Source organism: Papio anubis, chromosome 15 (genome assembly GCF_008728515.1).
Source record: "Papio anubis isolate 15944 chromosome 15, Panubis1.0, whole genome shotgun sequence".
NCBI lineage: Eukaryota > Metazoa > Chordata > Mammalia > Primates > Cercopithecidae > Papio > Papio anubis.
In genome coordinates this window covers 7125042-7194994 of record NC_044990.1, presented here as the reverse complement: position 1 = coordinate 7194994, position 69953 = coordinate 7125042, and the positions used below count along the sequence as shown (strand labels likewise).

At 48.9% G+C, this 69953-nt stretch overlaps 4 protein-coding genes across 5 annotated transcripts in view; 2 read left to right on the top strand and 2 right to left on the bottom strand.

The window, feature by feature from the left end:
- The window catches only part of URAD (ureidoimidazoline (2-oxo-4-hydroxy-4-carboxy-5-) decarboxylase), a 12210-nt gene extending 5660 nt beyond the window's left edge, over positions 1–6550 (top strand). The window contains exon 2 of the mRNA XM_003913713.5: positions 5813–6550. Within this exon, the coding sequence (XP_003913762.2) occupies positions 5813–6159 (347 nt within the window). The 3' untranslated portion in view covers positions 6160–6550. The remainder of the gene's footprint in view (positions 1–5812) is intronic.
- A 6438-nt stretch (positions 6551–12988) lies between these two features.
- On the top strand, positions 12989–22143 carry CDX2 (caudal type homeobox 2). 2 transcript variants are annotated; one of them, XM_031655777.1, is made up of 3 exons: positions 12989–15860; positions 19283–19424; positions 20920–21058. In XM_031655777.1, the coding sequence occupies exons 1-3, from the start codon at positions 15320–15322 to the stop codon at positions 21056–21058; spliced, it is 822 nt and encodes a 273-aa protein (XP_031511637.1). In that variant the 5' UTR covers positions 12989–15319. The 2 variants fall into 2 exon arrangements, with proteins under 2 accessions (XP_031511637.1, XP_003913761.1); XM_003913712.4 differs by having other exon boundaries at positions 13017–15860; positions 19283–19428; positions 20920–22143.
- A 6662-nt stretch (positions 22144–28805) lies between these two features.
- Positions 28806–32541, bottom strand: LOC103879122 (translation initiation factor IF-2-like). Its single transcript, XM_009191686.4, has one exon. The coding sequence runs from the start codon at positions 30621–30623 to the stop codon at positions 29892–29894; it is 732 nt and encodes a 243-aa protein (XP_009189950.1). The 5' UTR covers positions 30624–32541; the 3' UTR covers positions 28806–29891.
- A 24133-nt stretch (positions 32542–56674) lies between these two features.
- PDX1 (pancreatic and duodenal homeobox 1) lies at positions 56675–61891 on the bottom strand. The gene is made up of 2 exons (XM_003913711.5): positions 61374–61891; positions 56675–57727 (listed from the first exon to the last, which is right to left on the bottom strand). Exons 1-2 carry the CDS (start codon positions 61777–61779, stop codon positions 57288–57290), a joined length of 846 nt encoding a protein of 281 aa, XP_003913760.3. The 5' UTR covers positions 61780–61891; the 3' UTR covers positions 56675–57287.
- Between the last annotated feature and the right edge of the window lie 8062 nt (positions 61892–69953).

Genomic DNA, 69953 nt, shown 5'->3' with positions numbered 1-69953 from the left:
CTATGAAGGTTTTAGATCAAGCTATTAAAATATGTTTGTTTATTCAGTCAAAAAACAAAAACAAAAACAAACGCTCCTTACCAAAAGTGCTGTGTTGGTCAAAAAATACTCACTGAGTGCCCACTGTGCCCCAGGGATTGTCGTGGGCACTGGGAATGGGGTAGTGGCCAAGACAAGTCCTTGCCTTAAATGAGCTTACATTCTAGTGAAGAGAGACAGAATTAACTTTAAAAATACCATTATTTCAGGTTCTAGAAATTCTCAGAAAAAAATATACGCAATATGGCAGAAAATATGTAATAACAGAGGTCTTTCTTAGGAGGTTAAAATTTAAGACTGAACGATGAGAAATAAGTAGCTGAAATCTAGGATGAGGCCACTCTTAGAAAAGGAACCTAAAAGGGTGCGGTGCCTCATGCCTGTAATCCCAGCACTTTGGGAGGATGAGGCAGGTGAATCACTTGAGGTCAGGAGTTTGAGACCAGTCTGGCCAACATGGTGAAACCCAGTCTCTACTAAAAATACAAAATTAGCTGGGCATGGTAGCGCACACCTGTAATCCTAGCTGCTCTGGAGACTGAGTCAAGAGAATCACTTGAACCTGGAAGATGGAGGTTGCAGTGAGCCGAGATCACACCACTGCACTCCAGCCTGGGTGACAGGATGAGACTCCGTCTCAAAAACAAAAAAAGGCAAAGGAACCTGAGACCAGGATGAACTTGACATTTTGGGGGCACAGAAAGATCAAGGTAGTTGGAAAATAGTAAGGAGTGGAAGGATGTGAGGAAGAGGCAGCAAGGGCCCGATCATGTAAAGTTGCTTAGGTCTAATAAGGAGCTTGCTTCTCCATTTGCAGTGGGTCACTGGGGTTTATGCTTTAGGATGGTGATGTGGGGGCTATGTCAGATGCAGGGGGCCAGGTCGAGGGGCCGCTGCAGTAGTAAGAGTAAGAGATGAGGTTGCTTGGACTGTGGTTGTAGCAGCAGAGATGGAGAGATGCGACTGGATTCTCAGAATAGGGCTTACAGTTGGAGTCAACAGGATTTTTTAAAAAATGGATTTAGGCCGGGCGCGGTGGCTCAAGCCTGTAATCCCAGCACTTTGGGAGGCCGAGACGGGCGGATCACTAGGTCAGGAGATCGAGACCATCCTGGCTAACATGGTGAAACCCCGTCTCTACTAAAAATACAAAAAAAAAAACTAGCCGGGCGAGGTGGTGGGCGCCTGTAGTCCCAGCTACTCGGGAGGCTGAGGCAGGAGAATGGTGTGAACCCGGGAGGCGGAGCTTGCAGTGAGCTGAGATCGGGCCACTGCACTCCAGCCTGGGCGACAGAGCGAGACTCCGTCTCAAAAAAAAAAAAAAAAAAAAAAAAAAATGGATTTGATGGCGGAAGGCAGATCAGAAACAAAACTGAATGGTCACTCCTGTTTTCAGTCTGAGCCACTGGGTGGCTTGTGGTGCCATTTTCTGAGTGGAGGAAGACTTAGAGTTGAGAAGACAGGATGGAGGAAAGAGCTTGCTGAGTCTGAGGTTCCCAAAAATCATCCATATGAAAATACTGACTGCTCAGTTGCATCAAAACAGAGAAGCTTGGTGAAACACTGAGAGTTCAACTATATCTGGCTGTCATCAAAGAATGGATGGCATTTCAAACCATAGGACTGGTTGAGGGCACTTAGCAAGTACATTGGTGTAAATAGCGAAGGGACGAGATGTGGGTACTGAGTCTTGTGGTACTTCTGTGCTAGTGACCTCTTTGGGAGAGCAAGATGAAAGTAGGCAAAGGGTGTCTCTGAAGGTAAGTGGTAGTCATTGTTTTTGAGACAGAATCTTGTTCTGTCACCCAGGTTGGAGTGCAGTGGCACGATCTCGGCTCACTGTAACCTCCGCCTCCCGGGTTCAAGCAGTTTTCCTGCCTTGAGTAGCTGGGATTACAGGTGCGTGCAACTACACCCAGCTAATTTTTGTATTTGCAGCAGAGACGAGATTTCACCATGTTGGGCAGGCTGGTCTCGAACTCCTGACCTCATGATCCACCTGCCTCGGCCTCCCGAAGTGCTGGGATGCCAGGTGTGAGCCACTGCACCCGGCCATTTATGGTCATTTTTTAAGGAGAGAGGGCCAACCAGGTGACATGGTCTGGAGAGGCTGAGAAAGAAGAGGTCAGGCATTGGTCTTTGGGCTCAGGCAAGATGTCCTTAATGAGTACAGATCAGCTGGTACAGCGGCTCGAAGCTTGACAGCGTGAGCCTGGAAATGGAGGTGAGGAAGTGGAGAGGCCAGGAGATAACTCCTTTAAGGTCTTTTCTGTAAGGAGGAGCAGAGAAATAGGGAGAAACAAGAGGGAAACAGGGAATCAAGAGAGAATGTTAATATTGTTTATGGGATGGGTGATTCTAAGGCATGTTTGCACATTGATAAGGGTAAGCGGTGTGGGAATGCAGAAATAGGTATTTGAAATTGCAGAAGCAAAGTCTTTGACAGGAAAGGAGAGCCAGCTTCAAGAACACAAATGGAGGGGTTGGCCTTCCATAGGAAGAACAGATTGTCCATTGTACCAGGGATAAGAACATACCCAGACACCACTGGGTGTGGACCAGGAGGCAGTTGGACTGTTATGGGATTCTGGGCTTCCATGGCCACAGTTGCCTACCCTGTTCCTCTCCATTGAATAATGAGTGTCTGCTCTGTGCTAGGAATTATTCTAGGTGCAAAATTTCAGGTCCTGTGGTCCCAGCAAATAACACACATTCACACCTACATCTATAGACGTGACACGCCAATGGCTTAGGAGGTAAGCCCAGAATTTCAAGAAAGACTGAAGAATGGGCAACACTTAGATTCCCTGTGAACCACGGGCTGTCTGACCGGCCTGGCCAGCGCCTGGGCTTCCAGGTGGGGGACACTGAGGAACGGAGGCAGGGAGATGGCACCTACTCTCCCAGTCTCCAGTCTCCCACTGGGGCTCATGGGCGCAGCTTAGGGATAGCATGCTGGCACTGGCAGGGAACTGGGTCCTTGCTGCAGGGCAGTGGGCACAGTAGGCACCATTCCCGATGTACTTACTCAAGGGTCCAGTAGTTTGGGGCAATGAAGATGGGATATCTGGCCAGGTGAGGTAGGCTGTGTTTCTTCTGAGCTACCATCCTCTACCTGATTCCTCACACCTTTTTCTTGTTAGGCGCAGCTGAACGACAGAGAAAGGGGGGGGGGGAGAGAGAGAGAGAGAGAGAGAGAGAGAGAGAGAGAGAGAGAGAGACGGCTGAGAGACAGAGAGTAAATTCCAGTTTCTCCTTTTTAGTCTCTTTTCTTCTGCCCTTTGCTCTGTTAGTTTATCTGTGTCTTTTCTCTTCTCGCCGCTGCAAGTGTGGAAAACTCATGCTCAGTTCTAGGCAAACATTAACCCCGGGGGGCCTTTCCAAGCGGGAGACAAAGTCTAGAGAGTGAGAAGCGAGATGCGAGGGCACCAAGGGCAAGAAGGGGTCCAGGCGTGCGCACGGTTGGCGGGACGCCGCCGCCTCCCTCTGCTGCGCGGCCTGCGCGGGGAGCCTGGTGGGGGCGGCAAGAGGACAGACCCCGTGCCCGGGCCTCCCACCAGCAACCACCTCCCCCGGCCTCCCTCCAGTGACCACCTCCCTTGCAGCTTGGGGAGGATGGAAGTCCCCTGACTGGACGGGGGACCTAGCGGCTGCTCTGAAACTCTGAACACTTGAGGAGCAGGCGCGGAAGGTCCAGCCGCCCAAGACTCGTATTTTCCCCTCCTCCGCAGCCCAGGCAGGTTGCAGTCCTGGGCCTGGTTGAGCGCGGAGGGGATCCGGGCGGGAGCTGAGCTCGGTTCCCCAGGCCGGGCAAGTGGACGCGTGGCACGACCAACCCCGGGCCCAGGGCTGGGGCTGCTCCCTCAGGTGGGGAATTTAACTCTCATATTTTCGCACTACCCGGACGGGGCTGGACGCGGGAAGCGGGAAAGACCCGTCCCTGTTTGCAGTGCCTGAGGGGCAGGACACCCACGAGAAGGGCTCTACCACAGTGCTGTTAGGCCGGCTCGGTGGCTCACACCTGTAATTCCAGCACTTTAGGAGGCCGAGTCGGGAGGATCGCTTGAACCCGGGAGGCAGAGGTTGCAGTGAGCCGAGATCGCCCCACTTCACTCCATCCTGGGTGACAGAGCTGTCTTGAAAACACACACACACACACACACACACACACACAAAGTGGTGTTAGAGGGATGGGATTATTGGTGACATGACTTTCGTTTTGAACTTTCCTTAACCTTGCAGGGGCAGCCGTGCCCTGAAAACGCCTGTGATTGGGAGTAGAGGGTCCAGGTGCAGTGTGGTGAGTGACCCTAGGCAGGTCACTAGTTCTTTTTGAGCCTTCACTGAATCATCCCTTATATGGGGATGTTACCCCCGGTTCTCCGTGTCTTTCAGGGAGAAATTAGTTCCTGAGTTAAATGGTGCAGTATCAATCATCTTTTTATTACACAGAAACAATAAGTTTAAGAAAGAGGACGTCTACCTTACAGGGAGTTTAATTTTCAGCTCCTTTGAGATAAAATTCATTGAATGGTGTTTTACATGCGCGCCTTTTCCAACAGATTCCACGTCTATTCCCAGCGCCAGAGGCGGACAACCGCTTTACTGAGATACAGAGACAGGTACTTTCTGAGGCGCCTCAGTCCAGTTCCACTGGGTTTACTACGACTAATAATGACTGTTTCTGTTTACTAGGTATTAGGCAATGTGTTTTAAGTGAATGAATTGTCTCTAATCCTCACAACTTTTCAGCAAGTTAGGCGTCACCCGCATTTTACAAATCATGGCGCCCTGCTCACCATATCTGGAATCTTGCCTCGCCCCGAGGATTCTGATTTTCACTTTAGAGCGCTGAGCAAGATGGTTGCCCAGCGCTAACTCCGGGAAATCCCTGGGACTGAAAATCGCAGGTAACTCGCCAGAGTTTTTCAATTTTAGGCCTAGGAGATTATGCAAAGCTTTCCTTCAAGTAAACGCTGTTCTCTGGGGCCTCTGGAATCTACAGTCGGAGAAGGGGAATAAGCCCTGGGCCGGTGGGGGATGGGTGGGTGCAATTTCCTAAATAGAGGAAAGCCACTTTCATTCAAAGGGCTGTGGAACTCTGGCTAGAGGTGGGTTTCTTTGCAGTTAATCATCTGCAAGGCTCTTTGGATGCCTGATTCCAGAAACCCAGAACTCACACTTAGGGTCACAAAATCCAGGGCTTTTATTTGCCGAGCCCCGTGGATGTTGTCCCTATGGATGCACCCCGCCCCTGTCCGTTCTCCTTTGGAGCAGAACGAAACCCATTCCAGAGCTTTTGCAGGAAGTCTTCAGGCCTTTGCGTCCGGCCCCTTTAGACATCAAAGCCCCCCCTGAGAGCAAAGGACTTTGAAAGATAGGAAAAACTCAGGCTCCTTATCGCGTCTCTGCTCCCTCCCGACCTAGTCGTAAATTCCGAGCCTCAGCGGCCGCCCTCTCTCTCCTCCGCTCTTCTTGACCCAAGGTCTCAAAAGACAAACGTGTCACTTCCCGCCCCGCCCCTGGATCCTGGTCCGACCGAATGTGGTGGGGACCGAGAAGCGCAAGGTCCAGGACTTGTTAGAGGGGCGCGCCAAGGACGTCCCTGCGCCGCCAGGACATCACTGCCTGGGGACTCTACTTCACCCTCCCGCAGCCTTCTTTGGGGCGGGGCGGGGCAGGGGGGCCGGGCTCGGCCTACGCGCCCCTTCGAGTGCGCGGTGCGGAGCGGGCGCGGTGACGCGCTCCCGCCTGTGTCTGTGCTTCTCCGCAGGCCAGGAGGGCATCCTGCGCTGCCACCCGGACCTGGCGGGCAGTGAGCTGCGGCGGGGCACGCTCACGGCCGAGTCGCAGCGGGAACAGAGCGCCGCGGGCCTGACGAGCCTGGGCGCGGACGAGAGGCTCCGGCTGGCGGAGCTCAATGCGCAGTACCGCGCGCGCTTCGGCTTCCCCTTCGTGCTGGCCGCGCGCTTCAGCGACCGGGCGGAGGTGTCGCGTGAGCTGGCGCGCCGTCTGCTCTGCCCGTCCGCGCAGGAGCTGCGCACCGCTCTGGGCGAGGTGAAGAAGATCGGCAGCCTGCGCCTGGCCGACCTCCTCTGCGCCGACCCGGCCAAGCTGTAGCTGCCGCGCGGGCCAGGGACCAGGGAGGCACAACCGGACGCGTGGGGGCCACGGCCCGGAGCTGTGCGTCCTGGGCGGGAGGCGGACTGGGGCCTGGAACAGCGTTCATACACGTGCACAAAGGAAGTGGAGAATTGAGGCAATCATACGAGTAATGAGTCCTTTTGTCCACCCACCCACACGCGCACGCGTTGCCGAAATATCCATATTGTTTAGTGCTTTGCCCCGGATTTATCCAGCTCACTGCTTCAATTCTTCACTCCCTTTGCGGCCCCCGACACCACCGGCCTTTGTGGATTCCAAAGCGTTTATCCAGTTCTCCCCAACCCTCTCCTGCTAAGCCCGAACTGCAAAGCAAAACGGACGGAAAAGGAATCTTTTATGCCACAGCGGTTTGTCTGTTTGTTTTCTCTTTTCCCACTTCATTTGCTGCACCCGACCTTTACATGTGAGCGGAAGCGGTGTTCTCGCTCTTGGGCACTAGGGGAGCAGACTGGGAGCCAGGAAAGTCAAACGCTGGCCTCGGTCCGGCATGGGGAGCCGGGGAAGCCGCGGGAGGGAGGCGGTGGGCCGGGGAGAGCCCTCCGAAGGGCTGGCGTTGGGAAGGCGCCCCGTGGGGACGGACGGAATAGCTGCAGCCATCGCTCCTAAAAGGCGGGGGGCCAGGGGGCGTCCATGCTGGACGGGCCTGAAGATCTCTCCCGGAGGTCGGCCTTTGGGAGTTGGCTCGACTGCCCCGGGAAACCCACCAATTATTAAAAGAATAACACTCATTGAGCAGCGCTGGGTATTTGGACCCCAGAATGAAGCGAGATTGCAGTGTCAACTATACGGAGGGAAGTGCCCCTAGAAATCTTTGCTTGTCAGCCCTGGTGTTTCAGACCCCTATTAGGCTGGGCAGCCTCCTGCACCAGCAGCCAGACTGTCCACTGGGGGAAAGTACATTAGCATCCTGCGGAGGAGCCCACCACATTCTACCACCCGCCCACACTCCCACCATCCCCCACACACGGAAGGTGTAAAGAGCCCCAACAAATACTACTTAGGCTTCTATTGGCAGAGGAGAAACGAAACACCCATGGTCTCCCCAACAAAGACAAGGTAACAGGCGAAGGCCAGAGGTGGCCCTTTTGAAGACAAGAGCTTCCATTAGTCACCAACGGTGTCCAGGGTTAGCAGCAGCAGCAGCAGCAGCAACAACAACAGCAGCAAGGAAATCTTTCCATAAAGAGCTGCGTGGCTGCACCCTTGGTTCTGGGGCTGATTTTCCATAGAAATAAATCATTCCTGGAGCACTAGGAATTTTAGGCAAGGAATCCCTTTTCCCGTTTCCATCTTACAGTGTTTCCTGCTGTGGTAAGGCTGAAGGAAAGAGAAGCTGGTAGTGGGGCAGGTGCCAGGAAATCGGGCTGTGCTACCAGCGTCCCGGGGCTTGTAGCTAGACACCATCTCTGGGTGTAGGAGAACCGGGTGCACACCATGAAGAAATTTCCATGGCTCGCTCCTATTTTTTGGGACCCTGCAGCAATGGTGGGGTCCTAGGCCTGGGCCAGACACCTGCCTCTCTCTAGCCAGGGTAACCTGGGGATTTCCTGACATACACATTAACTTGCTGCTTGGTGAACAGGATTTTCTGACCCAGGATCCAAATACCACAGGCGGGGCCTAAGACTCAGAATAACCCACTGTAGTCAGGCACCCTGTCCCAAAGCTGGGGGTAAACCCCAAGCTTAGATAAACCAGGCCCCAAATGCAGAGTCTGTGTTCTTTATGTAAAGAAGCTCATGTGAGATGCACAGATCCCACCAGGGCTGGGTTCCCCGCATGAGCGTAGATGAGCTCAGATCCTCCCAGAGACGACCCTGTTGTCTCCAATTACACAGTTACATTTCAACAGTTCAAAGCTTGTCCGGAAAATGGTTTATTCCTGAGGGAAGCGATGCAGATGGGGGCAGATGCTGAGTCTGTCCCTTTAGAAGGTGCTGGAGCTGCGCGGCCCCTCTTCCGAAACACCTGAGCATAAGCAGCCGCGAAGGCTAGCGCAGGACGCGGGGTGTGGGCGCCCGGCTGGGAAGAGCCCGGACCAAACCCGCGGGTGGCTCTGACTCTCGCCTTCGGGAGGAGCTCTGCGCAGAGGCCGTGGCTCGCGTGGGCAAGTCACCTGTGGCGGCCTGGCAGGGCAGTTCTCTCCGGCAGCTTGCTCTTGGCTCAAATAACGATATGCTCTGGGTTTCTCTCTGCCTTGGCCTGGCAGAGCCACTTTCCGCTTTCTGGCCTCTTGTGCGCCCGAGGCGGGAGAGGAGCCCCCGCCGCGTGGACCCCAGCTTGTGCAGCAATCATCGCACATTGACTCTAGGCCCTGCTGCTCAGGGAAGGGACAGCCCGGGGCGCACCCAGCGAGCTTCAGGGGGTACGGAAGTGCTTAGGGCAGATTTCAGGGTGAACAACTAATATTTTACTTACTAATTCGTTAAAAACGCAAAGAAAACAAAACCAATCACGGTGGCAAGGCCAAGAAGAGTTGGAAAGCAAGGAGCTGTTTTCAATTTCTATAAATCGACGACCCTCCAGGCACAGTCCCTTACGAAGTGGGGGCGGCTTTGCGGATTTTCACTTCCCTTGGAAATGTCCAAGCCCCGGCAGGAGAACGCTCCCAGTAAAGGAATGGAAGAGCGCAACTCCGGATAAGAACTCAGGAACCGACCTGGGCTTGTCACTCACCTGTGTAACTTAACTGGAATACGTAATGGGGCCGCCTCCTTATTAATCCAGAAAGGTAGGCATTTTGGTCTGTGAGCCCAAAAGATGTCTACGGACACTAAAATTGGAAGGAAGGAAGGAAGGGAAAAGGGCAACATAAATTTTATACATAATCTTTACCCATTTTAAATATGACACATTTCTAGAGATTAGCCACAGAATATCAGTTCTGACTCAAAAACAGAGAGGACTTCTTCTTCTTCTTCCTCTTCCTCTTCCTCTTCTTCTTTTGAGACGGAATCTCACCCTGTTGCCCAGGCTGGAGTGCAATGGTGAGATCTCAGCTCACTGCCAACTCCGCCTCCTGGCTACAAGTGATTCTCCTGCCTCAGCCTCCCAAGTAGCTGGAATTACAGGCGTGCACCTCCACTCCCAGCTAATTTTTGTATTTTTAGTAGAGATGGGGTTTCACGGTGTTGGCCAGGCTGGTCTCAAACTCCTGACCTCGTGATCCACCCACCTCAGCCTCCCAAAGTGCTGGGATTACAGGCGTGAGCCACGGTGCCCGGCCCAAGAGGAGTTCTTCTAAGGAAGTATTTACTGTGAGACAAAAGTAGATGGATACCATCTTTGTCAACTGGAGAAAAATCTGGGATGGAATTTATGGAAAATTCATGCAATAAATGAATAAACCACAGTTGTGGGGTGCCTGTGAAAGACATAGGGCATGGAGCGTGGTCAGAACTGTAGCAATAGCAGAACCTGATTGTTCTGGTACTATTTGGTGTAGGGGGTGGGATTGGGAAAATGGGAATCTCTAACTCGTGCTAGTTGGTTTTGCAGTGGGGTTCAATGTTTCCAGGTGGCACCAGCAGCTGTAGTAATAATAAACATCTATGCAGATCACTATGGGTTGCAAAGAACGCACATACTGCAGCTCATTTACTTTAAGGGACTTGAACAGCTAGCTGTGCAACTTGGGGAAAATCATCTAACCTCTCTGGGCCTTGGGTTCACCTTTGTAAAATAGAAAGGTTAAACATACTTTAAGACCCCTGGTTCCCCTCCAGGGAATGCAGCCAGCCAATGGGCCCAGTAACTCAAGAAGAGCAGAGCCTTATTTAAGCTCCTTCCCTTAGCCACATGAAACTTACCCTGTAGGACTTCCTAGGAACATATTTTCATGTGGCAAACAAAGGTCATTCCAGGCACGAGACAATGGTGAGTGAACAAATGTTCATTGAAAGCTCTCCACTCCAAGGCCACGTGGTAACAGTTGGCTGGTGCTGCCTGAGAAGCCTGGGCTCCTAGCATCAAGAAGTTTCCTTTGGGTTGGAAGTCCTGGTTCCCAGTAGGGACACCAATCTTTGAGACCTCCAAGTCCCTCCCTTTTGTGGATTTAAATCATCCTCTGTCCTCACCCACCACACAGAATGTGTTATACAATGCCCAAACAGTGTTCACAGGCCCTAGTTTCAGAAGAAAGGAAGAAAATGGGCAACGACTATTTATTTGCCTAACTTTTACCCAATGTACCAAACCAGATTTCTGTACCCAAATATTACCCTTTCTCCTGAGGCTCTTAATTTTCCTCGATCTCTTGGATGTGAGAATATATTTTGGATAGAGAAGCATAAATTTTAAAAAAAAGAAAAAAAAAAAGTGTTCCTTGCCTTGGATCAGAAACTTGGTGGTCTGTTCACAACAAACGTAAAACAGCTGGCTTTTCTCATCGCATTCTCCTGCAGCCTAGTCCCTGAGTGGTAACGTGTTAGCCCACATGACCTCCCATCAATTCAGAAACCTTTCCTCAGGTAGAGAGGGTCAGACACCCAGTTTGCCTGGGAAGAAAACATGCTTCACTCCACTGGGCAAGGACACATCTGCTGCTGTGAATGAAGCCTGGGTGGCTGTGGGCAGCTGTGGTCCCTCCCTGCTGTTCAGGGTGGACATGTTGGGATCCATTGTGGCCTGATAGGGCTGGACAGGTGGCGGACTCTGGGGAGGGCCTACAGAAAGGACAGTGTCATTGATTTCCTTCCCAGAGATGTTAGCTGAGTGGGCTGTGGCAGGGCAAGACAGGGTTGTTGGGGTCAAACGAACCATTACTGAGCCTTTCTTTGTGTGAGTAGATGGCTGATTGAGTGCAATGGCTGAAAGACTCCCTAAACTCCGAATTGAGTAGAGATTGAGCTGTTTTTCCACAGTCGTATAGGTGGTCAAGCTGCATAATTTTGTCAGCTGACATTCTCTTCCTTTTCACTCCTTAATTATCCCTGGAATTCAGGTCAATGCAAGGTAAGAGTTTCCTGTGCAAGGTATAGAAGGTATTGGATAATTTTATTGTCCTTTTTTCAAATTAAAAAAAATTTTTTAGAGACAGGGTCTCCCTCTGTCACCCAGGCTACAGTGCAGTGGCGCAACCATAACTCACTGTAACCTCGAACTCCTGGGCTCAAGCCATCCTCCAACCTCAGCCTCCCAAGAAGCTGAGGCTATAGGTGCACATCACCACACCCAGCTAATTTTTAAATTTTTTTTATACAGATAAGGTCTCGCTTTCCTGGGCTCAAGTGATCCTCCTGCCTCAGCCTCCTAAAGTGCTGGGATTATAGGTGTGAGCCCCTGTGCCTGGCTGGACAATTTTCTTGATCTAAAAAAGATTCAGAAAATCAACTTACATGCTAAGGTGGGTAGAGATGGCCTGCCCTAACTGGGCTATGTTAGTCACTGGGCTCCCCAGTTTCCAGGAGCCACAATTATCAGGCAGAGCAGGGTCCCCTTAGTCAGAGCAAATACTAGGACCTTTGAGCAGGGAGGGAGCTGTGTCAGTGCTGTCTGGATTTAAGGAGTGTTTCGTCCTCCTGGAGGGGCAGCCTGCCCTTCCAGCAGCCTCCTGCATCCCACCCCCTTTGTGGCCCCTGCCCTTGCCACCAGCCAGGATCCTGCGTGCCTGGTCCCTTTCTGAAGAATGTGGAATGGCCCCTACACTGTCAGTAACAGAGGCGTCCTTTTGATAACCTGATCGTGGCCACTCCTGCAGTTTTACTGTTGCTTCATTTACCAGGGTCTCTTTTTTCCCCCACCCTTTTCTGCCTTAGATGTCAGCTCTAGCTCTGGCTTTGTGGAGTTGCAGTTTCAGCCGCAGGCCAACCGCAGGCCCGAGCTTCCCGAACAAGTTTGCCTCTCCCAGAGTGAGTTGCTGCAGGCTTCTCTGGCCCAGCAGAAGGACTTACAGGGTGGAAGGGCACCTCTGGCATCAGGGGGTAAAGAATGACCACCCCCCTTCCCTTCCGGCGGGCTGCTCAGTGCAGGCCAAAAGGCTCCTAAGAAAGCTGCCAAGCACCTGGGGCCTAGGACTAAGAAAGCCCTGCATGGAGCCCTGATGTGGGTGGCTTCTGCTTCCTCCCAGGGACACAGGCCTGCGCTTAGAAGCTGGAGAGGCTGGAGAGGCTGCCCCTGAGCAGAGCCAGTCATGGGGCACCAAACTGCTAGGGGCCAGGACTCTCTAACAGCAAAGATGACCAGGCTCCTAGAGTTTTGTCAGCCACCTTCTACCCCTCTCTGACTGTTCCCACAACCCTGCCTTTTCAGGGACCCAGCTGGGCCCTCTCCTGGCTGAGAGCAACCTGGATGTACAGGGATGCGTACATTCTGAGAAGCTTGTCCAAGGACATCATTTACCAGCTCCTTTCCCCTCACCAAACAGTCTAGACCCTGGGACCACAGCTGTGCCATGCCATTGCTAAGGAGACCCATTTTTGCAGTGAGGGAAATGTTCGTTTTCACAATGATTTCCTTTCCATGGCTGGAGCACTCCAAGTGAGCCTCAGGCTTCCCTGTGGCTTGGCCTGCTCTGGGGCCTGGCTTGACCTGAGGGACCACAGCAGCCCTGCCCGCTCCCAAAGCAGTTGGATGAGCAGGCCAGAGCCATTTCTTCAGGGCACAGCACAGAGACACAGCTGGAAAATGGGGACAATTAGCCAGAGGCCGGCAGCCTGGGCCATAAAAACGCAGGAAGCGGCCACCGCAGGGAGGAGGGAATGGCTGTCCCTAATAAAGTGATTGTTCCAAAGAATGCCCGCATTCCGAAGACATAGGCTGGAGCCTCAGCCTCGGCTTCCAGAGCTCAGGCCTGGGAAGGGGGGAATGTGGGGGATGGAAAGGGGAATTGTGTCTCCAGGAAGAGGAGGAAGATGTTTGCTAGATCAAAAGTTCGAAGTGCCCACCACTTAACCTCCCACATTCCCGCCCCATCAGGTCTGTGGACCTCCCCTACTGCCCTTCTCTCAATGATTTGGGTTTTGTAACGGGGTTTGCAATTTACATCCGGTTTTATTTCTCTGGAAGTCCGATGACACTCGGCTGTCCAGGCCAGGCCCTGGAAGTCCCCCAGGAGGACCAGCTCGGTCTCCCACCTCTTGAGTGCACAGCTCCTTGGCCCCTGAGTACCCCACCACCCTCATTTTTAGCCTTCTTCCTTACAAACACAAAGGGTGGGAGGAACCAAAAACAGGGGATCCCGCAGCCCTAGGTTAGTTCTGATCGTTTTCAGGTGTGTCTGCAGAGGCAACTTGCTGGTTGTCACCTGTAAAATGGGGAGGATAAAAACACCTCCTAGGTTTTGTTCTAAATCCTAGGGGGATGTGAGGCTCAAGGGAGATAAACGACACTGGAGAGCACCCCAGAAATGACAGGATGAAGGCGATGGTGACAAATATCCGACCGAAACGCTTGACAATAACAGACAAGTGCAGGTCTCCAGGAGTGCCGCGAGCGCCCGCGGGTTCTGAGAGCGCTCAAAGCCACCGAGTCAGGCTGCCCAGCCCGCCGGGCCTCGCCGCAGTGATCCTCATTCCCGAATCTGGCAGCGCTGTCAAAGGCTGGTATAGGAGGTGAACGGCGGCCGCAGGCCCACTCCACGCTGTTGTTGAAACCCAGTTGGGCGCGCGCGAGAGCCGAATCTCGCCGCCTCCGCGCTCCTGTCTGGGTAGCTCCCGATTCCCGGCTGCGCGGCTCCGGTCCCCAAGGCGGTCGCTCCCAGCCCTAGGCCCCTTGGCCGCAGCGCTTCCCAAACCGAGAGAGATCCTTTCTCAACTCAGAGCTTTTCATTAACAATCGTTAATAACGGCCCTGAGTTGCCTTGTGATCTCCTGGAGATGAAAAATAAATTTCTTAGGAGAATGTTTCACTTTGTAAAGGACAAAGAGTTTTAAAGATATAGGTATGATGTAAGACACATAAATACCTAGGTAAGTATTAGCAGAAATTCTCTTTTCCTTCATTGTTAACCACTTATGCAAGTATAAGAAAAATACAAGTGTAGCTCAATGAATTTTCACAAACTGACACTCCATGTAACCAGCAGCCTAAGAAACAGCGTTACCAGCGATCCCCTAGTTCGCCTCCTTATGCACGCCAATAACCACTAGCCTAACTTCTACCACATGCCCATTACTTTTGTAGTTTAAAACTTTTGATTATTGAATGTAAACGTTTATCAATAAATCGCTTTAACTCAAATCTCAAAGGTAAGATGAAGTCAGAGATGCAGCCTGAATCTCGGATCATAATTTATCTTGTACGGAGGGCGAGTAATTTCCTTGGGCAAGAAAATAACTGATTGGAGGTGACAGTTGTTTAGGGCTGCAGTCGTCCCGGCCAGGAGCACAGGGCGGGAAGGAATGGCCCATCTCTTAGGGCTCTCTGCTTGTCACCTACCAGGTTGGTCAGAAACGTTCTCATCAAAGCAATGGTTTCTCTTTTCTTTTCTCTTTGGGACAGAAGGAGTTTCTTGACCGCCCCCTTCCCTGCAAATGCATAAACAACTACTGCTCCTGTCTCCAAGCTCAGATTCCCACCAAGATAGACTTTTCTCTTCCCCTGTCTTTTGTAAGTCTCTTGATTTCATTCTTTGAACCTGTGATTGGAGGTTAAAGTGCACCAGGTTGGAAGGAGGAAGCTCTTAACAATAAAGGTTTGAATATTTAGCTGTGATCAGGTCGCTGCCCTCTCACGAACCTCCCCCCCCCTTATCTTTTAAAATGCAAATTATGTTTCAGGGGGTTGTGCGTTGAGTGCGCGCTGCGCCTCGACGTCTCCAACCATTGGTGTCTGTGTCATTACTAATAGAGTCTTGTAAACACTCGTTAATCACGGAAGGCCGCCGGCCTGGGGCTCCGCACGCCAGCCTGTGGCGGGTCTTCCCCGCCTCTGCAGCCTAGTGGGAAGGAGGTGGGAGGAAAGAAGGAAGAAAGAGAGGGAGGGAGGAGGCAGGCCAGAGGGAGGGACCGCCTCGGAGGCAGAAGCGCCGCGAGGAGCCAGCAGAGCACCGCAGGCTGGGGCGCAGCCACCCGCCGCTCCTCGAGCCCCCTCGCCCCTTTCCCTTCGTGCCCCCCGGCAGCCTCCAGCGTCCGTCCCCAGGCAGCATGGTGAGGTCTGCTCCCGGGCCCTCGCCACCATGTACGTGAGCTACCTCCTGGACAAGGACGTGAGCATGTACCCTAGCTCCGTACGCCACTCTGGCGGCCTCAACCTGGCGCCGCAGAACTTCGTCAGCCCCCCGCAATACCCGGACTACGGCGGTTACCACGTGGCGGCCGCGGCTGCAGCGGCAGCGAACTTGGACAGCGCGCAGTCCCCAGGGCCGTCTTGGCCGGCAGCGTACGGCGCCCCACTCCGGGAGGACTGGAATGGCTACGCGCCCGGAGGCGCCGCGGCCGCCGCCAACGCCGTGGCTCACGGCCTCAACGGGGGCTCCCCGGCCGCCACCATGGGCTACAGCAGCCCCGCTGACTACCACCCGCACCACCACGCGCATCACCACCCGCACCACCCGGCCGCCGCGCCTTCCTGCGCTTCTGGGTTGCTGCAAACGCTCAACCCCGGCCCTCCTGGGCCCGCCGCCACCGCTGCTGCCGAGCAGCTGTCCCCCGGCGGCCAGCGGCGGAACCTGTGCGAGTGGATGCGGAAGCCGACGCAGCAGTCCCTCGGCAGCCAAGGTAAGCCGAGGCTGCGCCCTGCCGGACCCTGCTTGGGAAGGCGCGGGCAGAGCCACTGGCTGCTGCGCGTCCGCCGGTCCGTTACGCACAGGGGCGTCCCGGGCTGTCTGGGAGCTCCGCGCCAGGAGGGACACGGTCCGGGAACAAATTCGGGGGCCTCTGGACCCTCGGGGCTTCTCTGACCTACAGAGCCTGGGAATGAATATTATGAGTCTCACAACACCGTGTTCAGGCGTCCTCTTTTCAATAGCTCCTCATTCGCAACCCCGGGACATCTTCGGGAAGCTCTAGGGAATGTCGGCGTGAGCACTGCTGGACGCGGGCAGAATCGCGTCCTCCCCCACTTGCTGCCGCCTGCATTGCTTGCGTGACTCCTGGCCGCGGAGGAGAGAGGGAGGCTCGAACCTTCTTGGGCTAGATCTAGGCCATTTCTTTCCGCTCTCTCTTTCCCCATCTGAGCCATCTAATAAGAGAATTGACCTGGAGAGGGGTGGGGGGTGTCGGGGGACGGCTAGGCTGTGCGTGGGACAGTGTTTGGCCATTCAGGCCAATTCAAGGTACAGCGAGCAGACAGACCAGGTAGAGCTGCTGTCGCTGGGAAGAAGGTGCTGGCCCCAGCTGCTAAGGCGACGGGGGCGCGCCCTGTCTCTGAACCTCTGACCTGTGAAGGGGTCATTTCAAGCAAAAGCTGGAGGGGTAGGGGCAAGAAACCGAGGGGCAGTCGTCTGCGGAGAGAGCAGGGAGACGGGGAGGAAACCCTGGTGGAAATTAAGCCGCTGCTCCAGGTAGGGGTCATTTTCCCACAGCTTCCTTTAAAGGGTGTCAGGGATGTCTGTGAGTGTGTGTGTGCATGTGAAAAAGATCCTAGGTTTGCCGGACTGTGGGGCTCATTGACTCCGGGTCTGCCCCTTCTGGTGTTCGAGTGTGCCTAGACGTGGCAAGGAAGTGCGGTGGGGAGAGTCCTAGTTGAGTGCCCCCTTTATTTCATCAAGTCTTTCCACAGCCCTCAGCGCTTCCGCTTTTCTTGCTTCGCTCCTTGCTGCCCCAATTGGGCAGGCACGCTGGTTATGGGCACTTGGCAGAAGTTTATAGCCAATTATAGCTAGTATAAATCAAAGCGCCCTTTAGGGGCTGCTTCTGGGCATCGGTTTCTGCGTCACTGTGCACATGCTAGGGAGAGTCCTGGTGGGAATGCGGCCGTCCGGGGAGAAGGCCACAGATCAGCCTCGGGTGGGCCGCAGAGCTTTGGTTTGGTCCCTTCTTCAAGAGGAGGTGCCTTCCTCCTGGCAGGGGCCTCCAGATCCTGGCTCCCAAAGACCCACTTTCTACGGCGCATGTCTGGGGAGCGGTGGCGGAGGTCGCGCACGCCCTAAGGAAGACTTTTGCGTGTCCCGGGAGAGTGGCCGCGGGGTGCGGGCCGGGAAGGGGGCGGGAGGGAAGCCGCCAGAGCCCAGGCCGCGAGGTCAGCAGATGTGAAGTCCTGCGCCGAGGTGGCAAGGCCGCAGTCGGCGCCGGGTGCCCTTGTGATGTTAATGTGGGGTGGCCGCAGCCCGCTGGCCGGAGCCAGGCTCCTCTGCGGAGCGTCATCTGTCAAGGGGTGGATGGGGGGGACGCGGCCCGGCCTGCTTTGATATACACCTTCCCGGCCCTGCCATTGTCTCTTTTAGGGCCCGGAAAGAGGGTGGTGACTTTCGCAGTCAATAATGAATTCTGACAAGTCCCTCTCATCCCACCCCTCCACAGCCCCGCTCCTAGGTTCCCAGGGGGTGTGGGGCGCGGGCCGAAGAGAGTACAGGGTCTGGTCATCGCTTTGCCCGGCCCGTCTGGGACACTGAAGGGGCAGCACCCGAGCAAGGGTCGCTCCGAGGTACTTCCAGGCGAGTCTCCCTCCTGGGGTGTTCGGCTGAGGGAACTGCCCTGAGCCCCAGCTCCGGGGGTGTCCTCTGTGGCTCCAGTCAGGCTCCGGTGCCAACCCCGCCTGATGCTATCTGCGTGACCTGGTCTGATTCTCCATTTCCTCATCTGTAAAAAGGTGCGAGTACCAATGGCCTGGAGTGGGTTTGAGGCGGTCACGCGTGTCCGAGCGTCCACCGCGGAGAAAGTCGCGTTAGTTCCCCTGACTTTCATAGCAGGCGCGGGGTCGGGCCATTCAAATGCGCCTGCAGGGCCGTGTTTATGTTAATACGCCTGGCGGGGAGGGGGATGAAAGCCAGGGCCGCCATTTGCTCAGTAGTGGTAATTCAAACAGAATGTGGTTGTTATTAAGGCATTGAAAGGGCTTTTCTTTGATAAGATCGCCTTGTCCTGCATTGTTTGCGGCTGTGTTCCCCTTTCAGCGGCTCGGGGGAGCTCCCTCTGATCAGGCCTGTATCTTCCCAGGACGCTTTTGTTGTGGTTTGCAAAGGGTTTTACCTGAACAAAGTCAGCCTGCAGGACATTAAACACCTCCAGGCAACTCCCAGGCCCTTCAGATCTTTCTGTGGGACTGGGCACTGGGAGATTGAACCTGTTCAGCTGCAAGAAGACCCAAAAGTGGGAGGGAGCCAGAGAGAACAGCTTCTGACCAGGGCTCTGCCAAGGGCTGAGCCAAGACAGACCTGGTGGAGACGCCAGGCTCGGGCCTGCTCCAACATTGTGGACACTATTTGTCAAGGCCCTTCAGTAAAACAATCAATCTAGGATTTAATATGTTGACTCAATCCAATGAGCATAGATCACTGGTCAGGATAACTCTGGCCAGGTTTGCAGCAGGAATAAATGGAGGGTCAAAAAAGAAAAAGTACCAAACGCCAAACCTGGATTGGGCAGGTATAAAGTGTCCCTAGCTGGAGGGGTTTGCTGCCTGTTCCCTCTGCCAGAGCCCAGCTCAGAATTCCACCAGATGGGTCTGGTGTGTCTGGGGGATGATTCCGGCGACTTGTCAGCTCCTGTACCCTGCTTTCCACTTGTAGTAAAGCAAAGAAGTAACCCCCATACCTCCTCTACAACATGTGCCCACAATGACAGCTGTTTTCGGGGTGGGCTTCCATCTCTGTTAGACCTGGAAATCTAGATGTTTCCAGGATCCTGACCACTTCACCCTGCCCCCTTTCCGTTGGTGTCAAATATATGCCAGTACTGTATTTGGTTTACTGAAAGGGTGGTTACATTCTGTTATCTTCTGTGTGAATTAGGTTTCCACTTTTCTTAATTTTTAAAAACCACTTAATACCAAGGTTAGTTTAGTTGCCTCCACTAGCCTCACACCCTCCCCCCACAGGACCCTCTGGGGGGTCTTGTCAGACTTGGCAGGAACCAGCCAAACCCGGGCCCCCCGGGGTGGTGGAGGAAGAGAAATGTCCCTGGGTTAGGGAGGTTTGTCATTACCCATGACTGATGGGCTGCCTTGCAGTTCTCAGCCCTCACTTCTCCTTCCTCCACAGTGAAAACCAGGACGAAAGACAAATACCGAGTGGTGTACACGGACCACCAGCGGCTGGAGCTGGAGAAGGAGTTTCACTACAGCCGCTACATCACCATCCGGAGGAAAGCCGAGCTGGCCGCCACGCTGGGGCTCTCTGAGAGGCAGGTGGGGACCGCCTAGCTCCCTCCGGGCGGGCCACTGCCTGGGAGAGGACCATGAGAGTTAGAAAATCTGGCTGCAGGGGCCATCTAAATCTGTGGAGAGACCGAAGCAGGAGGATGCAAGCATTCGTCTTTGGAGCACTTTTTTTTTTTTTTTTTTTTTTTTAAATAGAGATGGGGTCTTGCTTTGTGGCCCAGACTGGAGTGTAGTGGTACAATCATAGCTGACTGTAGCCCTGACTTCCTGAGCTGAAGGGATCCTCCTGCCTCAGTCACCTGACTAGCTTGGACTACAGGCTCCAGCCACCATGACTGGCTAATGTTTAAATTTTTTACAGAGATGGTCTCACCGTCTTGCCCAGGTTGGTCTCAAACTCCAAGTGATCCTCCTGTCTTGACCTCCTAAAGTACTGAGATTACAGGTGTGAACCACCATGCCTGGCCTGGAGTACTTTTTGTCCCCCCCAAGATGTAGTTTTGCTCTTTTTGCCCAGGCTGAAGTGCAATGGCGTGATCTTGGCTCCCTGCAACCTCTGTCTCCCGGGTTGAAGCGATTCTCCTGCCTCAGCCTCCCAAGTAGCTGGGACTACAGGCATGCGCCACCACACCCGGCTAATTTTGTATTTTTAGTAGAGATGGGGTTTCTCCATGTTGGTCAGACTGGTCTCCAACTCCCGGCCTCAGGCAATCCACCTGCCTCGGCCTCCCAGAGTGCTGAGATTACAGGTGTGAGCCACTGTGCCTGGCCCTGGAGTACTTTTTTAAAGGTCCCCTTCTACCTTTAGTCCTCTTTTTTTGATGTTGTTGATTTTTTTTCTCTCTCTCTTTTGAGGGATATAGAAAGTGTGAAAAAAAGCCAGGGGTGTTAGTTTAATCCAGAATTCCATTTGGGTCTATAAAGACATATTAAAGACCTATTCTCTTTGTTTCTAGCACTGTACCTAAGAAAATAAACTAAATAAAATACTCAGTCTCTCATAAAAACTAGAGGGACAAGACTTGGTTCATGAACATTTTATTTATATCGTCTAGAAAAACAGGCCAACTTCACAGCCAGGAAGCCACACAATTAAATCTCATTTTCAGCTCTAAGGTGAGGAAAATTACATTTTAGTTTAGCCTTGAGGGGTCAAAGGTTGCCATTTGAAGTACACCACCCAGCACTGGCCTCCCTTTGCTGTGTAGAAAGGGCCTTGCAGTTTCTGTTTTCCTTGGTTCTGAGACTTTACACTTTTCCAGTAAATGCGTAGATAAAAGTTGCTTTGAAAGCAAACCCAGGGAGCAAGGAAGGAAGAAGACTCTTCCCCATGAGGCTGAATTGGGCCTGAGAACGGATCCAGGGCTGGGCTGTTATGGGGACGCCCAAGGAAAGCTTCTAGAAGGACTTGGAGTTCTGTAGTTGGAGCGGAAGATGTTGATGATACTGCTGGGTACTATTCCTCTTTTCCCTGGCATCTTCACCACCATGTGCTTTTCTCCACCTTTCCATTTCTAGGTTAAAATTTGGTTTCAGAACCGCAGAGCGAAGGAAAGGAAAATCAACAAGAAGAAGTTGCAGCAGCAACAGCAGCAGCAGCCGCCGCAGCCGCCTCCGCCGCCACCACAGCCTCCCCAGCCTCAGCCAGGTCCTCTGAGAAGTGTCCAGGAGCCCTTGAGTCCGGTGTCTTCCCTGCAAGCGTCAGTGCCTGGCTCTGTCCCTGGGGTTCTGGGGCCAACTGGGGGGGTGCTAAACCCCACTGTCACCCAGTGACCCACAGTGGTCTGCAGCAGCAGAGCAATTCTAGGCTGAGCCATGAGGAGCGTGGACTCCGCAAAACTCCTCAGGAGAGACCCCTCCCCTCCCACCCACAACCATAGACCTACAAACCTGGCTCTCAGAGGAAAAATGGGAGCCGGGAGTAAGACAAGTGGGATTTGGGGCCTCAAGAAATATACTCTCCCAGATTTTTTACTTTTTCCCATCCGGCTCTCTCTGCCACTGAGGAGACAGAGAGCCACCAATGGGCTTCATTCAGGACTGGCAGAAGCATTGCCTGGACCAACCACACCAACGAGGCCTTCAGCCTCCTCCCCAGCTCTTCTCATCCTAGATCTGCAGGCTGCACCTCTGGCTAGAGCTGAGGGGAGAGAGGGACTTAGGGGAACAGCAAGCTTGAGGCCAGCCTGCTTATGGCCCTCGGAGGTCCAGCTGGGCCTCCTGCCTCCGGGCAGGCAAGGTTTACACTGCAGAAGCCAAAAAGGCAGCTAAGATAGAAAGTTGGACTGACCAAAGACTGCAGAACCCCCAGGAGGCCTGTGTCTTTTTTCTCTTCCCTTCCCAGACCAGGAAAGGCTTGGCTGGTGTATGCACAGGGTGTGGTATGAGGGGTGGTTATTGGACTCCAGGCCTGACCAGGGGGCCCAAACAGGGACTTGTTTAGAGAACCTGTCACCAGAGCTTCTCTGGGCTGAATGTATGTCAGTGCTATAAATGCCAGAGCCAGCCTGGACTTCCTGTCATTTTCACAATCTTGGGGCTGATGAAGAAGGGGGTTGGGGGGTTTGTGTTGTTGTTGCTGCTGTTTGGGTTGTTGGTCTGTGTAACATCCAAGCCAGAGTTTTCAAAGCCTTCTGGATCCAGGGGGGAAGAAGTGATATGGTGAAGGGAAGTGGGGAGTATTTGAACACAGTTGAATTTTTTCTAAAAAGAAAAAGAGATAAATGAGCTTTCCAGATTTCAGATTCTGTATTTATCTTCAGATTTTGTCTGCAACTATTTTTTAAAGAAATGAAATATCTTCTTTGCTTGCGAGCTGATTTGGAAAATTCAGAGAGGGAGTGGAGGTTATCAGGACAGGCTCATTTTACCCCAGAGCATCAGAAGCCTGAAGGAGCAGGTTCTGAGACCTTCCCTGCCCCCAAGCCTGAGCCCAGCCTAGGAATGCGTGGCTCTCCTGGGGGTGCCTTTGGGCAAAATGCACATCTGAATGGCCAGCTGCTTCCCAGCAGCCAGAAATTATGGGGGGTGGGGGTGAGAGGGCCCCCTCATAGCATCTCACCAAATCCACATGGAGGCTTTTTGCAAACAGCAGGCAGTTCCCTTCTGCAGTGACTCCCTCCTAAGGACACCCCACAACCCAGCTAGTTAAACGTGAGCATTAAATTTTTTTTAAAAATCCCCCTACTTTCCCAAGACAGCACTTCCATGAATTTAGTGTTCTGTAAATCACTGGGCATTTCTGTGAGCCCTTTCTACCTCCACTTTCTTCTGTCCTCCCAGTTTCCTTATCCCGGACCGCGCCCCACTTCCCACCCAATCACCCCACAAACAAGATTTCAAGACCCAATAGAAAATGATCCTTTTAGTGACAGTTGCTTGTCAGTTGGCCGATCCACTGGGCACCGGGGTGCAGTCTTTGAGATTTTTGATCCTGGAGGCCACCGAGCTCAGCGTTCCGGGCAGGACCTGGGCGAGGGGCGCTTAGCCCTTCGTTTCGATCTTCCCACCAACATCCGAGAGCCTAATCAGCGCGCCCACGGAGGCGCCTTAAGGGCAGTTGGGGAGGATGAGCAGAGCCGGGAGACAGCAAGAGGTACAGACACTCTGCAGCACCTCTCCAATTCCGCCGCCCTTCCGGGTGGCGTATACAGCTCCAGGATTGGGAAAGGGGCTCCGGTGGCCCGGCCCGCGGGCGCCTGGCCTCGAAACCAGAGGCAGGAGTGTGGGGCGCGGGGTTGGGGGGTGCCGGGCAGAGGAGGAAGCCTTGTCCGGGTCCGCTGGGCGAGGGGTCCCGGGTCAGGGCCGGTCTGAGCCCCGGTGCCCCGCAGGTCTCCCCGCGTCCCGGCCGCGCCCACACGCCCGCCCCCTAGCCACTGCGGTTGCTATGCGTTGCCGTGAAACGCCTGTCAATAAACCCTGTTTGGACAGTGGAGCAAGAGCACATGGGTTGTTTGCTTAGTGGTTAGAGGTTCAAAAGTCGACATTGTCCCGCTGCAAGCGATTACAAGTTCTTCCCCTTCCCGGGGCTAGGTCCCCTTGCACGCGGGTACGGGGCCCGGGAAAGGAGCTCGGCTGCTCTCTGAGATGCAAGCACCCGGCTCACTGCTGCGAGCGCCTGGCAAGCCTCCTGGGCCACGGAAAAAGGTGCAAAACCAGGACCCTCTCAGGCAAGTGAGGCCACCGCGCTTCTAACGCCAACTGTGTCACTCCGGGAGCAATACCTACGGAACGAGGGATGTGGCACGAGTGGGGAGCGCAGCTCGAGGAGTTTAGGGAGGCCTGCACAGGGGCGCCTGAGGTTATTTGAGACCAGATGACCTCGCGGCTCCTGGAGCCTCCAGCGCAGAGCTGGGGGTGGGGGCCTCCGAATCTCACGCCTCCACCGCGTCCAGTAGTCGGCTCAGGCGCCAGAGGGCGCGCGCGCTCTGGGAAGAGATGGGGCTTGGGCTCGTGGACTCGGAAAGGTTCCAGTTTTCACCCAGTTGGGAGGGGCAAGTGCCTCTCCCAACTCTGGCTGAGCCCAAACCCGGGCGCTGCAAGATTTTTCTACGTTGGCCGTGGGCCTGTTGAAACTAAGTTCAAACTAAGTCAGGCAGGGGAGATTCTTGGATTTGTTGAATGTTTAAGAAAAACAAAATTGGCAGAGAGGGACTATACCTTTCTAAAAGGGTCATTTTGCACAAGATGTTTTCTTCCTAAACTTACAGTAATGTGGACACAGTATTAATATATGGTAAGACCGGAAATTTAGGATAACTATGGGAATAAAACCTATCAGTATTGTGGAACTGTGGTCAAAAAAAAGTTTTCTATCGGCCGGGCGCGGTGGCTCACGCCTGTACTCTCAGCACTTTGAGAGACAGAGGCGGGTGAATCACTTGAGGTCAGAAGTTCGAAACCAGCCTGGCCAACATGGCGAAAACCCGTCTCTGCTAAAAATACAAAAATTAGCCGGGCATCGTGGCGCGCTCCGGTAATCCCAGCTACTCAGGAGGCTGAGGCAGGAGAATCACTTGAACCCGGGAGTCTTGGAGGTTGCAGTGAGCCAAGATCCAAGCCACTGCACTCCAGCGGGGGCGACAGAGACTCCGCCTCAAAAACAAACAAACAAACAAAAAAGTATTTATGGAGAATAAACAGCCTGAGTCTCCGCCCCACCCGACTCCCAGCCGTGAACAATTCGTAGCTTTGTCATGTTCATCCAGTAAAGTTAACACGACGGACTGCTAATGAAAGCAACGAATATTTCATTGCAATGTGTTTCACTTCTTTCTAATAATATGCAGAAAGGGGTCTACATCAGTGAAGAAAACTAATATTAAATAACAATCTAAATATGCACATAGCAATATTCTTGCTGTTGTTATTCACAACTACTCAGGAAAAAAAAAAAGAAGCAACAAGTAGAAATGAAAGAAGTCTCAGCCACAGAATGGCAAGGAAAGTTATTTTATTTATTTATTTATTTACTTACTTAGTTAGTTAGTTATTTTCTGAGATGGAGTTTCACTCAGTCGCCCAAGCTGGAGTGCAGTGGAGTGATCGCAGCTCAGTGACCTCCACCTCCTGGATTCAAGAGTCTCCTGCCTCAGCTCCAGGCGCACGCCACCATGCCCGGCTAATTTTTGGTCAAAAAGTTATATATATTTTTAGGGCCACTCTTTGCACCTCATTTTAGAGACAGGTTGCTATTTACTAGCTTACTGACCTTGGGAATGCCCCAACCTCTGAGCTACCACTTCCTTATCTGTAACATGGGGACCCAATGAGGTAATTAATGTAAGCCAGGGTAGCATTGTATGCTTATAACTAGACCCTAGTCACAATATGAGCTGCTTCTTGTACTGTATTCTGCAAAGTGCTGGAGAGTCCTTACAAAGAGCTTTTGAGCAAGATAATTTCTCAAATTATGATAGAATAACCCTTTCCCAGAATTTTTTTTCTAATGCATTTAGCTTTGCTTACTTTGTCAAAATTGCCTGAAGTATGTTGTTTCTTGATCGCCATTTTCTAAGTATCTGCATAAAATCTTGAGTGGCAAGGCACTAAGCAGCATTCCAGATGTGGCGACAAGTTGCTGGTTTGTATAGCTTACTTGCCCTTTTATTTACTAGAAGACATGTTCCCAACTAGAACATCTAGTTTCTAGCTGTACTTAGGAGAATCAAGATTAGTTGAGGATGTAGTTGAGAACCTTCTTATTAGTACACTTTTTTTTTTTTTTTTTGAGACGAAATTTCACTCTTGTTGCCCAGGCTGGAGCACAATGGCTCAATCTCGGCTCATTGCAACCTCCGCCTCCCAGGTTCAAGCGATTCTCCTGCCTCAACCTTCTGAGTAGCTGGGATTACAGGTGACTGCCACCATGCCCAGCTAATATATATATATATATTTGTGTATTTAGTAGAGACGGAGTTTCACCATGTTAACCAGGCTGGTCTTGAACTTCTGACCTCAGGTGATCCGGCCTTCCAAAGTTCTGGGATTACAGGCGTGAGCCACTGCGCCCAGCCGTCTGCACACTCTTAACCCAAAAGGAGCAGACAGGCAGATACTCTAACTAGATGGCATTTAAAGTTTCTTTATTTTGAGACAATTTCTACCCCAACACCTCAATATTAATTCTGCGCTCTTCAGGAACCACCCCAGGAGGGTGCTGAGGTTTAAATTCTCTAAGGCTGATTCATCCTTAGATGTTGTTTTAAGAAAAGTGTTTTACTCTTATCTCCAGAATTCTCCCTTACAGTAAAATTACAGCAGCAGATCTTGCATTAACTTGGTTTTGTTTCAGAGTATAACAAAAACATTCATATCTGAGTAATGTAGATTAATTTGTAAATATTTAAAATAAACATTTAACTTATCTTCTTAATCACACTTAGACGACACAAATTTTCAACCCCACAACTCCTACATTCAGTCAATTTTCCTTTGCCTTTTTCCTTTTGCCTCCTGCTCTTCTTGGAGTGGGTGCACTATGATTTTAACAAACCAAGCAGGTTTTAGAGATGGCTGTGGGGCTAGCTGTGTGATACTGGGCCAAAAGAATCACCTACTGTCTTCTTTCTTTAGCTACAAATCAGAGGAATACATACATATAAATAAAGATAGAGATATTTTATACATATTTATACATATATAGGCATATATATATATAAAATATCATGGCTTTCTAGAAGGTTATGATATTAGATTTAGGAAAAAAAAAAAAACTCTCAAATTCCAAATAAAGAAAGTAGACTCTGTGAGTTCCAGAGATTATACCAACATTTACCTTGACATTCTTCTTGGAGGAATCAGTCCAGAGAAGGTGGGGGCAGCACTTAGGTGACCTTTTGGCTCCTGCATCTCTAGTGCCCAAACATTACATTTGTTTTAACAACAGCTTTTCCCAATTGGAATTTGTCATTAACCACAGCAGATATAGATAATATCAACCAGGTTGCCAGAGCCCCAAAGTTAAATGACCAGTAAAGCAGGATCCTGGTGATTCTGTTCTAGAGATCTAATCCATAAACCACAACACAACCAGTTTTGATCCATGAAAAAGACTTCCCTGAGATGAAATGATTGCCAAACCATCCCTTCACCCGCACAATTACTTAAAAATAATATTTATATCATGTACTGGGTTTATGTGTCCAATATTTTATTGGTAAGTAAAAACCCCAGGCAGTTCATGCACTTTCATATTTGAGTTTTAACTTCAAAACTAAAAAGGAATTTTTTCGTAATTGCTCATGTGTTATCTCAGAACTTTCAGGATTAACAGTCTGCTATCATCACACTTAGTATCTGTAGTATGATGATAATAGGTTTTATGCAAGTGGTAGTTGATAAGTTCCTCTCCAACCTCAGGGAAGCAAACAAGGAAGAACAATGCAGAGCTAAAGTCATTGTAGTACAGACTTATGATGGCTTGTTATGTGGCACTTAAATAATTTTAACTTATTGATAATTAGTAGAGTCAAGAACAAGGATTATATACCTAAACCACAGATTAGGAGTTGTTAAAAATGACCAGGGCAGCCTCTGTTTCCTACTCACGAAATACACTTTGGGTATTTTTCTTTCATTCTGTGTAGCTAATATTTAAAAAACAACAGCTACAGCAAAACTTAACAGAACAAGATTCTGTTTTCAGTCTTCACTTTACGCGGCCCTCTCTTTTCTTTTCTTTTTTTCTTGTTCTTTTTTTTTTTTTTTTTTTGAGAAGGAGTCTCGCTCTGTTGCCAGGCTGGAGTGCAGTGGTGCCATCTTGGCTCACTGCAATCTCTGCCTCCCAGGTTCAAGTGATTCTCTTGGCTTAGCCTCCCGAGTAGCTGAGATTACAGGCATGTGCCACCACACACAGCTAATTTTTGTATTTTTAATAGAGTCAGGGTTTCACCATGTTGGCCAGGCTGGTCTTGAACTCCTGACCTTGTGATCTGCCTGCCTCAGCCTCCCAAAGTGCTGAGATTACAGGCGTGAGCCAAGGCACCCTGCCAGCCCTCTATTTTCTAGACAGAAGCAACTCATGTCATGACTGGGGTCTAGTCATAAGCGTACAATGCTACATTGGCTTACATTACCTCACTGGATCCCCAGGTTACAGATGAGGAAGTGGTAGCTCAGAGGTTGGGGTCTTCCCAAGGTCAGTAAGCTGATAAATAGCAACCTATCTCTAAAATGAGGTGCAAAGAGTGGCCCTAAAAAACATATAACGTTTCTTGCCATTCTGTGGCTGAGACTTCTTTTATTTCTACTTGTTACCGCTTTTTTTTCTTCCTCAGTGGTTGTGAATAATAATAGCAAGAATATTGCTATGTGCATATTTCTTATTATGTGCATTGCCAGAAACAAACAGAAAAAAGACATAAATAAGTCAGAACCAGAGATCACTGTCTAGTAACAATACAGAAATGTAGAAGAGTGCAGGAAGAACAAAAAGAAAGACTGGCCGGGTGCGGTGGCTCACACCTGTAATCCCAGCACTTTGGGAGGCCGAGGCGGGCGGATCACAAGGTCAGGAGATCGAGACCACGGTGAAACCCCGTCTCTACTAAGAATACAAAAAATTAGCCGGGCGCGGTTGTGGGCGCCTGTAGTCCCAGCTACTGGGGAGGCTGAGCCAGGAGAATGGCGGGAACCCGGGAGGCGGAGCTTGCAGTGAGCTGAGATTGCGCCACTGCACTCCAGCCTGGGCGACAGAGCGAGACTCCGTTTCAAAAAAAAAAAAAAAAGAAAGAAAGACTGCTTGTCTGGAATCCACACATAAAAAATTAAAACATTATTTTTCCCTTGGACCACTTTATTAAAAATAATGCATATTTTAGAAATCCAGATTCTTGTATTTTCATTCATTCCTATTATTTTCATCATATCTATGAATTCTACATAAACATCTTTACACTTTTGGATCGCTGTTAGTGATATATTGTTATACACATAGCACATTAGACAATGATTCAGATTCTGGTAACTGGAAAATGACAGTTCTTGGGGGTGATCACAAGTCTACAGAAAATCAACAATTGACATTTATTTATCATGTCTACAGAGAAATGAGAGTCTTGACATGTATTAATACACCCAGTGTTATGATTGGTTCTCTTGGGTGGATATTTGTCCGGAATGGGAAACTAAAAAGCGATTCATCAAATGATCATGCCATGTGAAGCTGTTCAGTGGGTAAGTTTCTAGGAGGGCTTGGTATTACTGAGTAAAGCCGGGTCTCCTTTTGCAAATCTGTAGTCAGACAAAATAGGCAAGAAGCAAGCTCCTCACCCTAACTTTTAGTGTACTGCCACCCGCCCCGCCCCCGCCACACTTCTACCTCAGAGAAACTATTGTCTAGATTTGAGTCTTTGAATGTCTCAGACAGAAAAATGGATGAAACTTGTTCTTTGTTCATGCCCAAATGGGCCCGTTGTCTACAACACAGCTTGGGGAAGCGCTGGGCCTGGTATTCAGGCATCTCCGCGGATCTACCCCAACCATCAGAGCAGATGGAGCTCAGGTAGCGGCGATCCGCCCCTACCCCTGCGGCCTACGCGGACCAGTCGCGTCCACTCCCGGCCGCCGCGGGGCCCGGGCTTCTTGACCCTCCCCCAAGGCCACTGGGAGCGCAGCTTCCCCGAGCGCAGTGCCTCTCCGTGCTCCCAGCGGGCGCCCGGGGGCTCGTGTCCCGCTGCTGTTGCCCCAGGCGGCCGGTCTCGGCCGGCTGCCTGTCCTTGCTAGGTGTCCGCGGCGGCCTGGGGCTCCCTGGAGAGATTTGCGGCGTCTCCCGAGGGGTGGCGCACGGTGGGGGCAGGCTAGGTCCCGGCGCCGCGGCCTCCTGCCGGGTGGGAAGCTCTGGGAGCGCCTCTCCGCCGCCGCCCGTCGCCCCGGAAGTTGCGCCCTGAGATTCCGGGCACTTTATTTTTCCCCTTTCGAACAGTGTGGTGTCCGCGGTTGTTTTTGTCCTTATACCTGAAGACGCCGTGCTTTTCAAAAGGCGCGCGTAACTACGGCGCGGAGGTGAGGGGAACCTGGGCCGCGAGCGCCAAAGCCACGTGGCGAAGAAGGCCTGGAGCACTGGCCTTCGACCTGTCGTAGCCGGACGACCTGGGCCGGCGATGATTTGATTTTCGGAACGCGCAAAGGGAGCTCTGGTGTGTTCGGCCCCTCAGAGGGGCCGCCGCCCGCGGCCTCCGGCTTCTGGCCTGACTCGCCTGCGCGAGATCCCCGGCAGGGGGCGCTGCTGCTCCAGCTGAGCGGGCGAAGCGTCTGGGACCCCGCGGCCTCTGTCCCCAGCCCTGCGGCCGATCTGAGAACTGGGACTCGGGGCGGGCGGCGGGAGGCTGAGCAGGAGCAGCCGGAGCCGCCGCAGGAGGGGCTGAGGGGTACCCCGCGGCCCTTCTCGGCCGCCTCGGTGGCTTTCCCGGCCTCCCGGCCAAGGGCGCGGGGCTGCGGGTGGGTCTCCCGGGGAGTCGCCTCGCACAACAGGCGCGAGCGAATCTACTCCTTTCCACTCTCGCGGAGGCGCTGTGGCTCTTGAAACCTCCGCTCCTTCTCTTCGCAGCCACCAGAAGGCGCGGCCCGCCACCTGGGCAAACGCAGTCTCCCCCAGAGCCCGGTTGCGCCCCAAAGCCGGGTTCCATCTCATCTCCGATAAAGACACTTCCTGATTTGCCCCTCACCAGACTCCAGCAATTTTCCAGGTCCCCGGGAACCTGATTTCGCCTCTGGGCTTCCATGATTAGTGGCGGCTGGAGCGCTGCTCCCCAACCTGGGCCCACTTTAGGGTGTGTGGGGCAGGGAGGAGGGTGGGATCACTCTTAATCTCGTGTCACAGCTAAATAATTTACTCAAGGTCTTCTCTTCCTGCCAGTTCCCTTCCCTGTTCCACTGCCCTTGACTTCCTGCTTTGTGAAACCCCGGGGAAAGAAAGGCCAAGTCTTAATAAAAGTTAATATTAATAGAGGCCCCATGCTCCGGGCTTCTCCAACACCTCATCTTCCCCTCTCACCTCCACCCGCTCCACTCAAGCCCCGTTTCTCGGGGAATTCTTTCAAAACTGGAGATGGGACTGTACTTTGGGGTATATTCAGGAAACAAGGACGCTTGGGCCACATTGTGTCTAAACCACATCCTCCTCCAGTTCCCATCAGCGCGGAGGGTGGCAAAGGTCGAGCGTGCACACAGTAGCTGCCCCACAGAAGCCGCGCTGGTTCCAAAGCAGTCCAGAGATAAGGGCGGGGGCCAGCCGGCAGGTTCTGCAGGGGAAATACCTGCTGGAAAGAACAGGCCGAGCGACTACCGAGAGGCGAGGAGCAAAATTTACCAGTGTTCAACAGATACTTTTAAAAAGGCAACAAACCAATACTGTACAAAGAATACGTAACAGTATCAAGCTCACTGTTCCCTGATGTGTGTGTGGATTCGAGCCTACTGACTTTCCCATAGTAAAGTCTAGTTTGGTTTGAGCTAAGGGCTTGCACAAACAATTCCTTCCAAGAAGGTTAAACAATGCAGAAATGTGAAAAGAAAAAAGTAACTTCTCCCCATCCTTTCAATTCCATCCTTCTGTTAACAATGTTAACACTCTATTGGACGTCATTTCGAGAATTTTTCTGTGCTTACACAAATATGTATTACATATCATCTTGTTCTTTCTTTTCTGTCCTTTAAAAAAAAAAACAACAAAAATGAAGTCACACTTTACTTTGTGACTTGCTTGTATCATTTAATAATATATCATGGGCATTTCCCCAGGTCATTACACATAAATCACATCAATTTTTAAAATGTCCATTGCATTATGTAAATAAAGATGTAATAGAATTTTATCGATTCAATCATTTCTTTTGAATATTACTATGTTCTAGGTGCTGGGAAAACAGCAGTAATCATCACCGTTAAAAATCCCTATTCTTGGGGAACTTAATTCTAGTGGGAAAAAATTTAAAATCAATTTATTTAACAATTTCCTTACAGATGAACATTTAGGTTGTTGTCAGTGTTTTGTTATTACAAACCATATAAAGGTAAACTTTTTACATATACCCTTTTGTAGTTTTGTATTTTTAAAGGATAGATATCTTAAATTGGAAATGGTAGGTCAAAAAATATGTACATTTTAAAGCTCTAGTAAAGATAGCCATTGCTTTCCAAAAAACTTTAGCAAGTCACACAATTCACAGTCCCCTTGAGTGAGTTTCCCTTTCTTCATATCCTCTTTTGCCCTAGACATTATCTCTTAAATTTTTGCCAATCTGATGGGCAGAAAATGGTAACCAATTTAATTTTTCATTCTGAAATTATTAAGCAGGTTGAGCACATTTCATGTTTATTGGGCATTTGCATTTTGTCTTTGATGATTTTTCTTTTCTAGTAAACAGAACCAAAAGAAATGGAATGAGTACTTGCATATCCCAGCCTTCATGCTTGATTTTTAAACTTAAATTATTTTATTTAAGCTTTAAAACAACCAGCATTCATTTCTATGAGATAGATTCTAATTTAGGACTTTCTGACATCAAACACTGTGCAATTTCAAGCATTATTGAGTCTGCTCTCTGAATAGTGCAGACTTTGGGCCAGGTGCGGCTGCTCACGCCTATAATCCCAGCACTTTGGGAGGCTGAGGCAGGAGAATCGCTTAAACTTGGGAGGCAGAGGTTGCAGTGAGCTGAGATCACACCACTGTACTCCAGCCTCGGTGACAGAGCAAAACTCCATCTAAAAAAAAAAAAAAAAAAAAAGTGCAGACTTTATAAGTATAAAGGTAGAGTGAGAAGTGCCAAAGGAAACAGTAGATAGTAATTAAGGACATCATATCTGCAATTTAAAAGCAAATAACAAAATGATGAAAAAGCATTTGCTACAAGAATGCCAAAAAATTGCTATCTATAAAGAATCCAATACAAAATGAGAAGAAAACATAGACTTCTAAAGAAATATTGGCAAGGCCAGGTGCGGTAGCTCATGCCTGTAATCCCAGCACTTTGGGAGGCCGAGGTGGGTGGATCACAAGGTCAGGAGTTTGGGACCAGTCTGGCTAACATAGTGAAACACAAAAAATGAGCTGGGTGTGGTGGGGTGCACCTGTAATCCCAGCTACTTGGGAGGCTGAGGCAGGAGAATCCCATGAACCTGGGAGATGGAGGTTGCAGTGAGCCGATATCACGCCATTGCACTCCAACCTGGGCAACAGTGCGAGACTCTGTCTCAAAAAAAAAAAAAAAAAAAAAGGGCAAATAATAACCAAAACTAAAAAATCCAGTACTCAATGCTGGTAAGGATATGATGAAACAGGCACCCACAGGAATAATAAAATAATACATTAATATTTATTTCTAAATGGCAATTTGGCAATATAGTCACGAGTCGTAAACTGCTCACACTCACTAAGTTCCATATCTAGAATCTAGTCTCAGGAAATAACAAAAAAGTAGAGAGTTGGAAATAAGTGTCCAACATTAAGGTTTTGGATCACAGTGAGATATCATCTCACACTAATCAGAATGGCTATTATTAAAAAGTAAAATAACAGGTAGCAAGGTTGTGGAGTAAAGAGAATGTTTATACACTGCTGGTGGGAATGTTTAGTTCAGTCATTGTGGAAAGCAGTTTGGAGATTTTCAAAGAACTTAAAACAGAACTACCACCTGACTTAGCAATCCCATTACTGGGTATATACCCAAAGGAATATAAATCATTCTCCCATAAACACACATATACACATATGTTTACTGCAGCACTATTCACAATGGCAAAGACATGGAATCAACCTAGATATCCATCAATGGTAGACTGAATAAAGGAAATGTGGTACAAATACACCATGGAATACTACACAGCCATAAAAAAGAATGAAATCATGTCCTTTGCAACAACACAGATACAACCAGAGACCAGGAAAAGAAAATTAAATACTGCATGTTTTCACTTATAAGTGGAAGCTAAACATTGAATGCACATGGTTACAAAGAGTGGAACAATACACATCAGGGCTTACTTGAGGGTGGAGTATAGGAGAAAGATGAGGATCAAAAACTACCCATTGGGCCTGGGCTCGGTGGCTCACGCCTGTAATCCCAGCACTTTGGGAGGCCGAGGCAGGTGGATCACTTGAGGTCAGGAGTTTGAGACCAGCCTGGCCAACATGATGAAACACCGTGTCTACTAAAAACACAAAAATTAGCCAGGTATGGTAGTGTATACTTGTAATCCCAGCTACCTAGGAGGCTGAGGCATGAGAATCTCTTAAATGGAAGCTGCAGTAAGCCAAGATCACCACTTTAGCCTGGGCGACAGAGCGAGACCCTGTCTCTAAAACAAAACAAAACCATCCATTGGGTACTATGCTCACTGCTGCCTGGGTGATGACATCTTTTGTACACCAAACCCCAGCAACATGTAATTTACCCAGGTAACAAACCTGAACATGTATCCCTTGAACCTAAAATAAAAGTTAAAAGAACAAAAAAAAAATTAAGGTTTTGGACAACTAACTTATGTTACATTTATTCAATAGCATATTACATAACCATTAAAGTTGCTGTTTTCAGAGTATGTAATGGCAAGGGAATGCTTGTTTTGGCTCATACATCTAAAAAGGCAAGATACAAGAGAATATATACAGGGTAATATTTTGCAACTATGCAGTGATAGCAGGCTGAAAAAGGGCACCCCAAAAGATATCCATGTCCTAATTCCTAGAACCTATGAACATTACTTTGTATGAGAAACAAAATAAAAAAGCAAGCAAACAAAAAATCAAAATCCAGCTCAAAAGAGTCTTTGCAGGTATGATCAAGGATTTTGAGGCCAGGTGTGGTGGCTCACACCTGTAATCTCAGCACTCTGGGAGGCCGAGGAGGGTGGATCGCTTGAACTCAAGAATTTGAGACCATCCTGGGCAAGACGGTGAAACCATGTCTCCATAAAAAATACAAAACAGAGCCAGGGATAGCGGTGGGCACATGTAGTCCCAGCTACTTGAGAGGCTGCAGTGAAAGGATCGCTTGAGCCTTGGAGGAAGAGGTTGCAGTGAGCTGCGATTGTGCCACTGCACTCCAGCCTGGATGACAGAGCAAGACTCTGTCTAGGAAAAAAAAAATGATATGGAGATGGAGAGGTTATCCTGGACTGTTCATGTGGGCCCTAAATGCCATTGCAAATGTCATAATAAGAGACAAACAGAAGTCTGCTCACGCCTGTAATCCTAGCACTTTGGGAGGCCAAGGTGGGTGGATCATCTGAGGTCAGGAGTTCCAGATCAGCCTGGCCAACGTGGTGAAACCCCATTTCTACTAAAAATACAAAAATTAGCTGGGTGTGGTGGTGTGTGCCTCTTATCCCAGCTACTTGGGAGGCTGAGGTAGGAGAATCCCTTGAACCCAGGAGGCGAAGGTTGCAGTGATCTGAGATCGCGCCATTGCACTCCTGCTTGGGCAACAAGAGCGAAACTCCATCTCAAAAAAAGAGAGAGAGAGAGAAACAGAAGAGATTCCCTCTACCCTGTCTCATCTTACGCGCGTGCACACACACACACGTGCACACACACACAGACATGCACACACACACATAAGAAAGCAATGTGAACAAGGAACAGAGAGAAATTTGTAGATATTGGCTTTGACACAGTCAATGTCAGCAACCATTAGAAGCTGGAAGAAGCAAGGAAGGGGTATTCCACAACAGTCTCCAGGGGGGTGTGGCCCAGCTAACACCTTGATTTTGGCCCAGTGATAACAATTTAAACTTCTGGCCTCCAGAACTATAAGAGAATAAACTTCTGTTGTGTTAAACCATCAAGTTTGTGATAATTTGTTACAGCAGGCACAGGAAACTAATATAGCAGTGTTTCTGTTATTACTGTCAAACAACAAACAACTTCAAACTTTGTGTCACATAACAACCATCTCATTATGTTCATGGATTCTGTGGGACAAGAATTCAGACAGGGTATGTAAGCATGACTTGTCTCCATGCTACAGTGTCTGGAGCCTCAGTTAGGAAGAATTGAATGTCTGGGACTGAAATCACCTAGAGGTTTCTTTATTGGCATCTGGGCTAAAACAAAGTTGAAATTTGAGCTTACTTTGGGTTGTTAACCAGAGTTCCTCTTCATTTGGCTTGGGCTTCCACAGGGTTGTGACTTCTAACATTAGCAGTTCAGAGCTTCAAGAGTCAGTGTTCCCTGTACACAGGATGGAAGCTATATGTACTATTCTGACCTAGCTTCAGAAATCACATGGTGAAACCCCGTCTCTACTAAAAAATACAAAAAACTAGCCGGGCGAAGTGGCGGGCGCCTGTGGTCCCAGCTACTCGGGAGGCTGAGGCAGGGAAATGGCGTGAACCCGGGAGGCGGAGCTTGCAGTGAGCTGAGATCGGGCCACCGCACTCCAGCCTGGGCGACAGAGCCAGACTCAGTCTCAAAAAAAAAATAAAATAAAATAAAAGAAATCACATGGTGTCACTTCCACCACCATTTTCAGTTGATTGAAGAAGTGACAGGCCCTCCAGGTTTGAGAGGGAGAGACATAAATCCACCACTCCATGGGAGGAATATCAAAAAATTTGCAGCCATGTTTCAAACTTCCAGTTTGCCCCATGTGCACAAATTATTTACATTCTTCCACCTCCAAGTTCTTTCCTCCCAAAGTTTCATCTCATTAAAGCACCAGGCTTATGGTCAAGGTCTAGGGTCTCATGATATAAATCAGGTCCAGGTGAAGATTAAGCTCCTTCAGTTAGGTTGCTTGAATATGGTTCCTCTTGATCTGAAAATGTGTGAAATAAATAGAAACATCTTCTGCCACTCTTCCCCCAAATAAACCCAACACAAAGTGATATAGGCGTAGGATAATGTGCATAAATTCTCTTGTTCTAAAGTGTGGAAAATGGAGACATGTAACAGTCATTGGTTTATGTTAATTCTGAAACCCATCTGAGCATATGTTACCCATGAATTGATTAGGGCCCTGTCCTGCTTGTTGCAAAGTACTCTCTGGAACTTTTTCGTCTGTTTTATAAGTCTTTATTCCCTTTTTCTGAGCTATCCTTTCTTTTCCATAACAAGTAGCCTGTATGTAGCTGGGCACAGTGCCTCACGCCTGTAATCCCAGCACTTTGCGAGGCTGAGGCAGGTGGATCATGAGGTCAGGAATTCAAGGCCAGCCTGGCCAAGAGGGTGAAACCCCATCTCTGCTAAAAATACAAAAATTAGCTGGGTGTGGTGGCGGGTGCCTGTAATCCCAGTTACTCAGGAGACTGAGGCAGAGAATTGCTTGAACCCAGGAGGCAGATGTTGCAATGAGCCGAGATTGTGCCACTGCACTCCAGCCTGCGCGAAAGAGTGAGACTCTGTCTCAAAACAAACAAACAAACAAACAAACAAACAAACAAAAAGTAGCCTGTGCAGAGTTTCAGTCTGCTTTCTGACTAGAAGTCTGGGAAGCCTTATTTTATTTTGTACTATCTGTTCCTTTTGAACCAAGCTGATATAATTCCTTTAACATCTTTGTGGGTTTCCAATGTACCAGTTTATAAAATCCATTCCATTAGATAAGGCTACACCCACAAATCTCTTTGTGATAAGCTCTTCTCTACCTTGAGCTCCCCATGAAGCTGTAGTGCAGCAATGCCCTTGAGATTTTCAGAAGCCCCACTGTTAGAGTTTGTTTGAAAGACTTCCCTAGAATCCTTAGGAGGCCTTTTGTCTACTTGAAAGAGTCTACAAAGGACCACCTTATACCTTTCTTAGATCCCAACAAGGAGCTTTAAAGTCACATGTTTGTCTTCATTTTTATTCTGAGAACACATTTTCTTGACTGTGTCCTAGATTTGATCTTCCCTAGAGGTCTTTTCTTGCCTTGAAAATCTCCTGCTGGATAAATTCAGCTGAAAGCCCTCTATGTATCTTCTTAATTTGACTTGAAAGCTGAACATCACATTTTTAAAAAAATTTCATCTTCATCATTTCAGATTTTACATAGGCAGCTGTAAGAAGCTGGTGGCACCTTCAGTACTCTGCCCAGAAATCTCCTTAGCTGGATGACTTGAGCTTATTAAGTACCCTTCCTGTTTTCCATATTATCTCAGATGACAGTGTTGCCAAATTTTCTGCCAATATATAATAAATATTTTATTTTCTCCAGTTTCAAATACTATTTTTCTCACTTTATTCAAATATTCACCATCGGCTTACCCCAATACCTATCTGGCTTCTTCCTGCCACTCAGTCCTCAAACCACATGTTTTAGTATTGGCTAATTAAACGTGGTAGTTATGTTTTAGGTATTTAAGCAGTACCTTATTTCCAGGCACCCAACTCTGTTCATATTATCTATTATTATTTAACAAACCACCTCAAATTACAATTATTTTAATACCTTCATGGCTTAAAATGACAAAGTTTATTCTCTTACAGTTCTGGAGGCTAGGAGTCTAAAATCAAGGTGTTGGCAGGGCTGGTTCCTTCTGGAGGTTTCTGGGAGACAATCCATTTCCTTGCCTTGCCCTTTCCAACCTTTTTTTTTTTTTTTTTTTTTTTTTTTTTCTTTTTTAGACAGAGTTTTGCTCTTGTTGCCCAGGCTGGAGTGCAGTGACATGATCTTGGCTCACTGCACCCTCCATCTCATGGGTTCAAGCAATTCTCCTGTCTCAGCCTCCCAAGTAGCTGGGATTACAGGCATGTGCCACCACGCCCAGATAAATATTTTTTGTATTTTTAGAAGAGACGGGGTTTCACCATGTTGGCCTGGCTAGTCTTGAACTCCTGACCTCAGGTGATCCACCCATCTCGGCCTCCCAAAGTGCTGGGATTATAGGCGTGAGCCACCACCCCTGGCCACCCTTTCCAACTTCTAAAGGCTGCCTGCACACCCTGGCTCATGGCCTTCCCTCCCATCCATCACCACAGTCTCTTGCTCCCATTGTCACCACATAGCCACATTCCGTGGTTAAATCTCCCTGTGTCATTTTAAGCCACGGCATTTGTGGTAATCTGACAGCAACAATTCAAAAGGAACAGAGGGATTAGGCATGGGTGCCTTGTTTGTGCTCTTTCTTGCCTCTGCATCTTTGCCCCAGGTGTTCTCTGGGCCTGGAACTCCCTCTCCCAGACACCTTCTCCCAGGCTGTCTACTGTAAGAGAAACTCTGCTAAGACTCACTGAATCCTTCAGGCTTGATTTTTCCTTCCTCTGCATTCCTTGAAAGGAATAAACCTGTGTTATATCACTTGTCTCACTGTGTTATAATTTATCTTTTCTACCTGTCTAATTTTTACTTTTGATGAGAGACTTCATGGGGGCTGGGATCCTATATTTTGCCTCTTTCTATCCCCCACCAAGCATGAGCACAGTGCTTGGTAAATAGTAAGCAGCTCACACAAGTTAATGGAGTGAAAGCAAACAGAAAAACCACAACAAGGAATCACACCATTTGAAGATCCCTTAACAACGGCCACTTGCTCTGCAGTACCTGGTATTCCTCAGCCTGGTTCTGATGGTGTCCATGCTCCACACCCCAGGAAGACTCCCACTCCCTTCCCAGTCAGTCTGACCTTGAACCGTGAGGTCTGAGGGCCTGACGGATCTGAGGTCAGACAGCCTTCCCAAGCCCTGTGCAGTGTGACCTCATGCCTTTATTTCTGGTTGCTGAGTCTCTATAGGTCAGCCAATGATTAATGAGGTGAAGAAGGGTTCACAGACTTCCAAGAGCCAGACCTACTTGTAACTTGATACACTTGTTACGCTTTCTGCAGGAAAAGTGACAATGTAGTTGATGTTCTTTTAAATAATGCTTATTTTTCTCGATATAAATATTCAAATAATAAAAAATAAAAATCTTCTGTAATCCCTCTACTCAAAGTTAGTCACTGGTAATATTTACAAAGTTTATTTTTAATTTTAAAATCAATACATTCCCATTGTGAAAAATACAAACAAGGCAGAACATAAAGTAAAATAAAAGGAACACCCAGTTCCACTCCCCAGAGTTCACTACTACTATTAACGCTTGGTTCTAGCTGTGTCTAGTCTTTTTTTTTTTTTAAACTATGAGCAACTGTTTGAAAAAGCACAAAATCTCAATAATAGGAATGGAAACAAATAAAAAACATTCCACAAACCCTAGTAAGATCAACTAATTTCTTTTTTTTAAAAAATCCTAGTCTTTTGTTTACGAGTGGCTAAATGGATTGTGTGGGGGAGATGCTTAGTACGGGGCACACGCCCTATAATTACACAAATCCTGTCATAGATTTAGTACAGAGCAGACAGGAACAACTGTAGTGATGAGGACTCAGTACTTTATCAGCATTGTTTGGTTATTTACATAATGCCTGTGTTTTATAAGTGGCAAAAATAATACAGCTGACAATGAGATCCTAACAACCTTTACAAGTTAATTGCTGGCCTAAGTAAGGAACACTGGACTCTCAAGTTCCTATTTCTGGTCTCTATTCCACTTTTTCTCATCACTGAGGATTGAAAGCTATGTGGTGTTTTAAGTGATAGCTGGGAGAAATAAATAGTATGTGTGAATAACAAGGTGAAGCCATAGAATTTACCTGTCAAAATGGCCTTAGTTGTGTCGGTTCTCAAGTATGTAGATGGTGTCTGAGTTCTTTTCTTTATATATGCTTTAGGAATGAGTTCTTGAATCAGCTACAGGGCTGACCTTGGAAAAGCAGCCTTATTATTTCTGGGAGAAACAACTTACATTTGCAAAACATGTTGAAGAGGTTAACATCTGAAATGGATTCTGTATTTGTCTATTTACTTTCATGAGAGAGCGAAAGATATGGGCTCCACAGATAACACTGAGAATCTTACAGAATTCATACTTGTATCCCACTCCTCTCACAACTCAGCTCTATCCCTGGATTTTGCTTTTTGGAAATATCTTTACCATTTATTCACCTTTGTCTTCCTAGCATCTAGCGTAGGAGGGGACTATAATTGTATGTGACACTGCCTGATGGATAACAAATTAATTTGTACATTCATCAATTCATTCAACAGGCCTACCAGACTTTCTACTTATCAGAGCTTGTGTTAGGGCTAGGGATTCAGAAATGCACTACAGGCTGTTAATTGGCCCTTATCATCCATTTCTAACTCCATCTATATTCTCCCCTGTATAGAATTAACTGGAATGCTAAAAGCTACAGTTTCCAGAAGGTTTCTTGCTTTCTTTCTTTTCTTTTTTTGAGACAGGTTCTCCCTATGTTGCCCAGGCTGAAATGTAGTGGTGTGATCATAGCTCACTATGGCCTCAAACTCCTGGATTCCAGTTATCCTCCTGCCTCAGCCTCCTGAGTAGCTGGAACTACTGGTGTATGCTGCCATACCTGGCTTTTCCAGATGTTTTAGCAACAAGACTTCTAGGTGCAATGAAGGTTCTGTCAATTAGATGAATTCATGCAATAACTGGAGGACAGAAAGAAGACGGAAGTCATTGTTCTTGTCATAGTGGCTGGCGGGTTCTGCCAGATGTATTTGCATGGCCAAATCCACATTCCACTGTCTGGACATCATTTTCTTGGATATAGGGTAGAGCTGTGGTAGTACCAGCAATTTTTAGACCTATGCATTACAATCATGGTGATATGACCTTGAAGCCAAAAGCCTAGTGCTGTGCCTTTCAATAATCTTGTAAATACCTAATCTCCTTTTGCTGGAAATACCTTGAGTGGTTTCTGTTTTCTATACTGAACTTTTTCTGGTAAAATAAATAAAGATGCAATCACCACCCTTTAGAAACTTACCATTTCTTAGGGGAGGGAGACAATGCAGCTTGAGTAGGAATATAAGAGAAGTACAAATGGACAAGGTGCTATGTGATTAAAGAGTAAGAACATAGAATGGGGAAGGGGCATTTCAGTTATCTATTACTGCATAGCAAACCACCTCCAAAACTTAGGGGTTAATTATGTCTCACATTTTGTAGATTAACTGGGTTCAGCTGGGCAGTTCTTCTGCAGGCTTCATGTCATTGCAGTCAGATGATGACTAGGGCTGGGATTTTCTGGAAGCTCAACTGAGATGCTGGGATGCCTGGGCCTCTCTTCTCCAGTGTTCTCAGGGTTTCTTTTCTCCACGCAGTATCTTCCTGTGAGGACATCGTGATATAGTCTCTCCAGCAAGGCAGCTGGGTTTTTCTATTTTTTTTTAACGTGGTGGTCCAGGATTCCCAAAGCACAAATGTGGAAGATATGAGCTCTTCTTCAATTTTAGGCTCAGGCTGGGCATAATGACTCATACCTGTCATGCCAACACTTTGAAAGGCCGAGGCAGGTGGATTGCTTGAGCTCAGGAGTTTGAGACCAGTCTAGGCAACATAGTGAGAACCTGTGTCAACAAAAAAGAAAAAAAAATTTAGCTGGGCATGTTGGTGTGTGCCTGTGGTCCCAGCTACTTAGGAGGCTGACATAGGAGGATCACTTGAGCCAGGGAGGTCAAGGCTTCAGTGAACTGGGATTGCACAGCTGCACTCTAGCCTGGGCAACAGAATGAGACCTTGTGTCAAAAAAAGAAAAAAAAAAAAAAGATGTTAGGCCCGGAAGGGGCACAGCATCAGTTTTGCTGCAGTTAAAGTGAGTCACAGGCTCAGCCCAGATTCAATGTGGGAGGGGAGGACATAAAGGTGTGGAAACCAAAAGGCACGATTGATTGGCAGCCATCTTAGAAGGAAGACACCACAGGGGGGTACTTGGGACGTTTGGGAAGTTTCACAGAGAACATGAAACTCGTTGGTTCCATGGTTGTGTTTTAACAGAGTTTACAGAGGACCCAGAGACTAGTCCAGACCCTAGTATAGTTACTTAGTACATTTTATTATTATTATTATTGTTATATAGATGAGAGGTTTCTATGTTGCCCAGGCTGGCCTGGAATGCCTAGCCTCGCCTCCTTATGTGCCAGGACAACAGGCCTGAGCCACCGCGGCTCCCTACTCAGTACGTTTTAAGAGAAGCCAAGACAGGAGAAAAAAAGGCAGGCAGGCAAACATAGGAAGTATAAGCTGATAGGCCCTTCCAGTCAAAGACACTAAGGCAGGGTGTCCAATCTTTTGACTTCCCTGGGCCACACTGGAAGAAGAATAATTGTCCTGGGTCACACATAAAACACACTAACACTAATGAAGCTGATGAATTGAAAAAGAAAATTGCAGAAAAATCTCATAATGTTATAAGAAAGTTAAGAATTTTTATTGGGCCACATCCAAAGCTGTCCTGGGTCACATGTGGCCACTGCCAGGGACTGGACAAGCTTGTACTAAGGCATCAGGGAGTAACTGCAAAATGCAGCTACCAGCCCCCCAGGGCTGAGGCAATAAAATAAAGAGGTTGTAAATATGAAAATGTAGAAGCTTGAAGGAGGGGCTTCACAGAGCTGGGACTCACACCTGTGAGAAGGGGTTGCTGGCCAACTGGTGTTGATATCTTTGAGGCAGTGCTGATTCTGAAGAAACTGCAAACCGGAATACTGCTGATAATGGAATAAATTGCCACTACCAGGAGAAGCATGGCCTAGCTCACAACTGAAGTAACTGGAAGCAGAAAGAAACAAGTCCTTCCATTGGCCTTGCACCTTGAAGCCTCCCTCCTGGCCGGTGCTGAGTAGCAGAGCCTGACCAATAGCCCGTTGCCAAAGGAGAATGTCATTTTCAGCGCCTCAGCCCACCTCCAGCATCACAAAGCATACTGTGAAAGACTAACTCTGAGGCTGAGATTAAGAGTTTAACAATCAGGTTGGGCGTGGTGGCTCACACCTGTAATCCCAGCACTTTGGGAGGCCAAGGCAGGCAGATCACGAGGTCAGAAGATGGAGACCATCCTGGCTAACACTGTGAAACCCCGTCTCTACTGAAATACAAAAAATTAGCTGGGCGCGGTGGCGTGCGCTTGTAGTCCCAGCTATTCGGGAGGCTGAGGCAGGAGAATCGCTTGAACCCTGGGAGGCAGAGGCTGCAGTGAGCTGAGATTGCACCACTGCACTCCAGCCTAGGCGACAGAGTGAGATTCTGTCTCAAAAAAAAAAAAAAAAAGAGTTTAACAATCATACCTTATTTGAAAAGTATTTAACATGAGTTTTACCCTGGCCCTCAGTCTCTCTCTCTCCTAGCTCAACTTTCTCTCTCCAAAATAGATGTGAGTTGGTTTCTAATAAAAGCATATGATGAATAGAGCACTAAAAACAAAACAAAAAACCAAATGTTTAACACAGAGAAGATCAAACCATTCCAAGCAGTGTTTTCAAAACTTTGTAACAAAGTTACAAAGTCAAAATATATTTTATATTTTGATCTGTTAGGCATATACATGTGTAACTAAAAAAGTTACATGAAGCAATCTTTATCCTCACTGTGTATAATGCACTCTGATATTCTCTACTATGTTTTATCTAACTTAAAAAAATCTGGTAATAACCCACTAAGTTGACTTCATTGACTAATCTAGTTGCAACCTACTGTTTGAAAAACACTGACTTAGAGGAAGGGAAGATCCAATGTTTTATACGTTTCATATAAATGTATAAATGTTATATAAGTTTTAATTCTATAAATACATGTATAGAGCTCTTTTTCATCTCAAAAAGTACCTTTCACATACCTTGTTTTATTTAACCCTCACAACAATCCTATGAGGTTGATATTTCTCCCAATTGACTAATAAGAAAAATAGAAAGTCAAAGATACTAAGTCATTTGCCCTAGTTCAGAAGGGGGATGAATGGTCGATGCAGAACTGGAAGCCAATGTTTCTGATTGAAAATTTCAGCCTTCCTCAATAGCCTATGCTAGGTTGAGACACATACTTGAGTGTTAATTGAATACTAACTTTAGTTCAGAGCTGTCTAAGACAAGGCTAACGCTGGGTGTTGTATAATGCACATTGTTTGATGAAAGCATACAAGTTTGTCTGAACAAACTTCCTTCTATAACTAAATTTCAGGACATGGGCTTCACATATGCAGGAGGATAACTGGAATCTAGGAGTTTGAGGCCATAGTGAGCTATGATCACACCACTACACTTCAGCCTGGGCAACATAGGGAGAACCTGTCTCAAAAAAAGAAAAGAAAGAAAAAACCTTCTGGAAACTGTAGCTTTTAGCATTCCAGTTAATTCTATACAGGGGAGAATATAAATGGAGTTAGAAATGGATAATAAGGGTCAATTAACAGCCTGTTGTATAATCATGAGTATTGTTTTCATCTGTGACTTTTCAGAAAACACCAAATTATTATGACAATTTTTTTTTCTTTTGAGATGGAGTCCTGCTGTGTCGCCCAGGCTGGAGTGCAATGGCGTGATCTCGGCTCACCACAACCTCTGCCTCCCAGGTTCAAGTGATTCTCCTGCCTCAGCCTCCCGAGTAGCTGGGATTACAGGCATGTGCCACCACGCGCGGCTAATTTTGTATTTTTAGTAGAGACGGGGTTTTACCATGTTGGCCAGGCTGGTCTCGCATTTCTGACCTCAAGTGATCTGCCCGCCTCGGCCTCCCAAGGTGCTGGGATTACAGGTGTGAGTCACCATGCCCTGCCTATTAGGACAATTTTTTATACAGACCCTTGGTAACAGTCGTGGAGGCTGCTAGTTGTCCCCAGTGTCAACTGGACCCTTCCTTTTTAGTGATGTACTTCCTCCCATTTTTCATTAGACAAATGGTTGTCCAGAATAAAGGCTACATTTTCCCACCTGCTGTGCAGCTAGGTGCTTTCATGCAGCTAAGTTCTGTGAATGAGGTGTAAGCAGGCGTGGTGCAACTTCCGAAAGTGTCATTCAAGTAAAGGAGACTATATTTATTTTCAATTGCTGCAATTACAAATCTCCACAAATGTAGCAGCTAAACGCAACACGAAATTTATTTTTTTCATTTAAAAAAATCATTATTATACTTTAAGTTCTAGGGTACATGTGCACAACGTGCAGGTTTGTTACATAGGTATACATGTACCACGTTGATGTGCTGCACCCATCAACTGGTGATTTACATTAGGTGTTTCTCCTAATGCTATCCACCCCCCACCTCCCCCACCCTCAACAGGCTCCAGTGTGTGATGTTCCCCACCCTGTGTTCAAGTGTTCTCATTGTTCAATTCCCACCTATGAGTGAGAACATGCGGTGTTTGGTTTTCTGTCCTTGTGATAGTTTGCTGAGAATGATGATTTCCAGTTTCATCCATGTCCCTGCAAAGGACATGTACTCATCCTTTTTCATGGTTGCATAGTATTCCATGGTGTATATGTGCCACATTTTCTTAATCCAGTCTATCACTGATGGACATTTGGGTTGGTTCCAAGTCTTTGCGATTGTGAATAGTGCCGCAATAAACATACGTGTGCATGTGTCTTTATAGTAGCATTATTTATAATCCTTTGGGTGTATACCCAGTAATCAGATTGTTGGGTCAAATGGTATTTCTAGTTCTAGAGCCTTGAGGAATCGCCACACTGTCTTCCACAGTGGTTGAACTAATTTACAGTCCCACCAACAGTGTAAAAGCGTTCCTATTTCTCCACATCCTCTCCAGCATCTGTGGTTTCCTGACTTTTTAATGATCACCATTCTAACTGGCGTGAGATAGTGTCTCATTGTGGTTTTGATTTGCATTTTTCTGATGGCCAGTGATGATGAACATTTTTTCAAGTGTCTGTCGGCTGCATAAATGTCTTCTTTTGAGAAGTGTCTGTTCATATCCTTTGCCCACTTTTTGATGGGGTTGTTTGTTTTTTTCTTGTAAATTTGTTTAAGATCTTTGTAGATTCCGGATATTAGCCCTTTGTCAGATGGGTAGATTGCAAAAATTTTCTCCCATTCTGTAGGTTGCCTGTTCACTCTGACGGTAGTTTCTTTTGCTGTGCAGAAGCTCTTTAGTTTAATTAGATCCCATCTGTCTATTTTGGTTTTTGTTGCCATTGCTTTTGGTGTTTTAGTCATGAAGTCCTTGCCCGTGCCTATGTCCTGAATGATATTGCCTAGGTTTTCTTCTAGGGTTATGAAATTTATTATTTCACTGTTTCTGTCCATCAAAGTCCCCCTTGGCTCAGCAGTTTCTCTGGTCCAGTGTTGGAGATGCCAGGTCCTTGTGGCTGCCCCCAGTTTCCTTGCTGGTTGTCACCTGGAGGTGGTCATTAGCTCCTACCAGGGTCCTTGTCAATGGACCCCCTCATCTCAGAGGCAGCAATGGCTCCAAAAAGCCTCCCCATATTTGGAATCTCTTCAACTTTTCCTTCTGCTGTAGCTCTTGAATTCTAGGTAGAGAAAGTTAATCGCTTTCAAGGACTTGTATGATTAGATTGGGCCTACAAGGATAATCTAGAATAATCTCTTTATTTTAAGTATCTAATCTAATTACATCTGCAAAAATCCCTTTTGCCCTGTAAGGGAACATAGACACAGGTTTCAGGAATTGCAATGTGGACACTTTTCAATTTTTCAGGGGCCATTATTCTGTCTACCATAGATGCATATCCTTCTGATTTGTCTCTTCTCCTCTGCTGCTGAGAAAGTAAGTGTATTGGCTGGAGTGCTCTAAGGGACTAGGGAGGTCCACAACACTTAGGGATGGCAGAATAGAAAGTCAAAGCAGCTTGGATTCCATATATACATTACATATATATAAAAAATAAAAATCTGGTAACAACCCACTAAATTGACTTTTTTTTCTTTTTGTGAGATGGGGTCTCACTGTGTTGCCCAGGCTGGAGTGATCTCAGCTCACTGCAACCTTCACTTTCTGGTTTCAAGCAAAACTCCTGTCTCAGCCTCCCGAGTGTCTGGGATTACAGGTATGTGCCACTATGCCCAGGTAATTTTTTTTGTAGTTTTTGTAGAGCCGGGGTTTCACCATGTTGGCCTGGCTGGTCTCGAACTCCTGACCTTAAGTGCCTCGGCCTCCCAACGTGCTGGGATGATAGGCGTGAACCACTGCGCTTGGGTAAACTGACTTTATTGACTAATCAGTTGCAACCTACTGTTTGAAAATATACAACATATTATATAAAATATATATTATATATATAAATATATATTAACACTCATCAATATAGTAACATCTAAGGAGATGAATTATTAAGAAGGTCTTGGAACAATCTCCTATTCTTTGGGGCCGGGGACTAGAGATCCCTAAAATATTCTACTTTGTCAAGAGACTTTCTATCTTTGGTTATCAGACTATCCTTAAATTGGCTGAAATGCTTGTGCCTTACAAGTAAAGCTAATTGCATGTGGGTATCAATGCTGTTTGACGTGTAACTTCAGTCAGTGCAGCCGGCTTTTGCCTCTGTGTTTTATACAGGTGGTGGTTTATTTTTGCTCATGCCTGGTCAGCTTCAATGTGACTTTGCAGTCCAGACATTCTCTTGTGAAGAGCCGGGACAAGACCTAGTTGTCCCCATCTGAGGGAGGACTCCAGGCTCCAGGGAAAAGGGCATACATCTAATTGGTGTGGCAGTTGTTGCCTCCCCTGAGGTCCACTGAGCAAAGAGCTGTCTGTGATTTAGTAGGGCAAGAAAGGCCTTAGCTTCTGGAAAAACTACATCCTTCTAAAGGGCTCCACTCAGCCAGGTGAGGTGGCACTCAGCCAGGTGACGTGGCTCTCACCTGCAATCCCAGCCACAGGAGGCCAAGGCAAGGGAATTGCTCAAGCCCAGGAGTTTGAGACTAGCCTGGGTAACTTAGCAAGATGCCCATGTCCAAAAAAAAATATTTTTTTTAATTAGCTGGGCTTGGTGGCACGTGCCTGTGTTCTCAGTTACATGTGGGGCTGAGGTGAGAAGATTGCTTTGAGCCCAGGAGTTTGAGGCTACCATAAGATCGTAGGACCACACCACTGCACTCAAGCCTGGGCAACAGAGTAAGACCTTGTACCTAATAAATAAAAATAAAGCTTTCCACACACCCAAGTATGTGCTCTTCACATACCTTATCTTACTTAACTCTCACAGTAGTCACATGAGATGGGATTATCCCTAATTCACAGGGGAGTAGGCAAGCTCAAATGGATCAAGTTATTTGCCCTAGTTCAGAAGGGCGGTAAATAGGGAACACAAAACCGGAAGCTAAAGCCCGCCCAAGGTAGTGAGAAACAGCACTTTCAATTTGTACATTTGGCCAGGGATTGTTCCTTGTTTCCTCCACTGGACTGGAGGACAAAGGGTAGCATGAACAATGGCTTGTGCTTTATACAATCTGTTTGTGTTTCTGTGGAAAGGTCCAATCATCCACAGGAGAAATTATCCACTCTCCTGTCCTTAGGGCCTAGAAACATAGTCTTTTAATGTTAAATAAAAATAAACCACACATTCATTGATTGCAATAAATCCAGTTATATAATATTTTCTATTTATTTATTTATTTATTTATTTATTTATTATTTTTTGAGATGCAGTGCTTCTCTTGTTGCCCAGGCTGGAGTGCAGTGGTACGATCTCGGCTCACTGCAACCTCTCTGGGTTCAAGCGACTCTCCTGCCTCAGCCTCCCTACTAGCAGGGACTACAGGTGCTCGCCACCATGCCTGACTAATTTTTGTATTTTTAGTAGAGACAGGGTTTCACCATGTTGCTCAGGCTGGTCTCAAACTCCTGACCTCAAGTGATCTGCCCACCTCAGCCTCCCAAAGTGCCAGGATTACAGGCATTAGCCACTGTGCTGGCCAATTTTTTATTTCTTAGAGATTGTTTTGAACATTTAAAAATGCTTTATTTGGAGACAAGGTATTGCTCTGTCACCCAAGCTGGAGTGCAATGGCACAATCATAGCTCACTGCAATCATAGTCCTAAACTCCTAGGCTCAAGCAATCCTCTTTCCTCAGCCTTTCAGAGTGCTAGGATTACAGGCATGAGCCGCCTTGCCCAGCTCTATTTTGTACTTTTTTTTTTTTTTGAGACACAGTCTCAATCTGTCGCCCAGGCTAGAGTGCAGTGGCACGATCTTGGCTCACTGCTACCTCTGCCTCCCAGGTTCAAGTGATTCTCCTGCCCAGCCTCCCAAGTAGCTGGGACTACAGGCACCTGCCACTAGGCCTGGCTAATTTTTGTACTTTTAGTAGAGAAAGGTTTCAGAGTTTCACCATATTGGCCAGGCTGGTCTCGAACTCCTGACCTTGTGATCCACTCACCTCAGCCTCCCAAAGTGCTGGGATTACAGGCATGAGTCACCGCGCCTGGCCTTATTTTGTACATTTTTTTGTTTGTTTCTAGAACTATGAAGTGGAAATAATTCCATGTAATATGTCGATTTCAAATTAGCAGTATTTCCAGACATATTTAGAAGTGTGGAACTTCTGAATTTTCTAGAGCATATGTAAATAAGAGAAATGACTTCAAAATGTTATACCTTTGGAAATCAGGTTCATTGAGAATTCTGAAAGAGGAGAGAGAGAATTTATTCAATGATGTAAATAATTAACAGCAAAAATATTGCTACACGTAATTTTTTTTGAATTGACAAATAGTACATGTACATATACATGGGGTACATAGTGATGTTTTACTCCATATTATGTGTGGTGATCAGATCAGGTTCTTTACACTTTTTAGATGTGCAATTATCATTAGAAGTGAGATTTCAGAGTATTCCACAATGTAGACGACTATCTTGAATGCGTGCTGATAATATGGCATATATTTAAGGTTTCTATATGCTCTATGTTCAGGGAAGGACTCCAAGGTGTAACCTAAAGTTGAATGATAGAATACTGCTTAAAGTTAGAGCTATTTATGCTTTCAAAAGCCATGGGATGTCATTTACAGAGGAAATAATTCTAATGAAACATCAGGAATTTTTTTTTTTTTTTTTTTTTTTGAGGCAGAGTTTCACTCTTGTAGCCCAGGCTGGAGTGCAATGGTGCAATCTCGGCTCACTGCAACCTCTGCCTCCCAGGTTCAAGCGATTCTCCTGCCTCAGCCTCCTGAGTAGCTGGGATTACAGGCATGCGCCACCATGCCCAGCTAATTTTGTATTTTTAGTAGAGATGGGGTTTCTCCGTGTTGGTCAGGTTGGTCTCGAACTCCCGACCTCAGGTGATCAGCCCGCCTTGGCCTCCCAAAGTGCTGGGATTACAGGTGTGAGCCACTGCACCTGGAAGGAATATAATTTTATCATGCGCATTCCATCTTACAGATGTGTAAATATACCATACTTTAATATGGGAACCTGGTATTGACAGGTTATCACTAGGTAGCCTATAAGCCTCATCCCTTTCAGCCAGACACTTTCACTCTGAAATCACGTATTTGTAGCTGCTATTATCTGCAGACCTTGACCTCCCCTTCCTACCCAGTGTTTCCTGCCAGTCTCTTCGCACTGCTCAAGCTGACCATGGGAAGCAATTTCCTGAAGGCTGACTGCCAGATAAGAGGCTGCATCATTCCCATTTCTTTTGCAAGGAGGCCTTCTGCTTCCTGCTGCCCTGCCTCAGTTTTCCATCAGGTTTATTGCTCCCACATCTAGCCTGTCAGAGCTGGGTTGGAGTAAAGCTTGATTCAGTATCAACCCAGAATTTCCTTCTCCTGACATTTGTAAATACTTAATTTTCAGGAGGCTTTATAGGTAAATTTGTTGAGGTCACGAAATACTTTAGTTGTGAACTTCTTTTTTAGAAAGAGAAGATTTTAAAGTTCCTTATGGTAGTACTTTAGCAATCTGTCAGCTTCTACCAAAGTTTCAACTTTGTGTTATTCTAAAGACAGCACTTCTTGCCTTCAAACGTTGTGTCAACCCAAAGAATTGAGACAGTAACCTGAGCGGACAGTTTTCATCATCGGCAATGCCATCAGACACTTGTGAGATGGTTGTGCTGTAATCCCAGCACTTTCGGAGGCCAAGGTGGGTGGATCACTTGAGGTCAGGAGTTCAAGACTAGCCTGGCCAACGTGTCGAAACCCCGTCTGTATTAAAATACGAAAATTCACCAGGCTGAAATACAAAAATTGATGGCTGGCGCCTGTAATCCCAGCTGCCCGGGAAGCTGAGGCAAGAGAATCATTTGAACCTGGGAGGCGGAGGTTATAGTGACTGGAGATCACATCACTGCACTCCAGCCTGGGCGGCAGAGTGAGACTCCGTCGCAAAAATTAATAAATAAGTAAATAAAATAAAATGTATATAGGAAGATTTCCTTGGTCCCCAGATACACCTGATCATTGTCACCATGGCAACCCACATAAGACCATCCTAAACCCACGCACACAAACACACATAGGCACATAGGTTACACAGGCATCCTCAGAAACACAAAGATGGGGAGACTCACCCTCAGACACAAACCACACCTACACACACACACACACACACACACACACAGAGAGAGAGAGAGAGAGAGAATGAGAGAGAGAATGGGTAGTGGGGGGATGGAAATAGAACAGGTAGATTTCACCAGTTTGAAAAGGAAAGTACAATACTTAAATTTCAGTCAAACTTAAATGCATTGAACTGAACTGGTTGAAGGAGAGGATGGCAGTGCTAGACTAAGGAGGCCAAAATTAAGAAATCAAAACAACTCTTGTTCAAAAGGAGACATTCATTTTGGGGAATCATAGTGACTTCTATTTACTCTGGTAAATTCAGTCACTGATAATCAATTCAATCTCCATGACGGTATTGACCATCAAGTGGGAAGATGGTGATTTGTCTTGTAAAAACTGTGCTTCCAGGGCAAGCACTGTGAGGCTTCCAGCCGTGCCGCAACAAAGCAGGAACCCAACATATGTTGCTGAATGCGTTCAGGCCCCAGTACTGGAGCAAAGAACAAGTTATTTATGGACATCAGCCCTGTTAAAAACAATATGCATGACCCGAAATCATCACCAACTGTCAGATATTGTATGGTATGGATTTAACTTTTCAAGGTGAGAACTTCTTCAAGTACTATGTTAGTCCACCTACAGGAAAAACTACATTGCGGAAGAAAAGGAGAGGCGTTTTTTGTTTGTTTCCCATGCACTATCTTTTGTCACTATGAGATCCGACACTACGAGTTTCCTACGCCGGCAGGAAACAGAGGGACCTGGAGAAAGTCCCATAGCTCAGGCCCCCCCTGGACAAGCGTGCGCTCCCAGGTACTCCACCCGGGTTCCCATTTTCAGTGATTTCCACGTGACGGTGTATGGTGAGAAACTGGTGCCGGATTTTCCGAATCGTGGGCCTCAGCAGCTTGGACAGAGCTAGGAACGCAATCCGAGAGTTGGGGGCGCGCATGGAGCTCTCGGTAGGGGCTCCGCGCGTGATCCGCCGCCGGATCGCGCGCATGGTTGGCGGCGCTGGGTGAACTTACCTTACCTTGGGGTTGAAGATTCGAAGAGGAATGGAGGGCTGGTGGCTCCAGCTCGGACGGTCTTTGGGGCATGGAGGTGCAGGTGGCTGCGCTCTTGGATTTCTCCTCGGGGTGAGCAGGGTCGGGCGGTCCTGCCGGCTCTGGAGCGCATATGCTGAGCCAGCGCGCACTTGCACAGGGCTAACTGCGCTCAGCGTTGGCAGGAACTCTGCTCTTCCTCTGCACCCAAGGCCACTTCCTCCGTTCCCCCACCCCAGACCTTTTGAGGGCCACTGGTGTCTGTCCATTATGAAAGGAGCGCGCCAAGCCCGAAGAACAGAGGGAGGCTGACAGCTCCCGGAGAAGTCAGGTACTGGGGTCAACCCTGGAGTTCTGGGACCAGATCACTTCCTTTGTGGAAAAGTCTTTCCCGAAGCCCAACTGGCTGCTTTTTTCGGCTTCCTTGGAGATCTCCTTGCGGTTCCCTCATTCTGGAGAGCCCGGCACCGTGCACAGGCATGCAGCTCTGAGCGCCCCCTCCCCTCAAGGTTCTCGATTCGCATCCACTGGCCCGTTGGCTGAGGGTGGCCGCTCAGAGTTTGAGCTACACACTTCGGGCCCCACGCGAGTCTCCCTGTGGGGTCTGATCCAGGAGGTATCGGTCCAGCTGCCTGAGGGGTCGAGACAGAGCCCACCGTCCCGCCTCCAAGGGTCGGGTGGAACCCAGAGGGGCGGTCCGCGGCGTTCATTCCTCTCCCGGTACTCTCCTCGAGGTCTCTCCGCCCAGCAGGACTTCGCTCTCCGCTGCCTCCCTGGGCCCCCCTGGGAGGTCGGTTTCTCCTGTCAACAACGCATCACCTCCTCCACCCCCACCAGGCGTCCGGGAGGCTACACCAGGCCCTGTCCCAAACTCTTCAAAGACATCGTCATCTCCTTACCGCCTCCTTATGAGCCCACTGTATGGACGAGGAAACTGAGAGTTAAATGATGTAAGCAAAGCCACGGGCAGTAAGGAAGGACTGAATTCAAGCCCAAGGCGGCGCGACCTCCGGAGTCCGAGCTCTTCTCCGCGGGAGGCACAGGCTCCGGTTGCCCGAGTCTGTGCCACCCAGAGAACTTTCAAGCAAAGCTCTTATCCCGGGCCCAACCCTGGGCAGTCGGAGGTCGCACGCCTGCCTGAGTCACCCCGCGCCCTCGGCTGCCCAAAGACCAGTCTCGGGCGGCCCGTGCCTCTTCTCCTTTCCTTGGCGAACCCTCGGGCCTCGCGGAGAAGCAGCGGCTGGCCCAATTCGCAGAGCCAAGTCGGGTACGGAGCCTCGGAGAGGGCGACGGCTTCTGCGCGGGGTCCGAGGACAAGTTTCTGCGCCTCCACCAACTAACTGGTCGCGGAGCTTCAGTTCTTTGCCTGGTGAAGTTTGCTGTGGAAAACCTAGTGAGTTTATTTATGAGGAAAGGCGTCCTGAAACTAGGCAGTGTTCGGCAAAGATCAGTGGGAAGAGGAACAAAATTCCTATCTGCAGCGACAGTGTGGGGACTTGCCAGAGGAGAGGGGCTGCCGGGGGACTGGTGGGGGACTTTAGAAACAGCAGCTTCCATAAAACATAAAACGATGACAGCCATAAAACAATAGCTACTATTTGAGGAGGGATTCCTAATTGCCGAATTAGCATTTTACTTTTTTTTTTTTTTGGTTTAAACCTCACAGAAACTCCATGAAGTAGCATTTGCCTCCACTTTCTGGATGAGGAAACTGAGTCACTGACCTGGAATCATTTTATCAGGACTACGGGCTGGGCCAATATTTGAGGGACCTGGGATGCGAGCGCAGATTTGCCCCACCCCAGAGCCCAGGCGGGCGTGGAGAACTGCAGGAAAAGAGCACGCTCAGCGATAAGCAAGTTCCTCTTTCTGATCCGGGGGACTTACTTTTATCCCGAGGGACTCGATTTCTCTCTCCAATGAAACAAAACAAAACGGCAACAACAAACAGCGTCTATCTTTGCAAAAAGTGAAAGAAAAGCAGCGACTCCTGGGAGTGAGGTACTGGTACTGAACCCAGGGAGCGCCGGGGACGGCCATCGGGTGCACCGTCGGGCTCAGGCGCCCACCTGAGAGCTTCATGCAGGGAAGAGTAGAGTGGTCCTAGGGGTTGGAAGCCCTCTAAATCCGGGCATCTTTGCCTCTAACATAAGACACTTTTGGCCCTCGGTCTCCGGGTACTGAGACTCATCCAAAACAACGCTTCTTTTGGAAGGGTCACGGAAAACGGCCTCGCCTGCGTCCTCAGCTTTGGGAGGAAAGAGGAGACCCGACCACGGTGGGAGCCAGTGGCGGGTTTCACCACCGGCAGCACTGAGGCGTCAGGTGGGCGGCGCTTGACTCTGCCAGGATGCAATATTGGCCAGCGGTACTCCGAACTGTCTCCCACGCTCTAGGTTCTGTTGCCTGAGAAAGTCATCTTGAGAAGACATTCTTAAATTAAAAATAAAACAAAATGGAAATTCATCCCCTCACAGGGTGCTCCAACTCAAAACTCAAGTGCACTATTTCTTAATTACCTGGTTTTCCCTGATTAGTACCAAAAAAAAAAAAAAATAGACGCTGATCAGCCTGGCCATCATGGCAAAACCGTCTCTACTAAAAATACAAAAATTAGCAGGGCGTGGTGGTGTGAGCCTGTAATCCCAGCTACTCAGCAGGTTGAGGTAGGAGAATCCCTGAAAAAAAAGAGGAACCCGGGAACGACAGAATGAGACCCTGTCAAAACAAAAACAAAAACAAAACAAGAAACCCGCTAATTTAATTTTAAAAGTGAATCCGAATCATCCCACTGCCAGAAAGCTTTGAAACAAAGTGAGGAGAATCAGTTTTCATCTCTTCCCATATTATCTGTATTTATTAAGCATTTCCCACAAACATAACCTGAACACAAGACCCAGACCTTGAAAAGAAGACAGACCTGGGATGCACAGACCTGTTTGTAAAGAACTGTTTCATAATTTTAAAATGTTAAATAAGATAACTGGGTTTCCAAACCTTCCAATCACATACGTTTTCATAATTTCTAAAGATGTGAAAGTCATACTGGCTCGTGAATAGTTTGTTTCCAAAGCACGCCAGGCTACTGTGCTTGTCTTCAGCACAGCCTCTACCTTGGAACAGGAATTACATCCACATCCTAAATAGAAGGTTCCAAATATCTTTGGTTTAGTGGTCACCCAGGGGTCCGTCTTTCTCCCTCATCCCCAGATCCAGGCCTGTCTCCCCTTGCCTTCCCTGCCAGCAGTGTGGAACTGGGGCACAGGGACTCTTGTACTGCTCCTAAGCCAGCCCTGTCGCTGTTCGCCCTGTCTTGCAAGATGTTCTCTTCCTCAGAAGAAAGGGGTGCAAGTTGTAAGATGTGCAGCAGAGAAGTGTGCAGGTAGAGAAGAGGAAGAGGAGGGATGAGAAGGGGAGGCAGAAGGAGGAGGAGGAGAAAGAGATTAGGAAGAAACAGGAGGAGGAAGAGGAGGGAGAAGAGGAGGAGGAGGGGGAGGAAAGGAGAGCAGCAGGAAGAGGAGGGGGAAGAAGAGGAGGAGGAGGAAGAAGAGGACTCACTGTATTCCACTGGCATCAATTTCACGGGATCTTTGAAAACTCAAACATTTCCATTCAATTATTTCTAAACTTAAAGTGGTCGCCCGAGTAAGAATGACTTTGTTTATGGGCAGATAAGGCATTCGGTCCAGCTCCCCTGCTGTGTACTGGGGAGACTTCCAATGTGTACGGTACAGTTTCCATTGTCTTTGAAGAGTTGGCTTCTCTAAACAGGTCCCAAGGTGGAGTGCTGTTGGCGGGCAGAGATGTGTGCAACAGCCACAAACAACGCCAATCCTGTATCACTAAAAGAGGGCCCCAATACTACAGAAACCAATGGCTCTTTTTCTTTCAGAAGGCCTGCCAGCATCTACCCGCGGGGCCCCAATTAGCACATGCGCCTGAGAGAGCGGGTTTTCCCCTTTGGTCTAAGGTGGGCCCCGCAATTGCCGCCCCATTCAACTGCCAGAGCGGGTGGTCCACGCCCGGGGTCCTCCTAGGCCCTCTGCTCCTCCTCGGCGAGTGGTTGATGCCGCTCAGCCAGGAGCAGTTCCTGCCTCTCATCGTGGTTCCTGTGGCCGCCGAGGCGCGACGCTGGAGGGCTGTGGCGACGCGCTAAGGCCAGGTGGCAGGCGGCCCTCTCGGGCGGCAACTGGGGCAGCGGGCGGCACAGTACCTCCGGGGGGCGGCGGCAGCGCCAGAAGCTCCTCGCCGGAGGTCACGGCGCAGTCCTGCTCGGGCTCCGCGACCCCGCCACCCCCGACCGCTGTCCCGCCGCCGCGCTTCTTGTCCTCCTCCTTTTTCCACTTCATGCGGCGGTTTTGGAACCAGATCTTGATGTGTCTCTCGGTCAAGTTCAACATCACAGCCAGCTCCACCCGGCGCGGCCGTGAGATGTACTTGTTGAATAGGAACTCCTTCTCCAGCTCTAGCAGCTGTGCGCGCGTGTAGGCCGTGCGCGTCCGCTTGTTCTCCTCCGGCTCCGCCGCGTAGGCGCCGCCTGCGGGCGACACAGGGCGTGAGTGTGGCCCCCGGAGCCCTGCACAGTCCCCACCCACGCAGCCCAACCCCTTCAAGGGGATCAGGGAGTCCTAGCCCTACCAGTTGCTCCCACCGGAGCCACCGAGCATCCCATTTCAGCGCCTAGTGTAGGGGCGCGAAGCCCTTCCCTAGTAAAGGAAGCCTTTTTATTGGAGGCCAAATCCGAGTCGGCTCTCGCCATGAGCCTAGGCTTGGCTCAGCCAGTGAGTGGTCCTTGAATGCGCTCGTTTAATCGGTGTTAATCAACTGATTGATGTTGATTTAAATGTAGGTAATAGATAGTTAAACCGACTGGACCCTACCAAAACAATAAAACGCCCTTAATTCAGGGCTTAAAAAAACCTCCTGACGGTGATCCACAAATGTAAGAAATACATTTCAGATCGTTGTGTAGTTCACACACGGACATTGTAGTCAGTTATACGGACAAATCTTAAGAACGTAAAACAAACGTTTACCACTTATGATGCTATCTACTTTTTCCCCCACTATCTGCTATTTCGTTTAAAAAATACTAATCTCAACCTAGTAAATTGATTTTATGACCTGAGAATGGGTGCAACCTGCAGTTTGAAAATCTTTGTGCTAATGGAGACTGTGATACATTTTGTTATATCGGACCATGTATTTCCTCTCTATATATTATATCGTAATTAGTCCCAACCTGACAGCCAGCAAATTCTCCATACTTGTTTTAACTTCAGCGAGACTTCTGCCCTCGAAGTGAAGAGCATATTGTTCTAGGGGTCACGTTGGCTAGAGCAGAACTCTGGCAGCTCCAGACTCTACGCCCTGGATCCCAAATGCCCTCAGAGGTGTTGAGGGGAGACACAGGGGCCTAGCCCAGCTGCCGAACCGACAGCCCCACGGAGGAGGGGGCAGTGGTGCAGAAACAAGCCTCCCGTGTCTCCAAGATGCAACAGGACGCCCTGGACAAGGAGGTTGGAGACCCATATTCACTGCCCCTGCGCTCAGCCAGGTCCCAATATTTTCTTTTCTGTGCAAAATACTGACTGCACCCGGACTGTGGATGCGACGCGGAAAATTCCACCAAAGCTCCGGGGAGAGACTTGTTTTAGAGCAAAGGCCGGGGACATTTCTCCTGTGAATGTTGGCTAAGCCTTAGGAATTGAAAGGCGAGTGTGTGTGCGTTGGGGGCGGGTTAATTTCGCGATGGAACCCTACTGGGTTTCCCCCCAGGTCGAGAAAAGGCGCCAGAAGCTGAAGCAGAGGCTCAGACCCTAGTCCAGGGAGAGTCCTACTCCCTGGGGGCATCCCCGAATCTACCTGGCATCCCAGGCCTGGGAGAGAAGCGAGACGGGCCTTCAATAAACATTTTGAAAGGCTCTCTAAAGTTTTTACATTAAACCCACATGTCTCTGGGTTCCTGCTTTAGGCTGTGGGCTTGGTGAAGGCCCTGCGAGAGACTGCTCAGGGAGAGACGGCCCGGGGTGCACTACTCCCGGGGGGCCTGTGCCTGTGGCAGGGGTGGAGGTTGAGGATGGTGGGAAAAAGTCAAGGGCGCCGAGCCTGGGCCCTTCCCCAAGGCGCAGGGTGAGGCAGTTTAGGTGCCAGCTGGCCAGTGCTGCTGAAGCATTTGGGGGTCAATGTGTTTCAAAACCTCTGTTGTCATTAGCATTCAGATTCGTACTGCCAGTGAGAGCCCTTTTGTCACTTCGCTCTTCCCAGGGGCAGGTGGGTTTGCAATTTTTGAATTCCGGCTCCATCGAAAGTTTCCCCTAGAGGAACCCGGGGATAGCAGCCGGCCCCAGAGACGGCTTCCTGGGGAAGAGAGGGGAGGTCGGCTCCTTCCCCGAGAGTCGAGCGTGCAGCGGGTTAGAGGGCGCCAGCAAAGGCCTGGGGCCAACTCGAGCCCGAGAGTGTCGCCCTACTTGGGTCCCACGAACCCACGCCAAGTCTGCTGATTTGCCTTCTGGTTTTACTTTCTGGCTTCTTGGGATCAGCCTAAGCCCAAGTCCTCCAGAGCAGAGGTATCCCCGCTTGGGTTGGGATAAGGACGGACGTTCCTCCACCTCACAAAGCCTCTTTCGGAGACCAGCTGTCGCCCATTTCCTGAGGAAGGCCCAGGCCGGGAGAGCAGGAGCTCTGAGGGCCTAGGAGGCCAGAAGAGAGGCCTGGAGGGGAGGCAGCCCTGGAAGGGAATTGGTTGGGGAATGGGAGCCCCCCACCTTTGTTCAAGGGACTGTCCTCCCGCCTCCTAAGAACCCCGCATTTCCGGAGACGTCAAGGCCTTTCGCCAGGGCTGCGCGAGCTGGGTAAGTTCGCAGAGGCGCCGCGGCAGCTTCTGGCGCCCCTGTCAAGTGGGTTTCGCTGGAGGTGGGGACGACTGCAGCGCAGTTCAGCCCTCGTCCTGCTTCAGGACCTTCGCCTTAGCGAGAAAGTGAACTAGGAAGGGGAACGTCCCGCGGACCCCGGGCGAGCTGGGGTCCCCCTCCCTCTCCCGCACAAAGCCCCGCCTGTCTGTGCCTGGGCTCAGTGTCAGGCAGGGCTGGCCAGACCCCGCAGATGGGCGCTGAGGATTCTCGGCGTGCGCCGGAGGACGCCGGCTCGAGGTGTTCCCCCTACTCCCGGCTGCCAGTTGAAAGGAAAAGGCAACTATTTACGGTGCAGGTGTGACCAGAAGTGGCTGCGGCACGGCAGCGATGACAGTGTGTAGCGGCGACCACACAGGCCGCGCCGGAACTCGCCGCCCGAGCGGGGCCGCGAAGGACCCGGGGGCTACTCTGTGCCTCCGGCTCCCGGCTCCGGGAAAGACCTTCTGTTCTCCGCCGGCGCCGAGGGCCGCAGGCACCAGGCCTCTCACCTCCCCACTGGCTAGGCAGGGAGAGCCCATCTCCTGCAGAATTACTTCCTGGGAAGCAGCGCGGGGAGACAGCTTCAATTGCTTTCGGTTGGTGAAAAACGAATTCGCTTCTCAGATTGCTCTCCTAGCCGCCAGGCTCTGACGTAGAGAGGCAGGCCTTCAGCCTCGCGGTGCCTTGCCCCAGCCCCTTCCTCTTTACTCCCATCCTGTTTCCCCAACCAGGGAAGCCGGACACTGCGGGATTGGGTGCAGTTTCCTTTCCCTTCCTGCCTTTCTGCACCTACCTGGCGCCCCTAGATGCCTGCCTTTCCTTAACGAAGTGCGGGAAGTGAGAGGATCCGGGGCTCCGAAGGCGATCTGGGGCCTGGGTCAGAGGCACCCTTGTCCCTACTCGGCTTCCTCGACGTGCACTACCAAGGAGTCCTGGGTTCCCGGATCCCCTGCTCGAGGAGGATCTATAGTGTCTGAAGCCCTGAGCTGGACTCAGCCTTAGCTCTCTAGGGATGGCGCTGGGGGCGCGGGCTCCTGGGGCGAAGATGGGCTCAGTGTACAGGGAAGGAAGGAGTTAACGCTCCCAGGAGAGTAGGGTGGGAAAGATGCTTCAACCGGCACCAGAGAAGCGCTGCTGTGAGGGATGGCCTCGTTAACTCCCCGATGTAGTTTAGTCCGACCTGGGATAATCCAAGGTGCCGGGAACAGAGAGAAGGCTCCTGGGAGCTCTTGGAGGTAGGGCGGCCGGGTGAGAACCGGAAAGGAGAAAGGGGTGGGGAGCCAGGCTTACCTGCCCACTGGCCTTTCCATGCGTGAGCTTTGGTAGACTTCATCCATGGGAAAGGCAGCTGGACGCGGTTGGGCTCCTCCAGGACGCCCGGCTCGGCTCCCTCCGGGAAGGGCCCGGAGGGCGGATGGGGGAGCGCGAGCTGAGCCGGGAGGTGGTGGTGGAGGTGCGCCACCGCGGGGTCGTCGGCGAGCGGGGGCACCTCGTACGGGGAGATGTCCGGGGGGCTGCCCTGCTCCAGCGCGCCCAGGGCACCGGGGAACGGGGGTGGCGGCGGCGGCGGGGGCTGGCGGCCCATGTACAGGCACGCAGGGGGACTGGCGCTGAACTCCGGCGCCGGGCCTCGCTGGAACGCGCATGGGTCCTTGTAAAGCTGCGTGGCCGCGTAGTACTGCTCCTCGCCGTTCATGGCTGCGGCCCGGGCTTGGGCACCGAGAGCCGGGAGTCGGGAGCTGGAGCCGGGGACTTGGCACTGTGCGGCGTTCCCACTCCCGGCGCCACCCCTGCTCGCTTTGACAGCACCGCACTGATCTCGGAGGGAACCCACAGCCTGCGGGGACCGGCGGGCCGGCCACCGAGCCATAGGCTCCGCGGGGCCCCACGTGGTTCAGCCGGGGGCCGTGATTGGCCTGGCTGACAGCCCTAAGAGGAGAGGCCAGGTACCCGCGAGCACCTGCTTTCATTCCAATTTTCTCTCTCAGCTGAGTTTGCTGCACACCCCTGAAGCGGCAGCTGGCGGTGCTCTGCAAAGTGGGCGCTCATGAAAACATTAGACTCATTCATTTATAGAAACATTTTCCCCGTGGCTTAGACGTTTCTATTTTCCTATATTTTTCTGTTTTCCTACATTTTCTACTATATTTGATAATAGACATAGTGTGTTTGTTAATTGATATAGTTTACAAGGAGACCTGTTGAGCTTTTAATTTCTTTTAACTGTTGGGGAAAACGATGAAAAAGGTTTGCAGACTCAGCTCTCTAGCTCGGAATAATTTGATTCTATTTTATTTATGAAGTTTGTTCACAGCCACCAAGGTGTCGGTTAAAAAACACACAAAACTCTGGCATTCGTTGTGTGTTTTTACTTGTGGATGTGCTACAAGTACTGGGGTGTAAATGGTAACTTCTGAAGCATTCACAGAGACTTTTGTAAATTCTTTTTTTTAAATTGAAGGGTATTACAAATTTTGGTTTTGAAAAATTGGGGCCCATTTGGCCAACCCGGAATGTAGCTTCCCAGTACAGCGAGGGGGAAAGACGTGCGCGGCCTTCTTCTTGGGACTGCGAGGCAGGGGCAGGTGTTGGCACGAGGGTCCCAGACCCTTGACCACTCTCTACGGGCTGGACCCTGGCAGAGTTTGCTGGCGGAGAACACCCACTCTCTTCTGCTTGCAATTGAAATAAGGCAAGCGGGAGAGGGGGAAGTGGAAGAAGAGTTACCTATTTAGAAAAAGAAATAAAAACGCTGCATTTTCCATGATAACGTCTGTGCTTGGCTTCAAGTCATTCGGTAACTTCTGGACATTCTGGGGTCTTGACATAAATAGGGCCACTTTTTCTGCACGCACTGACGCGGATGGATGACCTCCGGGTGGCGGTGGCGTCCAACCCCCGGCCTGGGCATGACCCGCTAGGCCTGGCGGCCGGACCAGCCTCTGACCGGGCACTGCCGAAAGGAGGATGTTTCTTGAAACGCCACTGAGGGTTTTAGAAAAACTAGACACCTTTGCGGAAACGGCTCAGCAAGAGAGAGCGTGAACCACAAAGAACCAAGCCAGGGAAAAATCACTGCACCACCTTTCCTAAACAACGTACCAACATTCAATGACCTTTGAGAGTCGATTTTTAATGTATTTCTTCCTACTGGAAATATTTGTATTTTAAGTGCGGATTGAATGCTCTATTCTGAGTACTCTTTATTTTTATTAAAAGACAAAAAGCTAGTCGGGAATGTGGACTTCTCTGCAGATTCCTTGTCTTGCGGGAGGCTGGTGTGGTCTCAGCATTTGCTCCGATGTGTGAGAGCTCATGTGTGTGGCCCTGATGTGTGGTTCCCTGGCTTGTAGATGCCCTTGCTGTCACCGAAGACAGGCCAAGGGAAGCACGGCGGTGGACAGGGAGAGTTTCGGTGATTTCTTCAGGGAAAAGTGCCACCTGCAGTCTTGGTGGGGGCAGAGAGTGAAAGGCGGTGGGGCTGCGCACCTAATCTCTGTGCGCCCGCGTCAATGAGTCCATTGTCTGCGGCCCGGAGAACTCTACCCTATCGCCCTGGCCGCGAGTGACCACATCGATCAGGAGGGCAGACTGAAGGGGGTTGCCCGGCCACGGCGTGTTGACCCTTGGAGATAATCTGCCGAGTCGCCGCGGGTTGACTTGGCGACGTGGTTATGAGCGGACGGCGAGCTCCGCTCAGGACAAAGATCGGCCACTTTTCCCCTCCCCCTCCTCTTCCTCTCCCTTCCCCTCCTCCCTGGGCACCCCCACACCCGCTCTGGACTCAGTCTGCGCCCCACTCTCCCTCCCCTGCTCCCCGCCTCGCCCGCCACCCCCGGAGTGTTTACTTTGCACTTCTCAACTAATTGCACATTTCTGTAAATTGGTCTCCATTTCGATGCTTCATTTGCTTCCATTTAATATTTTTGCTCGGCCCTGCAGAAAGAAAAGAGGCTCTCAGCAGAAAGCAATCCGCCCATTGCCGTCGCCGGCTAAAACCCGGGTACCCCGGGCTATAGGGGAGGAGGCGGGGAGCGCCGGAGGTGTTTCACGGAGGCGCGTTCTCACTTTCACAATTAGCATTTTCTGCTGCCTGCGACCTAATGAAGGGACCCAGGAAGCAAAGGTCAAACAACCATTTATTATTATTGTTATTATTATTAGAGGAGACGAAGTTATCTGGAATTTTATCACTTACAGCCGTATAAAAAACGTATCCCGGGGAGCCCTCCGCTGAGTAAGGTCGTGTGTTGTACTCCCCTGTGGATCTAGCTTCTGGTATCGTAAAATCGCCGAGTCCATTACAGGCGAAATGCGTTTCCGCTCTGAATCCCCGCTGAAGCCTGCGCCCCCTCCAAGCTGCCTCGCCCACAACAGGCCCGGCAGCGATACAGAGCCATTAGGCGAGCACCTTCCCGAGCCATTTAACAGCAGCTCTTATGGATAAATAAACAAAAAAGGCTGTAAACCAATTAAAGTGTGGACAGTGAAAAAGTCGTTTATTAGCAGGACGTCCTGATAGTTCTCGCTGATACTGGAGGTCCTCGCCTGCCCTCTTCCCCCTTTCCCTTCACAGAGACGCGGTTTGCACCCGGGAGAACACAGGTTACCTTGTTCTCGGTAAGTGGCTAAGTCTTCCTCAGTGGTTTCAGAGGCATGCTACGGGCTGAATTTGGCTTGGTGATAAGATTTTTAAGCCATTGCATCCCATTATAAATGAAAAAAAAGATGAATCCCACTTAATTCCAAGGTATACATCATGAATGCACATGGAATTTATATTCATTTTATAATTAAATCTCTATTGAAAATAAAAATTAAATTATTTCTTGAGTTGGAAAATTCTGTAAAGCAAACGATGTGACGTGTGGAATGAGAATCCTTCTATAACTGATTGCACTTTTGTTCATCAGCATTTCATTCAATGAGCACTAATGTAGGCAGGTTTTCATTCTCCTAAGTCTAATCAATTTTTCCCTCCTGCTGATTTATGAATACCCAGACTTGGTCGGGCGCAGTGGCTCAGGCCTGTAATCCCAGCACTTTGGGAGGCCGAGACGGAGGGATCACGAGGTTAGGAGATCTCGAGACCATTCTGCCTAACACGGTGAAACCCCGTTTCTACTAAAAATACAAAAAAAATTAACTGGGCATAGTGGCGGGCGCCTGTAGACCCAGCTACTCGGGAGACTGAGGCAGGAGAATGGGGTGAACCCGGGAGGCGGACCTTGCAGTGAACCGAGATCGCGCCACTGCACTCCAGCCTGGGCGACAGAGTGAGACTCCGTCTCAAAAAATAAAGTAAAATAAAACAAATAAAACAATAAATAAATACCCAGAATTTGGTATCTAGGTCTGAGAGGGACCAGGGAAACCCAGCTTGAGTTGTGGGGATTGGAGAGAGGAAAGGACCTCAGACTTTGAATGAAGGGTTTTCCAAGATTCGTAGGGCTAAGAAATCTAGTGAAAATAAGCGGAGAGCTGAAATTATTTTCCAGATGATTCAGTGCTCCCTGAACTGTACAGATAAAAGCAGCTTAAAAACATAATTTAATTGGGTAATTGTCTTATTCCATACCTGTTAGCTCTCTCTGGTGTGAAAGGAGTAGAGGGGCAGGAGGGGGGTGCTCGGTGTGCCCAGTACTGTCTGCTGCTGCCTCCAGCCACTGCTCAAGGCTTCCTCCCCTGGGAGTGGGGCCCCCAGACATGAGCTCTTTCCACTTTTGGTTTAATCCTTCCGTGGCCCTCAGTTCACTCTGCTGATGAAAGGAAAATTATGAAAGGACGTCGAGGCTCCAAAGGATCTGAGGTCAGCTGTTGCTCCCCACTCCTGGTGTTCCCAGTGGCCCACCCCCTACAGCTCTGGACTCACCCCTTTGGTTGTCTCATCTCTGGTTGTACCTTCCAAATGTGCAGTCTCCAGAAATCCTTGCTGCTTCCCTTCTGAGCTTAGTCCTGGGTAACCAGTTCCTTACTTCCACACAGTTCCTTTTCTTTGCCTTCTACCTCCTCCTCCCACCACCATTTCCTATGACTAATCCTTTGTTCTCCTAGGAGCCTCTCCTTACTTCCAGGTTCCTGCTGCAGCCCAAAGAAGGCTTCACCCACACTATCCTCCAGTCTCCTTTCTCAACCTTCCTACATTTCACATGGTTTATGGTTTGAAGGACCCAGATTTTCGGTAACATGTACTGATCAAATGCCTGTAGATCTCTTACTGTGCACCTGCCTGCACACTCTTTGAGTGACCAAAACTCATTGGTAGAAATATGCTCTGGCTTTGGCGGGCCATAAAAAGGTCAGGAGCTGCATACGCCTGTCCTCTACATCAGGTTTTGTTCTGCACAAGCTGTGTGTCCCTTGCTAAGTTATATGACTTCACTAAGCTTCCCTGTCCTTATTTGTAAAATAGAAATAATAGCACTGTCCCATAAGCTGGCCCCATTGCATATAGTAATCATAATGGCAAATGCATGGAGCCAGGCATTGTTCAAGTATTTTCCAGTGTTAACCCCATGAGCCAGTTACTGTCATCCCATTTTCCACTGGAGAAAATTGAGGCCCAGTGATGTTACTTGCCCAGAATCTTATAGCTAGTAAATGACAGAGCCTAGATCCAAGCAGAGATGATGTGGCTTTTTCTTTTCTTTTCTTTTCTTTCTTTCTTTCTTTTTTTTTTTTTTTTTTTTTTGACAGAGTTTTGCTCTGTTGCCCAAGCTGGAGTGCAATGGCGTGATCTTGGCTCACTGCAACCTCCACCTCCTGGGTTCAAGTGATTCTCCTGCCTCAGAAGTAGGTGGGGTTGCAGACATGTGCCACTATGCCTGGCTAATTTTGTATTTTTAGTAGAGATGAGTTTTCACCATGTTGGTCAGCCTGGTCTTGAACTCCTGACTTCAGGTGATCTGCCCGCCTCAGCCTCCCAAAGTACTGTACTGGGATTATAGGCGTGAGCCGCCAGGCCCAGCTGTTTTGTTTGTTTGTTTGTTTGTTTTTGAGACTGAGTTTTGCTCTGTCGCCTAGGCTGGAATGCAGTGGCATGATCTCAGCTCACTGCAGCCTCTGCCTCTGGGGTTCAAGCGATTCTCCTGTCTCAACCTCTCTAGTAGCTGGGATTACAGGCACACACCACCATGCCTGGCTAATTTTTGTATTGTTAGTAGAGACAGGGTTTTGCCTGTTGGCCAGACTGGTCTCGAAGTCCTGACCTCAAGTTATCTGCCCACCTCAGCCTCCCAAAGTGCTGGGATTTCAGGCATGAGCCACCACGCCTGGCCCTGATGTGGCCTTAAAATCCATTCTGTTGGCTGTGACACTATACGATCTTACTATATAGTAGGCACCCAAAAAATGTTTTTATTGTTTTTGTGAGAATTCAATGAGACAAAACATCTAATATTCCTGGCACTTTGAAAGCATTCAATAAATGGTCATCTCTTCCTTTCTCCCCCAGCATTGCTTTTAATGTGCATGTAAGCATTGAACTATTGGCTATTACTGCATCTAGAAGAATGGCAGACTATCACCATGAGCTGATGTCTAAAGATATTTCCAGATGGGTAGACCTGGAAAGGTATATTCAGGAACACTGGGAGGAAGTACTTAGTAGGTATATTACTCAGTGTTTTAGGGGAATGTGCCCCCAAGTACAGTCCTGCTTAAAAGGGATGGAGGAGGGGGATTGCTGGAGGACCCTCATGTAGCCATCAGGACACCACAGAGAGACTCTACAGGTGTGGAGAAGGGGCAGGGCCTTCTTTTTCACAGCCAGGAAAGCCAAAAGAAAGACTTGAGTGGGTGAACTAATCACAACTCAAAATGCTTTAGCTAGCCCAGTAGGTGTGGAACCCAGCATCTAAGTAGTATATTCTGGCCAGAGGCCACTCTCCTAGCATTGTCTGTGGTTCTTGCATTCTTGGGTTGGAGATGAAGCTGTCATCATTAACTCAGAGGAAACCTTAAACTGCCTAGAGAGGGAAGGGAGTCATTCTAGTCTCTAGGCCAGAGCAGAGCTGGAATCCTGCCCCATTCCTGCTTTTTTTCACATCAGAAAAAGGGTCATGGTTAATTAACCCTGGTTGTCTTTGTGAGGGTGCAGGAACACTACCGTCAAAGTGATTCCTCTGTGTGTCCCCCCAAATCAAGATCCACATACAAATGTTAAAATTAGAAATCAATGGGGTTAAGATGGGAGAGTCAATGCTAAACTCAGAGCAGCACAAGTGAAGCCTTCTCTTTCGACAGCCTAGACCAGGTCCACCACCTCTCTTGCAAAGATTAAAGTAAAAGACTGACTGTGGTCTCAACTTTATCAAATTTTCCTATTAGGAATTCTTCTTATGGTAGGTATCTCTTAGCAGTGTATTGTTGTGCACAGAGACACAGTATTTGAAAACATTTATTTTTTATATTTTCTCCAGTTACATACTGCAACACATTTACTTTTAGGCAAATCTCAGAAAAATACAAACTCTTACTAATCAATGAAGTAACATGGATTTATAGGGAAGTGTGATTCATGAACTGTGTATATCAAGAATCAGTGGGATGCTTATAAAATGAAAATATCTGAGCCCAACCCCAGATCTTCTGAATAACGATATGGGGGTGAGTGAGACTCGGGAGTCTGCATTTTAAACACATACACAGTTATTCTTTTTTTTTTTTTGACAAAGTCTCACTCTGTTGCCTAAGCTGGAGTGCAGTGGCATGATCTTGGTTCACTGCAACCTCCTCCTCCCGGGTTCAAGCGATTCTCCTGCCTCAGCCTCCCAAGCAGCTGGGACTATAGGCACGTGCCACCATGCCTGGCTAATTTTTTTTGTATTTTTAGTAGAGATGGGGTTTCACTATGTTGGCCAGGCTGGTCTTGAACTCCTGATCTCTTGATCTGCCCGCCTTGGCCTCCCAAAATGCTGGGATTACAGGCGTGAGCCACTGCGCCTGGCCATAGTCGTTCTTATGAACATTATAAATTAAGAACAACAGACACCTCATGTATAATTTATTTATTATGTAGAGATTCATATACTTTCTTAAAGAACAGATGAAGCATGCACATTCAAATAAAAATATACCTTGCATCATGAGGTTATGGTGAGGTTGAAATAAAGAAACCTTAGAAAAATGCCTAAGTCAGTGCAGAAAGCAGAAGTTCAATAGATGTTATTTTAATCCCTATATGGACAAGGCGCTTATCAATCCTCAACATTCTCATAGGTTTGCCTTTCTCTCTTAGACGTTACCCATTTTTAAATTTTATTTATCTTCTTAATTGAGACAGGGTTTCCCTCTGTCACCCAGGCTGGAATGCAGTGGCACAATCTTACCTCACTACAGCCTCAATCCCCTGGGCTCAACCAATCTTCTCTCCTCAGCCTTCGGAGTAGCTGGGACTACAGGCATGCTCCACTATGGCCAGCTAACTTTTCTTTTTTTTGGTAAAGACAAGGTCTTGCTATGTTGTCCAGGCTGGTCTTGAACTCCTGGCTTCAAGCGATCCTCCCACCTAGGCCTCCTAAAGTGCTAGGATTACAGGCATAAGCCACCCTGTTCACCATCTATTCTTTGTGACTAAGTATTAAGGGAGGATCAGCATGATCTTCCTTTGCTATTGTGTTTACTTGGACTGAGCTCTTTAGAAACAGCGGGACTCTCCTTGAGATGTTAGTGTGGCTCCAACATGGGCTCTGTGAACCTGAGCTGAGCATTTCCAGTCACGGTAGCTACCACATAAGGACAAATAAAGGAAGGCAATAAAAGCAAAGCAAATTGATTCATCTCCAGGCAGTACCATTAACTTGTGTCTTAATGCAATGCTCTGTCTACACTGAACATAACCAAATAGCTTCCTTTAAAGGTAAATGAATT

Bases quoted from the DNA above. Each gene is read 5' to 3' on its own strand.
- CDX2 (XM_003913712.4), top strand. From the start codon at position 15,320: ATGTACGTGAGCTACCTCCTGGACAAGGACGTGAGCATGTACCCTAGC. The intron at 15,861-19,282 runs GTAAGCCGAGGC...CTTCCTCCACAG, and splicing joins GCAGTCCCTCGGCAGCCAAG to TGAAAACCAGGACGAAAGAC. The intron at 19,429-20,919 runs GTGGGGACCGCC...TTCCATTTCTAG, and splicing joins TGGGGCTCTCTGAGAGGCAG to GTTAAAATTTGGTTTCAGAA.
- LOC103879122 (XM_009191686.4), bottom strand. From the start codon at position 30,623: ATGGAAGCCCAGAGGCGAAATCAGGTTCCCGGGGACCTGGAAAATTGC.
- PDX1 (XM_003913711.5), bottom strand. From the start codon at position 61,779: ATGAACGGCGAGGAGCAGTACTACGCGGCCACGCAGCTTTACAAGGAC. The intron at 57,728-61,373 runs GTAAGCCTGGCT...TGTCGCCCGCAG, and splicing joins ATGGAAAGGCCAGTGGGCAG to GCGGCGCCTACGCGGCGGAG.